Here is a 71,848-nt window from a genome sequence, read left to right as displayed (position 1 = left end):
TGATTTTGACATTTACATTTTAAAGAGAGGAAGAGAAGCAGGGGCTGCCTTCTGCTCTTGAAAGACTCGTTTCACATTTTCATGATGAGGCAGTGCTACTGCCATTTGCTGTCTGCAGAGGAGAGGAGGGGGGAGCTCCCATCTCTTGCCCTGCAAAGAGCTGCCCCAAAAAGAGAAGGGGGAGAGTTCTAACCCTCCCCCCCCCACACACACACACCTCAACATCTCTTTTCCCAGAGGGCTTTTCTCCTCAGTCTTGCTCCCATATTGGCAGTGACCTTGGCTGACTGCTGGGGTAAAGATGTGACTGGGAAGAAAGTGCTAATTCCAGGGAGGGTGAGGCTCTGCTCACTTTTGCCTTTCGGGGTGATAGATCAAGATGAGCAGCATGTTAGTCTGTCTGTAACAGTAGAAAAGAGCACAAGTCCAGCAGTGCCTTAAAGACTAATTAAATTTGCCCTGTCACAAATTTTGATGTCTGTAGCGGCTTGAGGAGAGGAAGCTATCCGCATAAGGTTGAGTTTCTCACCTGGGTGTTATAAATGTGCCTGGGAAAGTGGGGGGTTTACCTTCCGAAGGGAGGTGGCATGACGTTATCTGAAAACAGAGCCAATGCAGGATATATCGATCTGCATGTGTATTGACAATCAGTCTTAGCAAAGAATTTCACGAGCTTGGTTCGTTTCTGTTTGATACATTGCTTTTGCTGAACACGCCAAGCCTGTTTATTGAGAAAACGACTGGGAATCTGGCACCCTGGAACAAACTCGCATGTGATTCTGGGGAATCCATAAACATGTAAAAGAAGAAGGGCGGGGGGGAAAAATAGAACACATGGCAACAAATAATTGCCCCATTCTCTTAATTACTAATTTGAGGGGGGATCAGTGCAGACCCACACTTTTTTTTCCTAGCAGAACTAAAAGCAGGGGGGGGCGTCAATCAAATGGAGAGAAGGCTGGCCCCTCCTGTCCCAATAGCAAGGACCCAACGAATGTCCCTTCCCCAAGCACCTGGTTTTTGAGACCAAATTCCCACCACAGATTCCAAACGTCGCCCACAGTTGGCCCTTCTGCACCAGCAAGCCTTCCCAGTCACCAGAACTATGTGAGGCCTGGCTACGCTTTTATTCAGTTGTGATAGAAAGAAACTCTGTGCATGCTCAGAAGTCTGAGTGCATACTCAGAGATACTCTCGACCACAGAACATCCTAATTCCTTACTGCGCAAAAGATCACTGCATTCTCTCTCTCACACACAAACACACACACACACATACCTGCCATTAATCATCACAAGGAAGGGGCATTTTGCTCACCGACGCCAAACACCTTGAAACCCGTCTCAAGGTCACGGAGGTTACCACTTCCTTCCCTCCCCGACTGGCCTCTGCAGCTTTGTGGTGGAGCAGCCTGTTCAAATACACTTCCTCAGCGTTTCTATCAACCTCTGCCATAATACAGGGCACGTGGTATTGATTTAATGGCAACTATTACCTCCTGGAATTGATCTGATGTTTTCATTACGCTAAACAAATTTTTAACACAGGTTCATACCAGATTAGCTCACAGGAGATCACCTTCCCCCTTCCTTGTTGAAAGATGATTTATCCCAGAGCTCAGCTACTGACGGCTGGCAGGAGATGAGATGAAGGAGGCCCTGATCCTGCCCAGATACTTCCACAGGCCAGGCACGGGAGAAGACCTCAGCCAGCAGCCCAGAAGTACTGCGAGAAAACAAGAAGAAAGGATAGGCAGCTCATGGACAAGGGAATCATTCCTACCTCTGTAGCCTTCCCACCAGGTCCCCAGCAGAGCTGTGTGGTGCTAAGGAACCCCCTCTCCAGCAAGAAAAAATGCCAACCTCCAGGGAAGGCCTGGAGATTCCCCAGAATTCCAACATGACCTCCAGACTACCAAGATCAGCTCCTCTGGAGAAAACTGCACTTAGGAACAACTCGTCAGCCCAAAATTCAGCAGAGAAGAAATGGACGATGGCTGTGTGATTAACCAGTTTATTCACCAGCACCAAGTTAAAACAGGTTCCTAGTTAACCATCTTTCTTTTGTATTTTCTTCCTCAGTGACTCAATGTCAGTGTTTCAAATAAAGAAATACGAAAACATGGTGATTGCTAGGGACCTGTTTTGACCCCTACAATTCCAAGAATTTCGCAACCTAGAGTTGGCAGCCTGCCAATAAGTAACTGGTTTTTGTTCCCCCCTCCCCTACAGCAAATCAGTGACAATTCACCCTGCATAAAGCTGTTTCCTCAGGCCTGGATTCTGGAGTCTATATTTTAAACAATCATGTGACAAAGCCTACCTGTACTCCTATAGCAGTCCTGGGGGGGGGGGGAGGGGAGGTTGACTTGGGGCTAAGTCTTCACTTAGCTGTGAAGTTTACTGGGGAGAGCCACCGATGCTCCCACCCTGAACATCTAAACAACCCTTGGCCTACCGACTACCTTCCTGGGAGGAGCAAGGCCACCCTTCTCCTAGCTGTTGCCACCTTCTTTGGGCACGGCAATTTCACTCAAGCAGAGATGTCCCTGTTTATGTGTGTATTTATTTATTCATACCCAGCCTTCCTTCCTAGTGGAGCCCCCTGGTGTCTTGGAAAGGTTGTTCCTTGGAGGAGGTCAGGGAAAGGTCCCTGTTGGCATCAGAGGATAGGATCTGCAGTAATGGCTTTAAACTATGTGTAGAACAGTACTGGCTAGATATCAGGGGGGGATTTTCACAGGAAGAGTAGTTCAGCAGTAGAATCCGCTGCCTAAGGAGGTAGTGAGCTCCCCCTCACTGGCAGTCTTGAAGCAGCAGCTGGATAGATCATCCTGGATGCTGTAGGCTGTTCCTGCATTGAGCAAGTGGTGGACTAGATGGCCCCTTCCAATTCTATGGTTCTATAATTCTCCTCTCCTCCAACAACCCTGTGAGGGGGGTTAGGAGCCTACAGCCTTCCTTTCCTTTCTAGTCATGGCACTCACCTGGATTGAAAGGTTGTTTGGGGAGGTTCATGGGCAGGGGCCTCTCCTGTGTCTTGCTCAATGCAGGTGCGGTAGCCTGGTCAGACCGAGGGGCTCAACCTCTCCCCACCTGGTCCCTGGGGTTGGTAGCAGCAGCCTGTCCCTTTCACACACCAGGCAATGTCTTACCCGCTCTGTCCTGGCATAGTGCGCCCCCAGAAGCCCAGGCATGCCACCCTTCTGTTCCTCGGGGGGAGAGGGACATTTGGCCTGCACGCCTCTGCATGGTGAGCAAGGACAGAAGAATCTGCACATGGAGCGGGGTCATTCTTCCTGACACTGTCGTTCTGAAGTGGCAATCACAGAGGCCTGCACCAGCACCCATAGCAGTGCCCTTCAGCGGCACCAAGTGCATGCGAAGAGGCAGCCGGCCGGCCATGCGCTTCCATCCAAGGAAGGGATAGCGGTGCACAGAGAGAGAGGGTCATGGGAAATCTGCTCTCAGATCCGTGTCCACCAGCAGGAACACTGGTGACGAGAGGCAGCCAAGCGGTCCATCGCTCTGCCTCCAGACCCCCTCCCACCTCGGCACAATCCGTCTCCAGGAAAGAAAAGAATTAGCAGGTGCCCTATTGACACCCCGTTCGCCTGCTCCGATTCGCCTCTAATTACCGCGCAGGTCTCCTCGCCAGGCATCGAGCACAGTTCAATCACCGGCCACTCCTTGGGCGCTGTCCAAGGTGCTAATTAAATGCGGGATGCTGCGGACGGCCCTGGGCGGCAGGCCGGGCTCTGAGAGGGTCACCCCTTCGCAGCTCTGGGGCCAGTAGGAGGGGAGCAATCAAGGGCAAAAGGCTGCCGGGGCCTGATCCAAGCAGGAGGCCTGCAGCTCAGAAGGCCCTTGGGCTGGCAGAAGGAGGCTGAAGTTGACAGCAGCCCTGTAGGAGCCAGTCCTCCACAGCAGGACACGATCTGCAGAACACCTTTGATGGGGACCCACTGAACGACACATAACCATGTGCTGGCTCTCGGGTTTATCACAACTCTTCATCAGGCTGGATATCTTTTGGAAATGAAGGATGTCTTTGTCTCTGGTTTCCAAGGGCTGGGAGGCAGCACAACAGGTCTTCCTCTTTAGGGCTGCCTTTTGAGACCCTGCTTGTTGCAGTGGTTAGGAGTGCGGACCTCTAATCTGGCGAGCCGGGTTTGATTCTGCACTTCCCCACATGCAGCCAGCTGCGCGACCTTGGGCTCACCACAGCACTGAGAAAGCTGTTTTGATTGAGGAGCAATATCAGGGCTCTCTAGCCTCATCCACCTTACAGGGTGTCTGTTGTGGGGAGAGGAAAGGGAAGGCAACTGTAAGCCGCTTTGAAACTTCTTCGGGTAGAGAAATGCAGCATATAAGAACTTCTTCTTTTCTTTTTTTAATCTGTCCGACTTCGCCTTGTCCTGACTCGGAGGGACCAGGCTAGCCTGACCTTGTCAGATCTCGGAAGATAAGTAGGGTCGGCCGTGGTTGCCAGGAGAAAAAGAGTTGTTTTTACGCTCCACTTTTTACTACCAGAAGGAGTCTCTAAGTGGCTTATAATCTCCTTCCCTTCCTCTCCCCTCAACAGACACCCTGTGAGGTGACAGGACTGCTCTCTGAGAACAGCACTATCAGGACTGTGACTATCCCAAAGCTGGCAGCATGTGGAGGAGCGGGGGATCAAACCTGGCTCTCCAGATTAGAGGCTGCTGCTCCTAACCATCACACCAAGCTGGCTCTCCAAGGATGTCCACCAAGGACTGACAAAGTTCAGGGTTGCTGTGTGGAAGGAGACAATGCCAAACCACCTCTGCTTGCCTCTTGCCTTCCAAAGCCTGTGGGGTCACCATGGACTTGGATGGGAAAGCTGCAAGAAATCCTAGGGCCATGTTGCAGAGGCAGGCAGGGGCAAGCGACTTCATTTCTTCCCTCGGAAACACCCCAGGTATCGCCATGAATGAGCAGTGGCTTGAAGGCCCTTTCGTCTCTTTGCCTCACCTTGTCGCTTTCCAGCAGGCACCCAACATGCAGAAATCTAGCAGATAAAGCAGTTCCTAGCTCTGAGATGAAAGGGGATGGGGGGGAGTTTACCTGCTGGATGGCTACATGTCAGGCTGCTCATAAAATGCTTGGAGCAGGGCCAGATAAAAGCCGGCAGCTCCTCCTGCCTCTGGAGTCTTAGTAGACCATACAACAGAAATATCACCAGAGGATGATGGGGCTCATGGGAATTGTAGTCCACGGACATCTGGAGAGCCACTGTTTGGTCACCTCTGGCATATGCAAGATCAGAGGGAGAATCCCCCAGGGTAGGGTTTCTCCTTGGCATGACCAGCTGTCTTGTCCCTGTAAACACATTCTGGGGCCCCTTTTCACTCTAAAACTGGCCACATCCGCACAGCATTGGATATTGTGCTACGGCAATCATTCACAACTTAATTGTCTTGTCCACACGGGAAAATCCAATTACAAATGATTGCTGCAACCCGGTGATAGTGTAATATCCAACAATTTCTTCTGGAGTGGCAGAGAGCAAGACTTGGGCCTCTTTCATGTGACAGCCCTTCAAGTGTCTGAAGAACATAATCTTGCGTTTCCTCCATGCGCACTGCCTTCCACTTTCCCGCACAAGATTCTTTTACCAGACACCTGTCTGTCTTGGTTGTCCTCCTCTGAAGCCTTTCCCATTTGCCTGTGCTCTTCGTGAACTGTGATGCCTCGAAGAGGACAGAGGGCTTCAGATATGGCCTCAGAAGCATGGAGGATCACTTCCCATGTCTTGGGTGTAATGCTTCTGCTGCTGCAGCTTCAAATCACATTAGCCCTTTTTGCAGCCGCATCACACTGCTGGCTCCCAGTCAACTTGTGATTATCTACACCCCAAGATTCTTTTCATTTGCCCTCCCTAAAGAGACAGCAGCAAGAGATGTTTCCCTTCTTTTACAGTCCCTCCTTCTGTGCATTTATTTATTCACTAACCCCTTTCTCTTCAACAGGGATCCAAAGCAGCTTACATTGTTCTCCCCTTTTTTATGCTCACAATGTGATTTGGTTGGTTCTTTTGCCACTAAAGGTGTCTTGAGTCTATGTTCACAAACCTGTGTGAGGCAGGTGAGGCTGGAAGGTCATAGAAGGCCTAGGGTTCTTGGGCAGAGATTCAAACCAGGGTCTCGAGTTCCTAGCCTGATACTCCCACCCGGGGTCCCCCGCCTTTTTCAGCCTGTGGGTGCCTCTGGAATTCTGACACAAGATGGCGGGCACAAACACAAAATGGTAGAGCCAGCCACAAAATGGCTACCTCAGGAGTTGAAGCCACACATCATTTAAAATATATACTGGGGAAAAGAAGCCACCAAAACATTATTTTAATCTGAATAGCCAATCAGATTTCCAATGGTCCACAGCAGGGGTAGTCAACCTGTGATCCTCCAGATGTCCATGGACTACAAGTCCCATGAGCCCCTGCCAGCAAACACTGGCAGGGGCTCGTGGGAATTGTAGTCCATGAACATCTGGAGGACCACAGGTTGACTACCCCTGGTCTACAGAAGCCCTGCTGGGTAAACCCCCATCTGGTCCCACCCACTTGGCAAGCACCAGGAAAGATGTCAGCAAGTGCCAATTCACCCATGGGCACCTTGCTGGAAATCCCTGCTCTAAGCACTATATTATACTTGTTTTAATAATAGCCATACACAAATTTAGGAAACATGGTGAGCAGGGAGCTGATGCACCCCTGGGTTATCCCTGCACTCAACTTCTCCATCTCCCCTCTCCTCTTTTGTAAAGATGAGCAAGATGATTTCCTTTCTTCCCATTGTATCTGAAGAAGTGAGCTCAGACTCACAAAAGCTCATACAGGGTTGAATATTGTTTGTCTTGTAAAGGTGCCACTGGAATTTTTGCCTTGTTATGACAGACTAAGACAGCTACCACACTAGAATCATCTGCTCCCTCCCAGTTATCAGGGCATAGCGGGAGAGCAGCACCCCTTCCTAGACCCACGTTGCCACCCAGGGGGTTCAGGTTGAGACCCCTGAAGGACTCTTGCCCAGCCAGAGAGATCTGGGTCATTTCCTGGGCATTCTGCAGGGTTCACTGAATCGTTTCCAGCGAAGTTTTGATTGGCTTCGGTTCCTCGCCAGGTCGGTGCAATTATTCCGATCACGTCCACGCAGGCCAAGAGATTTATTGACCAGTCTCTTCTCCATCACAATCCAGGCAGAATTTCTTCCCCAGCTTCTCAGCACAAAAGTGGCAGGGAAGAAGAGAGACGAGGCAAGAGAAGGAGCGAGAGAAAGAGACACCTTCAATTGTCTCATAATTAAGTGTCTGGAATTGGCCCTGAATCTGCGCGGCACAAATGGGAGCATCGGAGGGCACGAGAGGGAATGGATTTTGTGCAGGTTTTTCTGGAGGCTGCGTGTGGCGAGCAGACCTCTTGTAACACACCGCCTGCTTCTTGCCTCCAGGATGGCAATCAAAGGGCTTTGAGGCATCAGTCAAAGGCAAGGTTTGGCCCTGGGGATTATATTGCTGACTCCTGCACAGACGATTACCCAGAGGTTCAGCTATTCCCAACAGCACCTAGACAGGAACTGTCATCTTACCGATCATGCTTCCTGCAGAGACTTCCTGTATCTGGACCCTCCAGCACAGCCTTTCTCAACCTTTTTTACCATTGAGAAAGCCCTGAAACATTCTTCAGGCTTCAAGAAAGCCCAGAAGCGGCTCAATCCTGCAGAATATGGTTGAGAAGCATAGCTGTGGACACGCCCACACAGGGCCCCTCCCCTTCCCACCCCCTCCAGGCCTATCATTGGCCATTTTGAGAGGAGGGGGTTAACATGACCATATGTGGCCATATCACCCAATCTATGTTGAACTCATTTTTTTTTAATTCATTAACTTTCATCCATTCGGGAAACCCTTCCAGGGCTGTCAAGAAACCCCAGAGTTTCATGAAGCCCTGGTCAAAAAAGCCAGCTCTAGCAAGAAAGCTGCAAAATATTTCTGTTTGGCAGGCAGGGTGAAGTTTTTAACGGGGCCAAGGTTGCATTTCATTTGGCTTGTTTTCATTTTGCCCATGTGCTCTGAGCAGCAGTTAATGGCAGAGTGCAGACCTGCTCCGAAGCTACAGTCCTCTTACGGGAACAGATTGTCCCACTAATCCCACACTCTGGGACAGATTGTGGTGGAAGTTACCACCACCTGGAGGAAGGGCATTTGTTACTCTTCTTTTTCCTAGAGATGGCGAGCACCGCTTTCTCTTGCATGTGGCTCTCTCTGCCTGAGCTCCAGCTATAAGATGGGGAAGGGCTTGGATGCCTCCTGCCAGCCAGAGTCAACAGTAGTATGTCCAATGGACCATGGACTCAGAATGAGGTGGCCTTCAAAGGCTCTTTGGGGAGCATCACAGTTCAGCAAGGAGGCACTTTCTCTGCACACGCTCTGTTCAGGTTCAATGGTGGGCTTTAAGGGACCTCAGTGAGCAGGGCTAGGAAATGCAGATGCAGTTTTGGGCTGTATCCACAGAGGCATCACTTCAAAATCACAAAATACCACATTGGTCAGACCCCTTCTGGAGTGCTGTGTGCAGTTCTGGGGGCCTCACTTCAAAAAAGGACATGGACAAAGTTGAGAGGGTGCAGGGGATGATCCAGGGCCTGAGGACCAAGCCCAATGAGGAAAGGCTAAGGGACTTGGGAATGTTCAGCCTGGAGAAGAGGAGGTTGAGAAAGGACATGATTGCTGCCTTTAAGTATCTGAAAAGGTTGTCACTTAGAGGAGGGAAGGGAAAGGTTCATGTTGGCAACAGAGAACAGGACCAACAATAATGGCTTTAAACTACATGTAGAACAGTACTGGCTAGATATCAATAAAAAAATTTCACAGAGTCGTTCAGTCGTGGAATCGGCTGCCTAAGGAGGTGGGGAGCTCCCTCTCACTAACCATCTTCAAGCAGCAGCCGGACAGATCCTTATCCTGGATGCTTCAGGCTGATCCTGCATTGAGCGGGGGGGGGGGGGGGGGGGTAGACGAGATGGTCTGTATGGCCCCTGCCAGGTCTACAATTCTATGAAATAAAAATGCTGCCACTTGTCCCACAGGCCTTGCGAGAGCAAATGCTACCAGGCAAAACACAGCCCACAAATCAGTGTTAACTCACAATGTCCTTACAGCGTCCCATGCTAAAGAATTGAGCTGACTTAGCTTTCTGCCAAGCTCTCCGCACTGGAAACCCTACTGATAGTACTTTGCCCCCCTCCCCACTCCTTTCCTTCCTTCCTGATTCATAGCTACAGAACTTTCGCCCCAGGATTTCCAGAGCTTAAGCACCAGGCTCAAATTAAGTAGCATAAATAAACCTCTCTGGACGGCTATGTGCAAAGAGGCCCAAATAGGCGGGCATTTTTCTTGTTGTTTTGCCCACCATCTGCAACAATCACAAATGCAGCGTTATCCTTCCGTCAGGCACCAGCCACTTGGATTTTCAAGGAAACAAGATTCAAGGACTCGCTTTAAATGCCAGGCTAAAAACATTGAGCTTTTTATACTGGAGTATTCACATTCTACAAATCCCCCTGACATTGCTTTAACATGTTGAGCTTTTGGAACAGGGGGGGGGGGGGGGGGACGGAGAAAGCCTGGCTGGTGCACCTTAAAATGTTTGCATCCCTGCCCGACACCCACCCACCCCCCACACATCCAAAATGCGCTCTAGATTTGCAAGCCGTTCCACCAGGGCTGGGCAGTTTCCTGGAGCTGGGCTGCCCCCTGCTGCTCGGAAAGGAGAAAGACACATGGCTTTAAAAAAAAAAACCAACCCCTAGAACCTAGATTTACAAAATCATGAAAGCTGCGGCTTTGATAACCCCGCTAACCTTTGCAGTGCCACAAGATCCTTTGTGTCTACTGCAAGAGATTGCCCCCACTGCTACGGCCCACAATGTGGGTTGGTTGTCTTCAGAAACGGTTGCTTGCTTCCCCACGGTTTTGGGGGATCTTGCGATAAACCCATTCCCATGGGATCAAGCCCACTAGGAAGCTCTCCTTCAGAACCTCCTGTGGTCTGCATTGGCTGCATTGTCTGCCTTCTTTCCCCCTTGAGGTGCATGATGAGGACTCCATCGGGGGCTCTGGGGAAACCCAGCAAGGGCCTGGGGCCACGGGAGGTTCTCCTGGGTGGGTCCCCTTTGAAACAAAGCCACAGAGCAGTTTAGACTGCGAATGACGCCTTCCAGCCTGCAGCCGCAGCCCACCCTTCCCGATGGCATTAATCACCAATACACTTTTCTCCCTGGCAGCTGCTGCATGTATTAACATAATTAATTATATTAGGGGCTGGTGGATTAGCTAATTATGAATGTCCCGATGTTTTGATTTTCCTTTAATTAATTTGTTTTGTTTACAATGCAGCAACATCTGCCTTGGGGCCCCACTGGACTGTACCAGGAATAAGACAGAATGCATCCCAGGAGGGGTAAGGTGGGAATTCGCCTGCAAGACGTCATCTATTAAATCCATCTTTCTTTCTCCATTGGTGTTTAAATACAGTTTTGGAGCAGCTTAGGGATATGCAACAAGCTCTCTCTTCCACCCACCAATACGTTCGTCTGGCAGTCATCAAGCAGCGACTGGACAGATACTTATCCTGGATGCTTTAGGCTGTTCCTGCACTGAGCAGGGGGTTGGACTGTGTGGCCCCTGCCAACTCTGATTCTATCCCAAGAAAACTTACTGTCAGCAGCAAACGTGGCTTTTAAGCTGCCGTCCATGAAATCCATCCGTGCAGCTGAGAGGCTCGAGTATTCTGTGGTCCAAAAGGACTGCCTGTTCTCCATGACCTCGGTAAGGTCAGAGTGACACTAACGCCGACCGATAGAGAGGCAAAGGTAGGCTGAAAGAGGAATTGCATCGCACCTTGGCTTCTGGAAAACAGGGCAGCTTCTAAAAGGAGGGCAGAAATGAGCCCCTGGCCTGGCAGCAATGCATTTACACACATGCACAGCATTCTCCCCCATCGTGTCCTCACAAAAGCAGAAGTGGGATTGTGCTGCTGCCACCCACCCTCCACAGTCCAGAACCCCACCCCACTTTCCTCTCTCTTTCCCATTCAGTATGGAGCCTTGCTGTAACACACACATACCCCCATAACCCTCGCCCCGAGAATGGTACCCAGACAGAAGGAACATGACATGGTGCCATTTGAGTCAGGAGCTTTCAGTATTGCATCTAAGTTCTGGTCTTGCTTCCCAAACCTGCAAAACCTCTTTGATCACCTGCAACCAACGAAATGTGCATCTACAAGCCTAAAACCAGCCTGCCAACTGCTTAGGAGAGCACTAACCTGCCGTAACTGGGCCACCACACTGCCCTAAGGTCCACCACAGGAAAGACTGGCCCTTGTCCAACATGGATACAGGGAACAGCACTGGGGCTTAGGATGGAAGCATTTTGGGCAACCTCCAAAGCCCCACATTTTCACAAATGGTTTCAGAGGTGTACCCAGTCTCCTGATTTGGCATGCTGAGGTTTCCCTTTCAATTCCAAAAGGGAATGCACCAGATGTTTCGATTTGCACAACTTCGGTGTCTGTATGAGACGATGCCTGGGAGGCCAAGGCCTTGGGACATCAGGGCGATCTGATGACAACAGCAGCAGCATCAAGGGACCCAGACGACACAGATCAATCCGATCGCTGTCAACATTGGCAGAAGCTGAGCCGTCGGGCTTGACACGAGCCCAGCAAAGTGCTTCTCAGATGGCTCTCCAAAATCACAGGGTGCCTGTTTGGTGAATCGCTGGTCAAGGGAGCAGGATCCAAAATGGCGGTCCTCACCCGAATGAATGGGAAATTATCCTGGCCACCTGCTGCTACACGGTAAATGCCTTTAAGATATAAGTCTCTTGTACCACCAATGGGCAGACGAACCGGGGAGCCTGAAGAGAGCGACCCGCAAGGTAAGGTAGGAAAGCTGAAAGAGGGAGATTAAGGAAGTGGAATGTTTGACAACACAAGAAGATGTCAAATGATGCTCCTGCTAGATCCGACTGGGGGAAAATGAAGTGGGAAAGAACTGGTCCATTCTCTTGAGAGGCAGTTCGACGGCAGGACTCTCCCAACAGTCTGAACTCTAGAACAGGGGTAGTCAACTTGTGGTCCTCCAGATGTCCATGGACTACAATTCCCAGGAGCCCCTGCCAGCGAATGCTGCTGGGAATTGTAGTCCATGGACATCTGGAGGGCCGCAGTTTGACTACCCCTGCTCCAGAAGATTCTGAGTGGTGGAGGCACGCCCTCACACAAAACCACAAGAGAAAACAACGCCCTCCCCCTGGCTCACTCACCAAATGGAGCATAACATTGTATTTCAAACTATGAGGTGAGTTTGGCCCAGAGGGCTACAACCACATGATTAAGGGTGAGGCCCAGAAATGGCTAGCTGAACACCGCCCAAGAATTCTCTCCGTATTTGCAAACCTACTGGAACTCATTCAAGTCACTGGGACTGCTGGGGGTGCTGTCTCCTGAAAATAATAATTATTATTACTATTATTTTTGTAGACTGCCACTCTCTGCAAGTGGGCTGAGGGCAGTTTACAAAATAGTGAAAACATTTGGAGTCAAAATTTAAAGCATCCTGCAATTCAAACTCCTGACCCAAAACCCCACTCCCACCCACCCAACCCTACTCCACCCCAGCCATCTTCCACCTGGCCTACAGACTGACTCTTGGCCAGAAATATCCAGCCAAGATGAAAAATCCTAGAAGCTTCTCACACTGGAGGCACACTCCATGTATCCATGTCAGAATGGGTGCCAGTGGTTTCATCCACAAAGTGCTCAGCAAATAGATCTCAGAGGGACAACATGGGTTCAACTGTAACTCCCTGCGGAACAATTTGTGCTAGACTTTAATCCTGCCTTAAAGTTAGTGGGACAGCATGTCATGGAAGGAAAGCATCATGTTCCTCATTCAGGGCCCCTTCCACAAATGCAGAGCTTTTATAGCAGGCCGTTTGTAAGGTCTCAGCTCCAGAAAGGGCAGGATTTTGAGACCTTATGACTCCCCAATGGGCTCCTCTGCTGCCAGGAGCCCAGACCAATCTCTGCCCATGGGCTTTTCCCTGACTTTTAAGGAACAGCTTCCCCCAAGAGCTGGAGTGCTGGCTGGCTGGAAGCTCTAAGACTTGCACATTAACCAACCTTTATTTTTTAACCCTGCAATTTCCCTCCGGATCCCTGCCCCTCCACTGGGCAATGTCTCCCTTGGCCCCTGGCCAAGTAGCCAATGAGGTTCCTACTGAAGCCAGAACACTGCCACCTAGTGGGGAGACCGGCTGCCTTTGCCCCCCCCCCACCACCACCCGGCTCAGCCCTACCATCACCTCCAGCATGCTCAATGTAGCACATTTGTATATTTATGGATATATTTATATTCAGCACTCTCAAGGAAATCTTTCCATGGTGACTCTGGATGCCGTTAGAACAACAGCACCACCATAAAAATGTCATCTCTATAGCCATCTCCAGCAGCCTGAATAGCCAAGGCTAGACTGAGCTGGCCAAGCAGGGCTGGCCTTGGTTAGTTGGATGGGAGACCACCAGGAAAGTCCGTGGTTGCCACACGGGGGAAGATAATGGCAAACCACCGCTGCTCACTTCTTGCTTCAGCAGCCCCATGGGGGTGGCCATAAGTTGGGTTAGAATCATAGAATCATAGAGTTGGAAGGGACCTCCTGGGCCATCTAGTCCAACCCCCTGCACTATGCAGGACACTCACGACCCTATCGCTCATCCACTGTAACCTGCAACCCCCTTAAGCCTTGAGTTGATGGCACTTCCTGCTACCACAGAGAAAAGCGACTCTTGGAGCAAGTGCAGCGATGTCAGAATGAAAGGCTGTATCCCATTTGTGTGGGACGCCGCCGGTAATCCTAGCCCATGCCTCATGGTGTGTGCTGTGCCGTTTCATTGGCGGTCCCTCAAAACGCTGATGCTCCAAGCAATTCTCGGGTTGCCTGAGGTATCAGCCTGGTCCTCATGGGCAGGCCAAGCACAACACCCAAGACCCGAGACCCTGTTCTAAGACACTGGAGTCAGGGGGCCCTTGGCAGAAACTCCAAGCCAAACACCCCATCTCAGCTTCATCCTACCTCCTCCTCCAAGCCGTTCACTTCTGTTTACGTGAATCACAGAATAATAGAGTTAGAAGGGCCCTCATGGGTCATCTAGTCCAACCCCCTGCACTATGCAGGACACCACAATTCTATCGCTCATCCACTCTAACCGGCCACCCCCTTGAGCCTTCACAGAATCAGCCTCAGTGAAATGTCCTGCTGTGCTTCAGCAGCGCAACTGTGCCTAGTTCCTCGTGTGCAAGGGACACATGGCAAGGAATGAGAAGCGGGGGTGTGGTGGGGGGGAGGCGGCTCAGCTTGGAAACCATTAATTACAAATCAAATTTTGGATTCCTTGTAATAAGCTGGGATTTTTTTAGAAAAATCTTCCCATTGTATTGTTTCACCGGCTTTGTGTTAAAAATAACCCTATTAAATAGCTTGCTATTGTAATTACGGATAACTATCAGGCCCAAAGAGGATTATAAAAGTCTTTTATAAAATGCTTTTTTTTTGTTACCAAATGAATAAATTCGTGCTGTAGAATGCAGGACTGTTGTTGTTTTTTTTAAGTTATGTTTAAACAACTCCGGCAAATTGAATGTTTACACTGCATCAAGAGACCAGCAGCTGAAAGATGTAACTGTTCCTTCTGCTCGTTGTTTAAATTCTGCCCCTCCATCTTCACTTATGTGCATCAAAAGCACTTATTAGTTCAAGCTACCCCTTCACCTCCCTGCCCCTGGTCTTTTAGGTTTTTTTCTTTAAGACATTCTGTGACATCACAGCAGCTTAGCCAATGGTTTTAGGATACAAAGTTCTCTCTATCCTGCAGCCTCTCTGTATACTCCCTTCCAATCTCCGTTCTCCATGCTCTCTTCCAGTCTCCTGTGGCCTCCTGCTCTTATTCACAGGTTCAGGCACACCTTCCCACATCTATGAACGGCAGCCACCTGGTGGCCTGTGGGCATCAGTCCTCCATTCCCTTCCCACCAAATATTTAATCTGGGATAAGAACATAAGAAGAGTCATGCTTCATTAGACCAGCGATCCATCTAGTCTAACATCTTGTCTCACACGGTGGCCAACCAGTTCCTCTGGAGGGCCAACAAAAAGGCATGAAGGCTGAGACCCTCCCCTCATGTTGCTTCCTGCCTCTGGGACTCAGAGGTTTAGCATTTGTGAATGTGGAGGTTCCCCTCAGTCACCACGATGAGTAGGCCCTGGTAGCCCTATCCCCCATTAGAAGAGTTCATTATTACATGCCGCTTTTCTCTACCCAAAGGAGTCTCAAAGGAGTCTTACAATCCCCTTCCCTTCCCTCTCCCCACAACAGACACCCTTGTGAGGGAGATGAGGCTGAGAGAGCCCTAATATTACTGAAGGGTTGGTTCTTATATGCTGCTTTTCTCTACCCGAAGGAGTCTCCAAGTGGCTTACAGTTGCCTTCCCTTTCCTCTCCCCACAACAGACAACCTGTGAGGGAGGTGAGGCTGAGAGAGCCCTGATATTCCTGCTCGGTCAGAAGAGCTTTCTCAGTGTTGTGGCAGGCCCAAGGTCACCCAGCTTCTGCATGAGGAGGAGGAGTGTGGAATCAAACCCAGCTTGCCAGATTAGAAGTCCACCCTCCTAACCACTACACCAAGCTAGCTCTCCAAGGGTGCTCAAATAGGAAGAAGGCGGGTATTTAGAAGCATGACTCCCTGAAATTTCCACTTGGGAGAAGTGGTTCTGGTCATGTTTAGGGCCTGTCATATCTGGGTTGGTAAAGGATTTTCCGACAGAGCAGCTTGGCAATTTCCACCTGCAGCATCTTGCTTGAGGCAGATCTTTGTTATGCAGGCAGCTTTCTTTGGTGCATCCACTTCTTCTGCGACATGCCAGGGTCTGGTTTACTCAGGACGATCGCGTGAAGGTGTGTGCTACTAGGCAGAAAGGCCAACCTTCCCCACCCCCCATGCTAATGCTGCCTGGCTTTACTAACATGATGCTCTCGGCTAACACAAAAGGGTACAGACGGCTGAAAAGCTCTTCCCAAATTTCGCTCGAGCGCCAGGTGTGCCCAGAGCCTTTTGACACGCAATATGGACGAGAACAGATCCTCATAAAAGCATAATAAAAAGCTTTATTGCATTGAACTCTTTAGAACTGTTTGGCATAAAAACAGAAACAAATCTGCCGCCACGGCATCTTGTATTCCGACAACAAAACCCGGAACCTACTGCCTCAATTCACGTTTTCCTATTCCGTCTCCCTCTTGCCCAGCACTGTTATTCAACTTCCATCATTCTAAAAGAACAAAAATAGCTACACTTCCGCCAGACACACTGCTCCCAGGGCATGCTTTTGAGGCTGGGAAGATATAAGCCTACTAAGTGCCAATTTCCACGGCCGTCATGGAGACTGTTTTCAACCAAAGCCGGAATGCAGCTTGAGAGGCACCGATCTGATGAGTTCTTAATCACAGGTGCTGAGGAACTAGGCCTAACTAGATGTGAGGGCAGCTGAGCTCTCTTCCTAAACCTACAGAGACCCCCTACCAACTCAGAAGCAGGGGACAGGGTTCAAGTTAAAGAACAAAAGTTGCTAAATAAAATAAATAAATAAATAAGAACAAAAGCGATCGTCCACAGCTTACCTCCCGGCAGCCTTTCCTTCCCCTGGCCTTTCTGCTTCTCATCCAAAACACTCCTCTTGATCTGTATATTGGACCACAAACCATCACCCTTCCTCTTTCCTGTGTGATCGGGGGAAGTCCGCATTAAGAACACAGCAGCACAATCCTCTGCAGAGTTCCTGCAGTCTAAACCCACTGATTTCAATGAATTTAGACTGGGGTAACTCTATATAGGGTTACACTGGAGGCGTGCACCAGCCGCTGTAGCTGGCTTAATCGGTCCCCGTGAAAAGAACAGGCACAACCTTTGAACAAAGCAGCAATTTGCCATGCTTGGTGACCAATCAGTTTCTGTACGAATCTAAGTGCTTCTCAGGACTTCTGACCAGGTGTGGAGGCAGGAGAACAAACAGGTACCGCACAGCGGCCTGTGCATGCTCATTGCTCTGCCATCCGATTGGCCGTGAGAAAGTTCCGAACTTAGATCCTGGTTTGCCAAAGGAAAAGGATCTTGTGAATCTCAAGTGAACATCTTTTGAAAAAGTCTTATTGGAAGTAGCAAAAGTAATAAAAGGGCAGGTTCAACGCTAGGTTCCTTCTGCTGAATATCTCCCTCTCCTGGAGATAACGTTTAAATTGTGCTAAGACAGCTGACCCACCTCCACTGGCCTTCCCATCTGTTTGTAACCGTAATTTAACCCCTAAGTTAAATTATTTAACCCCTAACACATTCCAGTGTAATGCTGAAAGGTTATTTTCAGGTAGACCTACCAGACCGCGGTTGCGTGCACAAAACCTTAATGGTTACTCTCTGTCTGGCTTGTCTGACGTGGACACAGCCACGTGCCGAAAGAAATTCTATACTACCCCTGGCCACTCCTGAGGACAAACCAAATCCCCTCCCAACCCATTCTGCTCTGCCTTACATGCAGCTCTTGAGCGTTTCGTGCCCCGTGTTCAGATAATGCTGTTTTTAATCCCGATTAAGCATTTTCTTAGTGCGCTTTTCTTATCACGAGGTTTAGAAAGCTGCTCTGAGGACAGGCAGACTGTCAAGTCGAAGGGGTCTGAGTCTGTCCCCTCACCAAGGACAGGAGCAGCTGAAGCTGGGCAGACACCTCGTCAGCACCCTGCTGAACTACTGGGAACTCAAGCCCTGTGGCAACCGGGGACGATGCAGAGGTAGTTTCCAGTGGCATTGCAGAAAATGGACAGAGCAGGAAGGATGGAGGAGGATCCTGGTTGGGGGTTACATGGGACTGCAACTGGGTCATGTAGCGGATGAGAGATAAAGTTTCCCCCACAAGTGAGTCGGTATCTCCGGCGACAGGTGTGGCACCGGGGATCTGGGGCCAGAACGGTGTCTCAGCTGCTTCGGCAGACAGCATGGTTTCTGGGGAAGCGTCCAAGAGATGAGCCCTGTGTGTTGCATCCACTCCCTGATGATTCGGACAGGCAATCTCAGAGGGCAGGACAAGCCCAAAGAAGTCCCTGAGGTACAAGGGGCCAGGATTGGTGCAAATCCCAGACTGCTGGGATTGGGCTCCCGAGGTTTCCAAAGTCATATTGTTCAACTGTCCCTCGATCCAAAGGGAACCACTCTGCAATTGAAGACTATCTGGGAAAGACTGGCTGGGCCCACCTCCAGCCGCTTGAGTCACCTTGCTGACCAGCCTTGGAAGAGCCGCTGCAAGGCCATCCTGTCCCCAGAGAGGATCGCTCAAGGACAGCGGTTGCGGCGGCTGTATCTGATGAGCATCCACTTCCGAAGAAAGAGGAAAGTACTGGATTTCGATGTTGTCCTTAAAAGCCATGCTCTTTCTTTTGGTTTTTGGTAAAGGGTCAGGCCCAGTGGGAGGTCTCTTGGGTAGAATTAATCCCAGCAACAAGGACGGGTGGCATGGATCAAGCCCTATGGAAAAAAAACAAAGGAGGGGACAAAAACAACCTCTTGGTCTCATTCTAGTTAAAGGCCAGCAATTAATTTAATTTGTTAGCCACGTAAGAAGCCACATTTCAGAAAACTGGGGTACAAAAATCTGTTTATTGGTAATAAATATAAAAATAAAAAACCAGGAAATTTTCAGTGGTTTTTAAAAGGAATGCCATGGCTCATGGTGAGGGGCCTAAGCAAGGGCCACGCCAGCCAAACACAGCACAAAGTTGCCCAAATGATGCTAATAAAGGAGCCTCTGTCATTTTGCTGCTCGTTTGTGAAGGTGAAGGCAGTGCTATATCCAAAGCCATGGGATCACTAGAGGTTTTCCAGACTCTAGAAAACTTTTGTTGCATTCTCATTTTCCTGGTTTGTCAATCTAGGCATGTTCAGTTCCACTTGTGTTTTGCTCCCTCTAGTGGTCAATCCGATATTACGCATCAGTTCCTGTTCGGATTATTGCCCTGCAGATTTAAACTGCAGGTTTTTATGCACACAATGTAATATCAAATCCATGACTAGAGGGAGCAAAATGTACAAAACAGAAAAACAGCCAAAAGAAACTGCTAAGCACAAGCGAGAAAAATGAGGATGCAGAAAAGCCCACGGCAGGAGTATAGTTTTTAATCCTTTCCTTTCCCTAACTCTAAAATGGCAATAAGGAGTCCCAGTTTTCAGCTTCACATAACTGAAGAAGTCAGCCATGACTCATGCAAACCTTTCACGTGCCCCTGGACTTTTGTTTTATGGCACTTCAGCAGAACAAGAAAGGCAGCTTAGCTCTGGCTAAAAGCCAGAGGCTAAGGGCAATAATAATCCTAAAACAAAGAGAAACCTGCATTTTTTTTTTTTTTGGAAGGCAAATTGATGGAAAAATGAAACTTTTCTGAATTTTTAGATCTCAGAACTTTTAAAGATCCTCTTGAAGTGCGTGGCAATTATCTAGTTTCTGCCTGAGGAGAAAAAAACATAAATGGCATGCCACTTTAGAAAATGTATCTCGTACTGGGCTTACTTTTCAATGCTCCCCCCCCCTTTAGATGAAAAACAGACCAGTAAACACGAAACACAATAATTCTCTTCATGAAACTCCACTTATATGAAAGACCAATTTGTTTCTCTCCGGTGCTTGGCCTGCCTGCTCCCACAATAGCCCTTCGTAATAACATGTTCCAAAGACTCAAGGCACACTATTTTCCAGCCTTCTGCAATGAGAAATAAAAGGAAGTCACCACTTCCAAACATTGACAAAGACATTTTAATATCCTGCCCCAGCAGGACAATAAAATTCTATCGGACTGAAACAGACAAACAAAGGTCACCTCAAAGAAGTCCTGATCAAAATATATGAAGGCTGGACCGACTATGAACGCAGCCTTCTTATTGGTGACTGGGAAGGCATTCTGCAGAATGGTTCGTCTTCCCATTTGCTCATTGCAATTACCTTGCAGAATGTCTCTTGCTGGAGGAGAAAGCCCTTCCGGTTTCTTAAATGTGGCTCAGCCAACAAGGGAAAGAACAAAAAAGTCCAAAAAGAAGACAGGAGAACGACGACAGAAATGTCTGTTAGAAAATTAGAAAACTATCAATTTTGAGGGTTCCATGATCAGGGTAGATCAGGACACTTTTCCAGCCACTGATAAGAACCATTCATGGGAGGGCCAATATGCCTTTCTCCAACAGTAGGGGAAGATGTTCTGCATAAATCAGATGTTAACAAAAAAAATTTTGTGTATTCCCATCCTGGATCAAAAGAGCCATCAAGTTGCAGCTGATTTATGGCGAGCCCTTCAAGGCAAAAGATGGACAGCGTTGGTTTGCCATTGCCTGTCTCCATGCGGCAATCCTGGACTTCCTTGGTGGACTCCTATACAAGGACTATGCAGAACCTACCCTGCTTAGTTTCCAGTGGGCCATCCAGATCATTGTCATTCTGGGTAGAACTATTTTTAAAAACTTAATGCTATTTATGCTTTTGACTTTGCATCCTATTGTAAACCACTTTACAAGGAAGGAGATGGAAGAGGGAAGGAAGCCGGGGGTGGGTGGAATGGACAGACTGTTATTAGGACTAAAAAAGGAAGATAAACAGGGATTGAAACAAAGGGGAAAGGAAGCAAAGTTCTGTTTTGTTGGTACAAAAGCCATTAATAAAAACTCTAATTAAACAACAATAAAGCAAAACGCTTTCTGTCTTTTCTTAAACGCCTCAGATTCTTGACAAGGGATTTTGGAACCGGAGTGGGGGGGGGAGGGATCGATCCCGCCTGATGTGTTGGGAGCAGATCCAAAGCTGTGGCAGACAGACCCACGGGAGGAGGGGCTGCTTGAGGCAGAGAATGGCACCACTTCTGCAGTCTCCCCATCCTTCGCCCATGAGCAAGATAGAATCTGCCGTTCCTCTGAAGCCCTCGGGCACTTCCCTGTCTTGGTGCATTTTTTTCTTTCGCGAAGACGCTACTGAAGCCACTGCGATGGCATGGCGGCAGATGGCTTAGCGGCAGCAGATGGCCTAGATGCCACTCTTAACTTTCCCTTTCTTAGCTGCTTGCTAAGAGTCGAAAGGAAGGAGAAGAAAGGGGGAAGGAAGCCCGGGGGGAGGGGGGGACTGTTATTAAGACTAAGAAAGGAAGGAAAACAGGGATTCAAGCAAGGAGAAAGGAAGCAGATTGAAATATAAGTACATTTCAAACCAACTGGAGGGGGATATAAGGTAACTAGAGCGGGGGGGGGGGACCCTATTGTCATTGGTTCCAGGCAGGGAAGGAGAGCATCGTGTAGTGGTTAGAGCAGCCTTTTTTTACCATTGAGAAACCCCCAAAATATTCTTCAGGCTTCGAGAAACCACAGAAATGGCACAATACTGCCGAATATAGTGGGGAAGGATAGTTGTGTACACACCCACATGGGGCCCCTTCCCTTTCCCACCCCCTCCAGGGCCATTATTGGCAATGGGGGGGGGATAGATCGACATAACCATATATGGTCATAACGCCCAATAAATGTTTAACAAATTTTTAAAATATCGAAAAAATTAACTAACACCCACCCATTCAGGAAACTCTTCTGGGGCCAACAAGAAACCCCTGGGGCCATCTAACAAAACCCGGGGTTAGAGTGTTGACAGACCCAAGTTTAAATCCCCCCTCTGCCAGGGAAGCATGCCGGGTGACCTTGGGCCAATCACATTCTCAGCCTCACCAACCTCAGAGGGTGGATTTGAGGATAAAAGGCCAGCAAAGAGAATGTTGTAAGCCACTCTAGATCCCCATCGGAGAGGATCATAGGATATAAATGAAATAAATAAATGAAGAGAGATAAGAAGGTAAAGGAACTGGAAAGGGCTTCCTCTCGCTACAAGTTATATCCTGCAAGGAAATTGGAATTAGGCCTGTCAGCTCAGAGCATTTGGGATCTCCCACCAACAACAGGAAAATAAGATAACGGAGGGGGGAAGGAGACTATGTTGATTCAGGATGGACACTGCTAGGCTCAGAATAAATTCTGCCCAGGAGTAAATATTTGTCCAACTTGTATTTTTAAACTTCTAAGCCCTTGTGATTGCAGGGAAGCGAATGAAAATACATGAAAGACCAACCCTGGAGCTCCTTGGCACACAATGGGATTTCTGTGGGAGCTCATGGAGGTCCATGCCACCCGGAACAATCCCAATTGCTTCACAGGAAATGCCTTTCACAAGCACACAGCCATGCGCATGTATGCACACACACACACCAACCAAAGCACAAGAGGACCCGGAAGCCCCAGTGCTCCCTCAGTCTACGCCTATCCCTGTTTATCCTGTTCCCAGAGCCAACCATCTTTGCTAGATTACGTTATACAAAATTAAACCGTAAGCAAACAAGGCCGATATTCTAGACTCGCAAGAAGTTGTTCCAGAGCCCCATCTGCAGTTAGCACAAAGGCCAAGGATGTCTTCACTCAGCCACCTACATTTTCCACACTCAGCAATATGGTATAACTGGCTTACCCCCTTTGTTTGTCTTGTGAATTCTGCCTATCGGGGTCATCGGATGACAACCTGCATACTGAAAGCTGAGTTTTCCTTTGTTTACTTCCCTTTCCAAACCATCTCAGAAATTTCCAGCATGCCCTCCCCCCTCTTCAGTCTTCTTTCTCCTACCCTACTGCAAATCTTCATACCTTTCATGAGGAAGACAAGAGCTGGTATAGAATAGCAGTAGATGAAAAATATTACTATAGCAACAAAAGGAACACAGAGTACTGGTGTATTGATCCCTGATACATGCGTGCTTGATGAGCATCCTGGATTGTTATCTCAGTGCTTCTACCCTACCACAGGAAGCCTCAAGAAAGGAAGAAAGATTTGTTCCAATTGCTTACCTGGGCCACCCATTGGGTGGAGTTTGGAAGGCACTGGTTGGTAAGCTGCTAGTGGCACCATGAACATCTCCATGCGGTTGTGGGCCACAATGCCATATCTCTGTTTATTGTTCAGATAAGAATACAGCATGTTGTAAGGACTGCGGCCTTTTGGCAGGCTGGGGTGGAATCGTATCAAGGCTGTCTCCTAAAACAGGAGAGGAGAGAGGCAGCTGATCAGGGGAGGAGAGCTCTTTGGGAAAGGAAATCATTCCCTGTTTGACACACTGTCACTCATACACTGTTATGGCCTCAATCGATGCCACAGATCACAAAACATAGTTGCACTTACCTGTGATTGATGTTCATCAAGTGGCCTTTTGTGCAAGCACAGGCCTGTCGCAAGCAGGCCTGTCACAAAAAGGAACTCTGCAAAGAACTTTCTAGGTTGCAAGAACACTTCCTCCCCTGGAGTTTCTTCCCCAAACTGGCCATGTGACTGGGAAAGGGGGAATGGCATTCCTTCCTCTGCCATTGGGGTATGGCCCTGAGTTAAATCAGCACACTATGGGAAAGGATGATGTGTGCCTGCAGAGAAGACCACTTGAAACATCAGTTACACTATGTGCAACCATGTTTTCACCTTCATGGTTTCTGTGCAGTCCACACGGGAGAACAGCAAGCTTACTTATCATGGAGAAAGCTACAGGCTGGGCAGCGAAAGACTGACTGAAGTACTGCTTTCCCCACAGTCGTCTACTGCCTGAAGTCCATGTCTACAGCATAGTGTTGGAGGAACATGGATGGAGTAAATCAGGTAGCTGCTCTGCAGATGTTAAGGAAAGTGCTGATGAAAGCTGCTGGACGTCTGGGCTCTAGTCAAATGAGTTCTCAAGAGGGAATGGCCACTGAATGTTCAAGGCAGTATAAGCAGCTCAAATTGCCAAGACAACCCATCTGGACACAGATTGAGAGGAAGCTGACCTACCCTTGTTGCATCCAGAGAAGCAAATGAACAAAGCTTGGCTTTCATGAAACTCTTTTGTATGGGCTAGGTAAAACAGTAAAAACGTCCTGATATCTGAAGTGTGAAGTGATTGTTCAGATGGAGATGAGGGATTGGGGAAAAAACACAGGTAGAACTATGTCCTGTGTCAAGGGGAATTGTGACACTATTGGGAAGAAAGGGCACACTAGGGGCTCAAAACTGAGCACTGTGGAATTTAAGGAGAGTCGCATCTGAGGGCACTCAACTTGCTGAACCTGCATGCCAAAGTAATGGTAACTAAAAATATCATTTTGTAGGTAACCAGTGAGATACTTGAAGTGGACAATGGTATGAAGGGTTGTCCCATTAAGTCTAACAGTACTAGTGATAAATTCTACTGAGTCAGTCAATCGCCTTTATTAGCAAAAAAGAACAGATGTTTAATACCATTACAATTATGCCCCAAACATCTATTAATTCAGTTATAACAGTTGTTAAAGTATAATTACATTCCTTTTGACACAATTGTTTCACGTTGTCTCATTGCTAAAAATAAAAAATCTTGCCAGAGTTTCCATTATCTCAGGATTTTCATTAGACATTTAAAAAGACTACCTTCTGATTCTCTGAGTGGCATTTGCTGAGCGGTGGACTAAGGTATTTAAAACTAATTGCAATGTAAAACAGGCAAGGAAATAACACTTGTTAAAGAGTCTATCTTTTGTAGACCACAGGGACAAACTCTCTGTGCATAAGGGGTTTTGTTGAATTCCCCCATATAAAAGGGCAGAGGGCAATACATTGAATTTTGCCAGTGGATAAGCTCTTTGTAAATCCAGGGCAGAGAGATGCAAGAAATCGAGTGCTAAGTATTGTCCGTTTTCTACAATCCTCATGCTTCAAGGAGAGCTTCTATTACTTGCCATACTTCTAAGTTCTTGCAATTCCATTTCATACTCTGGTTTCTCTACAGATCGCGTAAATCTTCGATTGAGTAATAGGCTGGAAGTGAGGCATGATTAAGCAAGCCTTTAAGAATTTTTTGGCCTGGGGATGTGAATCTGTGATATACCCCTCTATCTTAGTATGGTGTGCTGAGATGGCTACCAAGTGTACCTTGACAGAGGAGACGGATGGCTCTTTGTCCTTAAGGGATAGTAATTAGTTGAATATGATTGGTAAGCAGCATGAAACCAGACAGAACCCCTGCTCTGAAGCTCAAGTTACAAAAGTATTCTATTTGGAGGCATATGACTTTTGTGTACTTGGCTTCTAGAACCTCCAAGGCTCTTGCTGGCAGGTTGGGGTTCAGAGAATCAACCATGGTTCCTGGTGCAGAGGTTGTACACAGTGATGCACAACTGGGACATACCAAAGAAAATCAAATTCTGGTAGAAAAGGGATGTGATTTCCCTGGGACAACTCCCAAAGAGTGGGGAACCAGAAAGGGGTAACCAATATGCCCCTTGTTCCCTTTGCTTTGATCTTGGAGACTACCTTGTATAACAAAGGGGGGGGGAAGCATAAAAGAATTATCCATGCCAGCTGAGATGGTGCATATCCACAAAGGAACCAGGGGCCCATGCCACTCTGGTGCAAAACTGACTGCATTTGATATTTTATTTATTTATTATATTTATTATATTTATATTTATATTTATATTTATATACCACCCTCCCTGAAGGCTCAGGGCGGTTTACATAGGAAAGCCAGGAGGGTTTACATAGGAAAGCCAGTAGCCAGTATTCCACACACCCTTTCAATGTAAGATGAACAAATACCACAGAAATGCACTTCAAGATGACCCTGGGGGTCATTCCTAGACCAAAGGGGGTGAATGTCTTATACAGACACCATCTAAACCTGGCCACTCCCAGCAACTTGTTCAGGGACCCTAAATCCAAAATCATCTTTTTTATGAGGAAGTACCCAGAAAATAACTCATCCTGGTAACCCTCATCTGCCTAATCGCTAATTTCTCCAGGAGGGTCCTGACCTCCTACACTAAGAAGGGGGGGGGTATCACCTGACAAGGGTCAGGGACAGCTGATTGGGGGCAAGTAGCTGAATTTAACCATGAAGCACTATAGACAGAAGTCACTGGGCATTAGCAATTGTCAACCAGCTGCATATTAGCTAGTCATACAAAGCATTTTCCTTTTCCTGTTTGTTTTATGAGAGGGTGTCGAGGAGTCCAAACCTGAATCCTATGGGCTTTCTGAGTTAGTGTGTACAAGGAAACAATCCTGATAAAATATATAGAGAATTTATTTGAATAATATATCCGAGAAAATATATTTGCCTTTAGGCAACATACAACTCTGCAGCCATACAGCAAGAAAAAAAGAACATCTAGCTTCACTATCTAACACATTTGAAGCCTGCATCAGATGGCACATCTTACAGTCCCAAATTAGGAGGTCAACGCTCAAGTGCTGTCTACACTGCTGTCTATTGCACTATAAGCATATCGTAGTCCAAGCCTTTAGTCCAGCAGAATCCAAGCTACTTTTCTTCCAGGCACTTAGCTCAATTATATTTTTTTGGCCAGCCAAGTGGAGTCAGGTGACGATGACAAGCCAATCAGGACATGTTCTTGCTGGGACCCTCTAGAAAATTACCTCATCGCTCCTTACTTTCCCCTCCCATCCTGTAGGTAGCAGGTTCTCAAAATGAGCCAATTACTCCATTCCTAACTCTGGCCTTGAAGATAAGGACCAAGTAAGCAGAGAGGGCCAATTAACAACACCTGCAAGATGGAATGAGCCCATTACATTAACCCTTGGGAGGACTCAGGAGTGCTCTGCCTTCAGAGAGGGGCTTCCCTAGATGTTTATTCAGATGCTTTCTGTTCCAATGCCCCTCTGTACTGGATGGGCAGGATGGTAGTGATACAGCTTACAGAACTAATTTCAATGGCTCAGAAAACACCTTTGTTTGCCCAAGGAAGCAGGAGGGGCAGCCAGACCAAGAGAGCTTGTTATCAAATTATTTTTCCACATCTGCTCCAGGGTGGCATTGGTTCGGCTACTAGAGAGTTCCTTGCCCTCAAAGGGCATGTCTTTGACCTTGGCTTTGGTATCTGCCAAGAGCACACATAATCTCTGCCAAGAGTGATGCCGCAGGATGATGCAGGATGCCAAAACTCTAGAGGAACAGTCGAAGGAATGCCTTGAGGCATTTAGCTGTTGAGTGCCTAGATTAATCCCCTTCTGCAGAAATTGCTTTTGCCTTCTTATCTTCGGGGAGGATATCCAGATACTGAGACTTGTGCTCCCAGAAAAGTATTGGATACCTCCTCCATAAAACTGGCTATTCCCAAGCCCACTGCCCCAAAGAGTTCATTTTTCTACCAAGGACATCTAGTTTGCAACTTCTAGTCGGGGACAGATCGGATCCCGCATGTTACCTAGATGACACAACCTCTGCAACTAGCGAGTTTGTTGGGCAATAATACATTAGGAACTCACAGCCATCTCCTTTCACTTGGGAGAGGTTGTCAAGCTTATTGGCTGTGGGAGGTGTGGAGGAAGATTTGGACCAAGCACCTTTAGTCATGTCCAGGTGTCCTTGAAGCACGGGAATGCAATTGGACCCATGTTGTCAGTACAGAGGACTTGTAAAATTGGATCCAACAGCTCCAGATCCAATGACAATACTGCAATACTGGGGACAATGCAAGAAAACTAGGGAACAAGATACCACTGTGTCACCAGGAGGTGTGATGGATGGGACTCAAAGTTAATATCAGTCATGGCCAATAACTTTGGAGTCAGATTCATATTGTGCTGGTACAGCCAAGGACCTCTAAGCTCCCATCAACAACAATGGACCAGCTCAGCATTCAGATCCATCAGGCGCCAGAGGCACAGGCCACGAAGGCTGCTGCCAGGGAGTTTGCTGATCCCACTGTGACCAAGGGAACTAAGGTACCATATTTGCCGGCGTATAAGACGACCCCCCAACATTTCCACTCAAAATATAGAGTTTGTTATATACCCGGCCCACCCCTGCATCTCCCTGTGACCGGCACTAGTGCGCAAGTGCGCATGTGCGAGCTCTGCATAGACAAGGGGCGGGCCGGTGCGCCGCTGCTTCCCGCCGAGCAGAACGGGCCGGTCGCACCAAAAAGGCTGACACCCCTGTCTCGCTGCTGATGCTCGCCTTAGCCACGCTGATGACCCGCCGCGGCTGCACTGGATACTGAGCGATAATGGATGGTATGTAGAATGAGGTGGGCGGGCATCAAGAGGCCACTGTGGGCAGCTATGTCTATCCCAACTGAAGTGCATATAGGGCGTATAGGGCAACCCCCCCACTTGAAGGCATGTTTTTCAGGGGGGGAAAGTAGTCTTATACACCAGCAAATACAGTATTTGCTGGGGCTCCATGGAAAATAAGAGGATGGCTGATGAGGGGGATGTCCCACAGGGCCTTTTGCTTTATTTGGCTTCTAGAACTTCCTCCGTGCCCAGAAAGACCTCATCATCAGAAAACAGAGGTTACTGATGGGTCCATTCAGAAAGTAAAGGTTTATTCAGTCTTACCATACTCTTCTGACATCACACTGGAGACTGCTGACAGAGAGGAGTATCAAACAGATGATGGAGCTGTCAAGGCAAGATGTTTTCTCTTCTTTTAATTAGTGGGCAACTCTTGGAGCCAAAGGCTTCAATGCCTCTTTGGATTCCAGACCTGACAGAGCCACAGTTGATACAGACACTACTGAAGGGTTTTTTTGGGGGAGTAGAGGGTTTCTAGGTTAATGTGGTGCCCTTCATTTCGTGTCTCCCAGTCATATGGCCAATTTGGGCAGGAAACACCAGCCCCAAGACGGAGGGAGGAAATGCTCTTGCAACCTAGAAAGTTCTTTGCAGAGTTTCTCCTCACAACAGGACCACGTACGTGCAGTCCCGTGTGTGCCTGGGACTCGTATTTAGATGGGAGACCTCCAAGCAATGCCTGGGCCATGATGTGGAGGCAGGCAATGAACGTCTCTTGTCTTGAAAACCCTACAGCCGTCACCATCAGACAACTGTGACTTGACAGCACTTTCCAGAACCAAAAGAATGAGTCACTGAGTCTAGGGGCTTGATGGCTATTAAACGTACAGTCCCCAAACTGGAGGGCTAGCCCAAGTGTCTTGCTTGGCTGCCTGCAGCTGCTTCAACAAGGCCTGGCTTCACAATGACGCCAAATGCTACATCCACCTGGCCTGCAGAAATGTACAGGTGATTCAGATTTTGCAGAATACAAGGACAACACTTGAATGGCAATTGCCCCGACGATGCCATCACTGCCCCTACCCAATGGATGAGAAAAAAGGCAACTTCTAGTAGATGTGACGCTTATATAGCCCTTCAGTTCTCTCACTGATCTTCCCCATTTTCTGTGGTTTTTTTCTTTCCTTCGGGATTTTGTTCTGCAGCTGTCAGTTCCTTTAGGGAGCTCTGTAAAAGTCCTACCTTCTCTAGTCAGGACAGGAAGAAGAATAGGGATCTTCTAGGGAAAGGTTCTGCTTCCTCAGGAAATGCTGATGAGCACTACCTACCCAGTCCCAGAGGTGGGACATTCCTAAATTGAATACTCTCCTAAATCTACATCATGGAACAGTTTTACTACACCTAGAAACAGGGATGTCTAATACAAGGGAATCAATACTGACGTATATGGCTGCCGTTAACACTGGGTACCCCAGTCCAGCTGCTCAGCGAAAACGACAAAAGATCACTCTCCCCCTTATTTATTTATTCATTTAGATTTCTATACCGCCCATTTCTTTGCAGCTCTGGGTGGTTTACATTGAACATTATATAATACAAATTACATGGAACGATATATAGTAACAACAATATGTAACATCAACTTTCAAATAAGGCATCAAAACATTGCAAAAGCACATTATAATATAAATAACAATTAACGGTAACATTGGGGGGGTTGGTTCTTTCAGTCATGGGTTGGTTCTTTCAGTCCTTGCTATTTTTCTACTGCCTATCTTTCCTGAGCCCCTAAACAGCTACTTGTGCACATTCCAGGGAAAATATCTGGGTATCAGTACTGATTCAAGTAATGGAGCCAGCGGGTGAAAGCTAGAGAACCGGTGTAAGACAGAAGAACTAAGAAGTCCTCCCCTTGCACACTAGTCTGTCCTTTCAAATCACAGCCTCAGGACTTGCACTGCATCAAGAAACAACATCTCGGAAAGGGATCACAGAACTACCTGTAACCTGCAGTCCCAAACTAAGTTCTACTCATTTACAGAGGGGTTTGATACTACACGAAGCCCTGCCAGATGCTAGTCAGCGCCTCAGCCTACCTGATGAAAGGGTTTCAATATGTGAGAACAGCACAGCCTGAAGAAAACAAAGGCCTTATAGAAAGGAGGTACCTTGATGTTTGCTGGCCATATACTGTCTAAATAGGCCCAGACATCCTCTGGGAGAATGCAGCCCTTTGATTGAAGGAGATCAGGTAGACCCTGGAGGAGCAAACAGCAGAGAAGCCTACATTCCTGTAATCAAATCTGTCTTTTAAAAAACATTACCACCACAGCAATTGCATATACGTACACAGTGTAATTTTATATTATACTAGCATGAAAGCCCATTGCAACCACAAATACAATGGGTGTGAGGACCCAGAGGACACCAGCAGGCACAGATCTCTCTCTCTCTCTCTCTCTCTCTCTCACCCCCCCCCCCAGGATGTAATCAGGGCTCTCTCTGTCTCTCTCTCTCCCTCACAGCAGGAGCCAAAGCAGGTAAACAGGGCTTGTTAGCAGGGCTCTCTGTCTCTCTCTCTCTCAGGCATCTGAGAGCAAAGTGGCTAGCATCCAGGGAGGGCAGGCGGGAGCTGTATTCCAACTCGGACAGCCAGGATAATCTCCACCCCCAGGCCTGTTTCACAAATATTAAGAGGAACCATAGATAGATAAGGATATATAACCTTAACTGCAGCCCCACCCCCTACTGAGTTATCGCATGCAGCTCCCAGGATTGGGCCTGCCAGAAAACAAAGGTGTCTGGTGATTTCAAGTTGAAGTGACATATGAATGCAACATCTCACAACATAAACCAGGGGCCACCAATGTGGAGCCCATAGCTGCCATAGTGGCAGCAAACACCTTTCCTGGCACTCCCAAGAGTGGGGCTAGGTGGGGCTTTTGCTAGCCAGGCTTCTAATTGACTGCACAGCTTAAAAGGCATAGCTTCAGCCTACCTATTGCAGTCATATATGACTTCACTCCCTGACATGTAGTCGGCTCTCCCTGTGGCAGCCATTTTGTGACTGCTGCACCTACTACGGCAGCCATTTTGTGACTATTGCTCCTATTGAGGTATCTATTTTTGGACTGTGCCTATTTCTTTGTGTAAGAATTCAGAAGGTGCCCCCTGGCTCAAGAAGGCTGGAGACCCTCAGCTTACGCTCTTGGCTACTACGCCGCTCTAGCACTTCAGAATACAACAGCAACATCAGGATATTTGGAGCTCCAGTTTCCCTTTTCTGAAACAAAAATGCAGACTTGCTTGATGAAGGACATTGGTCGGCCTATGCTTCAGGAAACAGCAGAAAAGAACTCCAAAGCTTGCTCCTCTTGCTTCCCACCCGCATCCCCTTCCAGCAGACCCACAGCTTCCTCCGCTGTGCTTGGGTCCGGCTTCAGCTGACAGCTCCCCTCCTGCCTGCTACCCACTGCTGTTTGCTGAAGCCAGAAAGGGAATGGCTGCGGTCAGTCTCACCAACGTCACACTTGGCCTGAGGCACCACTAAAATTGCATTTTGATTGATATTTGTATTAGCTCTTAACCGCTGCCACCTGCTCCGCAAGCCAGTTTTTGGTGCAGAAAAGGCTTATTTGGCAGCTGCTTATCCCGTTGATACCTGCTCCACCCCTCCTTCTACCTGGTTTCATTCAAAGCCACGGAAATTAACTCAGCAGCACGGACTGAGGGGTGCTGTCTAATGACTTCTTCACGCTGCTTGGCAGGAAAAGGTCTGGTTATAGAAACAGTGAAGCCGCAGCAAAGGAAGCAACATCCCCCAAATGAAAGACAGACCTGTGGGAGGGGGGGAGGCGGATGATAGAAAATGTTGCTTTTGTCGCCAATCCGGTTCTACTCATACCTGAAAGCCAGAGCCGTAAACAGGATATGCTTCTGCAGCAAACTGCTTCAGACTGAACATCTGAATAAGTCCTTTCCAGATGACTGACGTTCTAGACTGCTTCCCAACCTGGAGAGGTTTCTTGGGAAAGCTAGGTGAGACAGTGCTAAAGCAGAAATGAGAAAAGATGCAGATCTTGTTCAGAAGATCAGGGAAACCTAAGATTTATTTTTATTCCTTGCAAAACTGCAAAACCCCTGTGCCCCCCCAACATGTCTGTTTACTGATGTATTTGCTTCATTTGTACCCCACTTTTACCCCAATGGACACCCAAAGTGGCTTACAATATTCTCACCCTTCACATTTCATCTTCACAACAATCCAGAGAGGTAGGCAAGGCTGAGCATGTGTGGCTGGTCCACAGCCAGCTTCTATGAGCAAGGCAGAAAATGGGGGAAAGTGACCTTCGACATGATGACAATTTCCGAAGGTAGCCGTCTTGGTCTGCTGTGGAACAACCAGACCTGATTTCAAGTAGCACCTTAAAGACCAGGATATAAGCTTCTGAGAGTCAAAACTCCCTTCTCAGATACCACATGATGTAACCAAAGAGCTGTACTGCCTGAGACTTTGGTTTTCCTGTCAAGTGTTGTTTTGGTAGGTAAAGCATTAATCGTTCCCTATCCAACAAACTCCAGAGCATGCTAAGAAGCTTTAATAGGTCACAGGCAGAAACCAGCTAGGTATGCCTAACCAATCACATTGCTGCTTTCAAGAAACTAGCTTTTAAATTTCAGAACTCAGTCTGCATAATAGGCAAGTTGCTATGATGGTCAGCAGCAGAACAGCAAAATTCAAGTTTGGCAGCCCTGTAAAGGCCAACAAGGTTCCCCAGATATAAGGATTCAAGTGTCAGAGCTCCCTTTGTCAGACTGCAAAAGGACAAAGGGGCTTTATGGTGCTACTGAACTCAGGTATAGTTATTCTACCGCAGAAGCTTTGACTTTCAAAGCCTTGGGCCCAAGCTTGTTGGTCTTGAAAGCATTGCTGGGCCTGTATTTTATCCTCACAATGAGCTGCGAAGTAAGTAGTAGGAAGTGGGCCTCTGACCTCAGCACCCTGCATGTGACACCCACTTCCTCACAAGAAGATAAGCCACCAAAGAGGCTCAGGTTGGCAAGCTACACTGATTTCATGCTGATTTCGGAGCAAGTGCCCTGAGCCTTGGATGTCAAATTGATTTTGCACACTGAGCTTTGGATGCTGCTGCCTTCAGCTAGCCATACTCCTTGTTGTTCAAAACCTGCTAAGACTGACAACGGCAGTGCCAAGTCCCTTTGCTGAGACAAAATTCCACTTGTAGATGGCAAAAAGGACAACAGGAGACAATGTTTTCTAGGTTCCTGGTTTGTGTCAATTTGGCTGGTTCAAATAAAAGGCATTTCCCATGGATTTTGTTCTTACGGCGGAGGGGGGGAGATTTTGAATGGCCCAATATGGTCATTTACATTTGTTCCCATCTGAGCCCGACCTGTTACTCCACTGACATCTTCCTTGTGCAAAGGCTATGATGGCCAGAATAGGGAACCAGCCAGCATAACATCCCAAGAAAATGGACCCAAACTCATGTCAGTCGTGCATTGGAAGCAAAACTAAAAATGGGCCCTTGTTCTCTGCATTCCCAATATTGCATGCCTTTCAAGGGTTCCTCACCACAAGGACTGCCTAATGACTTAAAATAACAATGCAACTGTTGCTCTGCCTTTAATGACAACAGATCTTTCCTGTGTGCTCCTTTTCAGGATTAGCGAGCTACTGAGGACCTGCTCGGAGACGGATGGCCTTAACCCCCCTCCTCTGCACGTCCTTGAGGCTGTGTGAATAGGAAGTGCTTGCATACATACTATGGCAGTGATTCCAATGATCACACGTATAACATAGAAGTGCATTTAAACTCGCAAATGTGCTCTTCTGAGCACTATGCCTTCTGTATCTGTTCCACGTTTCCCTTCTCACGCTGTCTCATTTGCGCAAGTACTCTTATGTGGCTGGCAAGTGGCCCCGAACTGCCCCGGAGGACCACAGCTTTTTCAAACTTCTGAAAAGCTGGGATGTTCAGTCATTCCATAACACCTCAGAAGCTAAACCACTGATTAACAGCCCTGGAGAGCCAGCTTGATGTAGTGGTTAGGAGTGCGGACTTCTAATATGGCGAGCCGAGTTTGATTCCCTGCTTCCCCACATGTAGCCAGAAAGGTGACCTTGGGCTCGCCACAGCACTGATAAAGCTGTTCTGACCGAGCAGTAATATCAGGGCTCTCAGCTTCACCTCCTTCACAGGGTGTCTGTTGTGGGGAGAGGAAAGGGAAGGCGAATTGAAGCCGCTTTGAGACTCCTTCTGGTAGAGAAAAGTGGCATACAAGGACCAACTCTTCTTCTATTATGCGCTGTGCCGACAGAACCGTCAGCTGCTTGGGATGTCTTTTCAACTCACTACCTGCTTGGCAGCCTCTAGTTTTGGGTTTCTTTCACTGTATTTTTAGGTTTATTACATTCTGTAACCACCTTTGAATCACCAGTATGGGAGACAAACCAGACTCAAATGTTTTAAATAAATAAAAGAGAGAAGTCATTTCAGTATACTGAATCTCCTGCAATCATGGGTGACAAAAGTTTTAAAAATGACAAAATGCATTTACTTGAGGGTTTGTTTGGTTGGTTGGTTTTTTCTTATCCCGAGTTTATCTGATCCACAAGGGTAATGACAAAAACTGATATTCTCCTGTAAATCTAGATTTCCTGTGCCTTAATGGCATGCTTCATTTGTATCCTCTCTCCTGAAGAAAGCATACAGTAAACAATTCCCCTGTTCTAGTGTTTCCCCTAGCATGGCACGGAGTAAAGAACAGAGTGGACATGGCACGGAGTAAAGAACAGAGTTGAAAAGCTAGCAGCAGCCACTTTCAAGCGTCTTGTGATAGTGTGTGTGTTTTGTTAAAAAGTTCATTTTTGAAGAGTTGTTATTGCAGAGATTGCATCTTCCCTGCTAAAGTTCACAGACCTGTCTTCCTGCAACCGTCTTTCCCCTCCATCTGAGTAGACAACGTTTGACTGCAAACATTTAGAGACGTTTGTTTCCTGTTTTAAAATACGCTTGCGTGTAGGTGGCTTAAATCCTCCCTCGTCCTCAGCAGCCATCTGTCCTGTCAAGCCAGAAGGAACAAGTCGTATTTATATTTCGTTTCTTTTGAAATGAGTCTCGATCATCTATGCGGGAACTGTGCTGTCAATGATCAAATTACAAGTGGATTTTATAGACTAAAATTTGGGATTTGAATTTTTTTTTTTCACAGTTTGAGTCTGAAACTGAAAGGATCTCTGGTGATGTCTCAATCACCATCCAGAATTTCACATGCTCCTATGACTTCCACTGGAAATACCTGCTCAAATACCTGAGAAAAGATGCTCAAAACAGCACAACTTCTTCAGCCAAATCTCTTGCTAAGCAAACTGGCCTCCTGTCTGGAGGAATGCAGACACAACCTCTCTGGCAGCTTCTCCAGCTGGGCCAAAGGCCAAGGGTCTTTCGCCTATTTCAGTGTGTGTTCACTGGAAAAGATCCCAGTGCAGTTTGCGCCTGTGAAAACTCTCACCACAAGAGCCTTAAAGCTTCTCAGACTCTCTTGGTACAAAATTCACTGGGCCTTGGGATGATGAGAAGTGACCTAATTTGGGTCTCTCCACCTAGCATGCAAATCATCTCTGCTCTCTCTTTCAACACCTAACCATTCATCTACATCTATTGCCTCATTACAAACATATGGAACTGCCTCACACTGTCAGAGTCTTCACTGATCCAGTTCAGTTCTGTTCGTCATAATTGCAAGAGTTTCTCAAAGTCTCTGGCAAAGAACTTCTGCTACTTGAAATCCTTCAACAGGAGATGCCAGGGAAACAATGTCCTCTATCATCCAACTGCCACCCCACCCCTCTCTTTTTCCAGCCTAACATTATTTCCACAGTGAGAATTTACCATAGAGTTGGAAAAGGCTGTACAGGCTACATAGTCCAACCCCCTGCTCAATGCAGAATCAGCTTGGCTTCCAAGAGAAGTATCTGTCCACACACAGGTTGAAGACTGCCAGTGAGGGGGAGTTCATCACCTCCTTAGGCAGCCAATTCCACAGCTGAACTACTCTGACTGTGGGGGGAAATTATGATATCCAGCCGATACCATTCTACACAAAACTTGAAGCCATTAGTGTGGGTCCTATCCTCTACTGCCAGCAGGAATTTTCCCTGCCCTCCTCCAAGTGAAAACCTTTCACATACTTAAAGACAGATTCAATGGGTAGCCGTGTTGGTCTGAAGTAGCACAATAAAATCAGAGTCCAGTAGCACCTTTTAAGACCAACAAAAGATTTATTCGAGGTGTGAGCTTTCGAGGGCAAGCACCCTTCATCGGACTATGATCTTCTTACATGGTAATCTAAATTTTCTTACATGGTAAGAAGATCATAGCCTGACAAAGGGTGCTTGCACTCGAAAGTTCACGCCTTGAATAAATCTTTATTGGCCTTTGTTAGTCTTAAAGACAGCAATCCTGACCCCATCAAAACCTCCTCTTCTCCAGGCTGAACATTCCCAACTCCCTCAGCCTTTCCTCATAGGGCTTGATCCCCAGGCCCCGGATCATTCTCATCGCTCTCCCCTGAATCCTCTCCATTTTGCCCACATGCTGAGGCCTCCAGAACTGCACACAGCACTCCAGGTGAGGTCTGACCAATGCGGTATACAGCAGGACTATGACATCTAGCAATTTTGATGTGATGCCTCTGTTGAGACAGCCCAGGACTGCGTTCACCTTCTTTACCGCCGTATCACACTGTCTGCTCATATTTAGCTTACAGTTCACAAGTATCTCAAGACCTCATTCGTGCACGCTGCTACCCAGAAGTGTATCTCCCATCCATTATGCCTGCTTCTCATTTTTGTGACCCAAACGTAGAACTTTGTACTTCTCCTTCTTGAGTTGCGTCATTTGGCCACTTTTCCAGGATGTTTAGATCTTGTTGAACTGGGGCATTATAAGAAAACTACCAACTATATTCCTCATTCTCACATAGACCTATCACTAAATTCAGGCTGGACAATACCTGTATTGCTATACAAGGCACTGAGAAAGGTTTTGAGAGATGGGGATGGCAGGGGGGGAAGGATCCATATGTCCAAGGATAAGCCACCAAGTGCCTGGCCTAACAGCTTACCAGTGTCACTGAAGCAGTCCAAATGTGACATGTGACTTTGGTGGCTCTCTCTGCAGTATGTCCTAGATGCTGCAGGAGCTTCAGGATGTGAGTTCTCATTCTCAAGCACCTGTGATCCCTTTGGGGGGGGGGGGGAGGAAGCAAGGTAATAAGTTACGGTATCCTTAACATTCAGCCCTGCTGATTAAAATTGACCCACCAATTAAATAACCCTTGCCTTAGTTGATTAGATTACTGATGAGACAAATTAAGGCTTGCAACTAGTAGCTTTACTTCTAGTGCCTGCTCTACCATCTTTTAAAAACCACACCAAACCATCTCATTTTCCCCAAGCTTTTAATTAAAGGGTTGATTTAGATTTCTAATTACTCTTTTTTTAGCAGGTGGTTCATTTAAAAAAAATTATCATGCTGTTCTATGATTTTATCATGTTTTATGCTGTAAGCTGCCTTGAACAGGTTCCCTGAAGAAGCACCAGACACGTTCTTTAAATAGAACACACAGACCCCGTTTTCGAGGTTCTGGCCAACATCTCCTGGAATGTTCGGTAGTCCTTGGAGCCAGTCCATCAGCAGACCCTGTCCAAAGTTGGGTTGAAGAAATCCCCAACATGAACTTCAGAAGAATGTAATGTAATAAATACTGCTAGTTCATAGAATCAGAATCACAGAGTTGGAAGGGACCTCCAGGGCCATCTAGTCCAACTCCCTGCAGAATGCAGGAAATTCACAACTACCTGCCTACCCAACTCCATGCCCAGATGATGCCCCCCCCCCAAAAGTTTTAATGCTTCCCTCCAGCCAAGGATCCTGCTTCTGCACTACAGGTATAGCTCTTTCTTTTCTCTTTACCTTTTAATACCATTAAGGAAAATGTCATTAGATGTAGGATAGAGATGCAAGGCCCAACAGCATTTTTAGGCTCCGGCCCTGGGCACGCTGGGGCCCATCAAACCCCTACGGGCAGTGGGAGCTGCATGCCCCAAGCAGCCCACATCCAGTGACACCCACCCTGGCACACAGATGAGTCTGGTGGGGCAGGCGCCAGCCACAAGCAGCCCAGCCCCCCAACACTGTGGGTGCGAGACTGGGCACAGTGGGCATTCATGACAGTGTGACACCTGTGGCCTTCCCTCTGGCACGAGCATTGGCATGGACCCCCTTCAATGGTCACCAGTTCCCTGTCCCACCTTCCTGACACCAAGATCAAGCGAAGGGACTTGCAGCCCAAGGCAGCCAGCCCCTCTGCCTCCACTTTCAGCAGGGCAGGGCAGGGCAGTGAGGATGCTGGGTGCAGGACAGGAGGGCTGATTCATGGGTGAATGTTTCTCTGCAGAGTGTGTGTGTCTCCAAGAACAACCCACCCACTTGCCCCAGGTGCAAAATAAGATAGATATGCCACTGTGCTGCTGCTACACCCAAAGCAACCTGTTAGGTTCCAACAGTCTCATTGCCACCACGTCTCAGCGGCTCATTGTGCAGAACCCCTGTGAGTGCCAGAGACTGGCCATTGTTGCCCTTGAAGTCAGGTGATTTCAGGAACCAATTGTCAGAATCCTGTGGTCTCTGCCATTATTTAGGATGTTTATGTAACTATGTAGAGTTTCATCCCTGTGTAGGAAATGGGGGCAACTTGTCTCCTTTGCTTTAGTTTATGACCCTGATGTTTTTTCTTGCATTTCCGTCCCGTCCCCCCCCCCCCCGCCACCCTTCTCACCTCTAAGTAACCCATTTGCTCCGTTCCTTTTCCCTTCTCCCCTGAAGCCGGATTTCCGTCTGCATGTTAAAACTGTCTGTTTCCCCGTCCTTGCTGGAGCGGGGAACAGGGTTTCTGATATATATGTCCACAGCCCCAGTTTCGACAATGCCTTGATAAGAGTACTTTCTTACTTAATAAAGAAATCTTTGACTATTGGCCAAGAGTTTGCTTTTTGGAGTATCCGAAGATCCTCACACCAACAAAGCATTCACCTTGAATTGGGGGACTTCCACACATTGAAAAAAACAGTGCTATGCCAGCAAAATGGCATAATGCTAAAAAATTACACACCTCCGCACTTTCATCTGCTGCCTTCTCACACTTCTTAGCACTCCACATGCTTGCTTGAAATGGCGGAAGAGAGCAACGTGCTTTACATGCGACTCTCCTCTACCTGTCAATCAAGCCAGGCGGCCAATCACCTTTCTCCATGTTTTAAAGGGCCCATGATGGCAGCTAATTTTTTAAAAGTAAAACTTCTCCATTGAAACACCTATGCATCTAATCATAGATGCATAGTGCTTTTTATAATGCCACCCCAATGGAATCACAAGCCTTGAATCTTTTAAAAATTAATCTTGACTTGGTGGGGGTACTTTTAGAGAGGCATGTTTTGTGTTTTAACTGGGTTTTTTTTTTTTTTTTTGCTTTGCCTGCTTATTCATTATTCCAGGCAGTTTGCTTTTTTAAGAAAACATCCCTTGAAGGGAGAGGGAGGAGGGTGCAAGGGCGGGAATTGGAAGCAGAGATAGCGCTGTTTTGGCTCCACACATTTCTTTAGTCTGTGGCTAGCGGGCACTTTTTAGTTGGGGGAATACACTTTATGCGAATCCCCAGCTAGTGCTTTAAAATGGAGGATGTAGCTACCAGTTTGCTGCTTGGATGCTGGATGTTGGTAACGTTGTGCGAAATGACAAAAATATGGCGTCTGCATAAGGTGAGTATTTCACTATGTTTATCAGGTGTGGAATGGCCCTGAAAGATCTGCAAACAGTTGGCCGTAGCCAGCGTGAATGTTGCACCTACTCACAAGTATTTCTTGGAACAGCAAGTCCTCGTCTGTTTCTCTGTTTATCTCTATGATTCCTTTGTGAGTGAATTTTGTAATGCCACACCTTGGCGCTTCTTGTGCATCTTGTGCTTCTTTCTCTATAACTTCTAGTGCCTGTAAGGAGAACAGGACAAGTCAAAGCCCCTCTAAGTCGGTGCCTCACACGTGATATCTGTAGACATACTTGTAAGACAGGGTTCCCAACTTTTTCAAACCTGCAGGCACCTTTGAAATTTTGACATCATGGTGGGTGCAGGCACAAATGGCTGCTGCAGGGGGTAGAGTTAACCACAAAATGGCTACTGCAGGGGGCGGAGTCAACCACAAAATGGCGGCTGCAGCTTAACTTCAGTAGTGATCCTTGTGTGGTCATGGCAGATGCTGCCAAACTAATGTTTTAAAAATTTGCACAACCAATCAAATCTCCAACAGCCAATCAGAAGCCTTATTGGTCCAAAGCCCCACATAACCCTGCCTACTTTCTAACAACATCTGGGAGGCACCAGGAATGGTGTTGACACCATTCATTGCATCCCCAGGCATCATGCTGAAGACCCTATTCTACCATGTTTGCAGGATATACCTGCAAACTATGTTATGCTCATGTGATATATATTTATTTATGTCCTTCATTTACACCCTGCCTTTCTCTCCCAATGGGAACCCAGTACATCTTACATGTTATCCTTGCAACAATCCTGAGAACAAGGTTAGGCCAAGCGCAACTGGCCCAAGGCCACCCAGTAAGCTTCCATGGCACAGTGTGGACTGGAACCTGGGTCTCCTAATCTGACACTCCAATTCACTCCATCACACATTAGCTGCAGTTGAACAAGTAATATGCTCAGTGGCAAGCATGGATTTGGTACCTCTTTAACAGTGAAACGGTTCTAAAATAAGGATACAACTTTTTAAAAGTGACATTTCAAGGACTTTGCACAAGCCAAAAAAAACCCCACAGCTGCTAAGCTTCTGTTGATTATATTTATATCCCACCATAATGCCACCCAAAGCAATGTATATCTCCCTGTCCAATCACTGAACAGACCCAGGCCTGTTTATTTTACACAAGGTGGCTGCATTCTTTGGCTTCCAAACATTTCCTAGGAAATATTTTTCCCCTCCCCTAGTAAGACAACCGCCATGTGCTCTAGTTTTCCAAGCACAGAGAAAGCAGCAGGCTTGGGAAGCGATTTCGAAAGCCAAGAAGACATGGAAGGCAGTGCCTGGGGGCAAAATGGGTGACTTACATGCTTCCTCTCACTGGCTCGCCACTCTGCTAGGTCCTCAGGTGCCAGTTCTAGAGAGTTCATCTGAACCAGCCTCTTTGGAGAGATCTCTCCAAGAATCACCTTGCAGAAAAGCTGCTAGAAGAAAAGTAAAGACATAAGACTTTCCTTCCCACCCTCATCCTGGCATGTGAACCTAGGACACTAATCTCAGCACCTTGGAGTAGCAAACAGGCATCAAACCAGGACTATATGGATCAAGCGTCACACCATACAAAAAAGATATTATACATTCAAGGATCCCAACTAGGGCAACTACTAAGCAAGCCAACTTGCAAATGGTGCAGTCCTGAACAGAGCTATACCCTTCTAAACCTGCTGAGCTTAATGGGTTTAGAAAGGTGTTAAGTCTGAATGGCACTGTCAGTACGTAAACCCAGATGTGAAGTCTCAAGAAGGAACAAACAGACAGTGACTTTGGTAAAGCAACGGACAGCACAAGTCTGATCAACTTAAAATTTCTGGTAAGGCCTAGGAGGAGGAGCTGGTCTCATGGCTTAAGTGCCACTCAGTGCTTAACACCCCGTCAGGGTGGCTGTCCCACCCCTGAATGCCTCCTCCTCCAACTGGCTTCCCTGTCTGTCCAGTGGCCAGCCAATCACAATCCACCCCTTCCTCCTTCCACTTCCCTCCAAAGCTCAGAGGCTGCAGATCCCTGCTGCGTGAGAGCTGCCCCTACCAGTGAGTTCCTTGCCCGGGGCCTCAAGCCTTTCCAGGTCCTGAGGGGAGGGGGAGTCTATCTGCAAAGTTCTTCCACCCCCACCCCCAAGCTAGCACCCGCTGTATTCCTGAATGCAACGGGCTTTGTCCCTAGTCTTTATATAATTATTTTAACCAGCCCTTCATCACAATTAATTCTTTGCTTACCCAAGGGGATTTGTAAAGAAGTCATAAGGCAAACAGCAGGAAACGGATTTACTGAGTCGTTTACTGAGTGCATGCTATCTCTGACCTGATTTTTTGCAGACTTCAGGTTGAAGAGCAAGCTGCGATACTTGTTCTTGTAATGCTGGTCCACGCAGCAAGAAAGGTCGAAGAGTGCCTTCTCCACCTTCTTTGCTATTCTCAGAACGGCACCTGCTTGCACCCCAAGGTCAGGAGAATCGTCCAGCCTGATGAGGAACATGCTGTTATCAAGATGAGTACCCTCACACACGGGTCGGTTTGCGAGACGTTTGTTCCTTTCAGTTTAACTCGCAAGCTGAATTCAAAGCACTTGGTGCATCAATTCCAAGCCCTGAATCAGAACTGTCAAATTCAATTGTTACTACAGACAGATCTGACATAAACGATACTTTGCGGGCCGGGCAACATGTGCCATAAAATGTAATGCCAGGCACCAGAGAGATTTTACCACTGACGGAGACCCACCGCCCTCCTCAGCGCCTTGTGGCTCGATACGCACAAGAAGTTTTGCACAGCAGAGAGAGCTATTGCCTGACAATCAAGGTGCAACAGCCAGAGACTCTCTTGGCTCTTTAAATACTAACGCTTTTCAGAAATTTTTGATGAGGTGGAGCATCAAGGGACCCATTCCGATCGGCCTCAGCCAGGGGAACCCAACAAGCCCTACCTTAAAGAAACTACAAGGATGAAGAGGAAGAGGAAGAGGAAGAATTGTTGAGTTGGAAGGTACCTCCTGGGTCACCTAGTCCAACCCCCTCACTATGCAGGACACTCACATCTCTATCGCTCATCCACTCTAATCTGCCACCCAGTTGGTTCTTATATGCCACTTTTCTTTACCCGAAGGAGTCTCAAAGCGGCTTACAATTACCTTCCCTCTATTCTCCCCACAACAGACACCCTGTGAGGTGGGTGAGGCTGAGAGAGCCCTGATATCACTGCTCGGTCAGATCAGCTTTATCAGTGCCGTGGCAAGCCCAAGGTCACCCAGCTGGTTGCACATGGTTGAGTGCAGAATCTGGCGAGTGCTTACGGAAGTGGGCACAATTGGCGAGCCAGTTGGTGGCTTCCCATAGGGGTCTGTGTCCATGAGCACCTTCCCTGGGCTGCCTTTTACTGATACATTGCTTGGCTGGGCTCGGGGAAGTGGGGCCAAAGAGATTCTGCCTGCTGCACATGAACCACCAACCATCTTCCCAGCAGCCCAAGCAGGAGCCCAATATGCTGTGGACAGAGGAGGAGGAGTTGGCAGTGGCAGGCAGCACATCCCAGCGCGGTGCCCCGGCCAAAGGCAACAGGCAGCCCAAGAGGACTAGCTGGGCAGAGCTCAGGGCCAAACCAGCCCTCCTCATGGCTTATGCATGTCAACGCCAGGTTGGGTAATCCCTGGATATCTGGGGGGAAGATCCTGGGGAGGGCCTGCATTTGGGGAAAGGAAGGACCTCAGCAGGGAGTAGAATACCTCAATGTAGGCCCTTCCAGTCCACATTTGGACTGGTTTCTCCCCAGTTGCTTGCAGGCTGGATAAGAGCCCTGCGTGGGCATTTCCGGCCCCTCGGCTGTATGTTTGACATGTCTGCCCTAAATGGCTAGAGACCACGGTACTTCCAGTAGTGTCCTGCTTGCAGACCTCTTTATTATAGGTTATTTTTAATCCAGCTTTTTCCATCGCAAGATTCCTGGCAGAAGCGTCAGGCAGACATTTTACCTTTTCTGAAGGACTGCCCTCAAGGCATCGACGACTTTAACGCGACTCCCTTCCTGAGACAGGTTAGAGCTACGAATCCGAGCGACTCGCCTCTTGGCCCTCCAAGGACTGCTCTTCATTGCTCTGGTATCCTCTTAGAATAAAAGGAAGGGAGGGGCTTCAATGAAGGGAAATGGTCATGATGATCTAGTGCCAATCTGTATTCATCAGTGAGATGGAAAGGAATAACTGATTTCTCATTGTAACATTATGGGTTTTTTCTTCCCTCTCCTTTCTTCTTAAAAGCTTATTTCTGGAAAAAGATGGGTTTTCTTCTTTCTTTTGCATTATAAAAGTAGCTTAATGTTTTTAAGAAACAGCGGCTCTGTAATATGCAATGTATTTATTTTAAATAAAGCATATTTATATGCAAAAAAAGATAAGAGCTCCACACCCCCTGATGTAGATTGGACTTTCCATCTCAATTGGAGTGACCGGATGTTTCCAAATATTTAACCCTCTAATCATAGCCTCAAAGACAAAAAGAGATTTCAGCACAAAGATAACTAGATGAATAATCCTACGGATGTATACTCAGAAGTCCCATATTTTTCAATTGGGGTGGGGCTGACTCCCCAAAAAGTATTCATGGGGATGCAGCTTAGGTCTTGCTTAGAAGCAAACAGCCCCACAATTGTAGTTCCTTAACCATGGGGGGGTGAATACAAACATGATGGAAAACTGGAACAGAGTGGCTTTCAGCCCATGCGCTGGGTCCAGCCCCAAGATGCAGGGGTTTTTCCCCCAGTTTTAATTGTCTTTCTGTTTGTTTTACTCTTGTAAACTGCTTTGAGCATCTTTAGGGGTTGAAGTGACTAACATTTAAGTAAAATAGGAGAAGAAGGTGGTCTGGGGAGGAGTGCTTGTGCTCGGGGGTTCGTGCCTTGAGTGGATCTTTGTTGGTCTTGGAGGTGCTGCTGGACTCTGATTTTGTTGAGCAAGAGGGTTTTGAGTTGGACTAGATGACCCAGGAGGTCCCTTCCAACTCTATTATTCTATGATGCTATGATTCTATACCTGTTTTTCACTACCCAAAGGAGTCTCAAGGCAGCTGACAATCGCCTTTTCTTACTCTTTCCAAAACAGATAAGCTATGAGGCAGGTGAGGCTGAGAAATATGACAGAACTGCTCTGTGAGAACAGTTCTATGAAGATTGTGACTAGCCCAAGGTCACCCAGCTAGCTGGGGAATCAAACCTGGGGATCCAGACTAGAAGCCCCCACTTTTAAGCACACCAAGTGATGGTCAGTAAATAGAAAAGTATTTGACTTCCAAGATTTAACCCTGGCATGTGTTACTGAGGAGCATTCACCCAACACATTGAAAGAGGAAAACAAAGGAGAAGTCGGCATGCAGAAGGCTACCAACCTTTACTCTCAGCAGTTCTGTCCTAGGACTGTAAAATACTGCTTTCACTCCCCAGTATGGAAACCACTGCAAGATTTGTTTCTTTTTTTAAATGCCCTTTGCTGCTGAAACAAAATAGATTCATGGATGCTTAGGCTGATCCTGAATTCAGCAGAGGCATGGACTAGATGGCCTGTATTGCCCCTTCCAACTCTATGATTCTACCATTCACCTAAACTATTCCAGCAGCTGAAATGGAGAACAATATTTAGGTTTCCTCCCCCTTCCTCTGCAGAATTCCAGTGCTTTCAGAAGTCCAAGATCTGAAAGCAGCTGCTGAATGAAAAGCAGGAGCAGCAAAAAATGCCTTGACAACTGCTCTTCTGGGTCCAGCGTAGCTTTCAACAATTTAGCAACTGTGATGGGCTTCTTTAGCTTACTGATAGCACAGGGATAAAGCATTCAAACAAAGATATTGCCCTCTCACACTTCTTTTCCCCCGGGAAGCGAAAGTTGCTAGCAGCATCTCTTCACTTGAAAAAAACATCATAGCTGAATTCGTTGAACATGGACACTGATACCAGAGCTTGTTTTAGGAAGCCCAGATGCCAACTTTGCTGTCACAGACAACATAATTACTGGAACCTAACAGCCTCAATTACACCATCCCAGGCTTATTCACACGCTCATCTCAGTTAATTAACATTCCACAATTAAGGATGTATCTGGCCATATTTCCTTGACTATGTTTTCCCTGGAATTAAACACAAACAAATGGTAACCATATAAACCATATAAACTAAACTTGTTATACTTGTTTAATACTTATATGTATGGACCGGTCACTTCCATCTTATTGTATCTGGAAAAGTGTGCATACACACAAAAGCTTATACCATGAATAGAATTCTGTTGGGCTTAAAAGTGACACTGGACTCAAAGCCTGTTCTACTGCTTCAGACCAATATGGCTACCCACCTGAATCTGCCTCTGACAAAGTACAGTGGCCACCATACTCAGCCCTCTTACAAGCCACTTAAAACATCTGTACTTTGTGATGTGCACGGTTAAGTCTGCAGGTTCAGTGATCACAGACTCCAATTCTTCAGAACAGCTCTTTTTATTTAGCAACTCCAGCAACAGACTACAACTACTGAACAGAGAAAAACAAGCAAACTCCTGCACTTTGATACCTTTCAGGCAGCCAGCTGCTGCCTCTGGTTGGCTCTAAGCAGAGCAATCCGATTCCTTTGATTGGTTAGTTCCTTGGCTGGCAGAAGCCCTCATTTGTATCAGTGGCCAAATGACCACAGACCTAACATGCACTATGGACTTAACCATGAACATAGGTTGGATTTGGTGTTCCTAGCCCATGTTCAATGTATCACGGTCACATGTGAGCTGTGGATTCACCTCAATTCTTGCACATATGGCAACCAATTAGGATCAGGATTACAGTGCACACAGAAAAGGTGTGTCAGTCCTCCTCTCTGCACCATTTTCCCAGCCTGAAACAGTCCTGTAGGGTGCTAATTGGGGAGACCCATATACGTGGATATCCCATAGGCCCAACAGCAGCTGACAACCAGCGTGGTGCAACAGACGGATCAGGGAGGTCTGGGTTCAAATCCTCATTCAGTCACTGAGCATATGGGTGAGGGGGCATTTCACTGTCTTTCAGCCTGACCTACTTCATAAAGTTGTTGCTGTGAGAATAAAAGGGACAATCCCCGCATGTTGAGCAGCCTCCAAAAAGAAGCAATGAATATGAACAACTAGCAGAAGTTTGCTGCCCTAGATTTTCAGCTGTCAATTTACCTGAATATAAAGGCTGGTGCCAAGTCAGCTCCATTGAATATGGGCTGCCTTCACTTTCTTTATTCAGTGATGGGCTGCTGCCTTGACCTTCCTGGAATTGCAAGAACCACAGTTAAGGACAGACGGATGGGAAGAAATGAGTGATTGCAGAAGGACTTTTGTTAATTTCATTCCGACTCTCAAGCTAGGTTTCTGAGTTGCCACAAATGGCCTCTTGAGCTATTCTTTACATCCAATTTTCTTATTCCAAATGAGAAAAGCACCATATATTTGGCTTGCTTCTCTCCCTTAAGTCACTATGCCCAGGGCTGTGTGTGCTCTGAGCAAAAACTAAATACATACAAGTTAGCAACTCTAGCAATGCCCAAATTCTACACAAGAAATGCTAAAATCTGCAACTTTTATAACTAATGTAGCTGTATATTCACTATTTTATGCTACTGCAAGTGAGAAGGAGGAGAGCAATGCATGACATTTAACCCACAACCGGGAGGGGACGCCCAGGCCGGGGGGCCCTCCTGCACCCAGCCGCCAGCCCACTAGCACCTACTGTAATGGGCCTACAGCGGGCCTTAAACCCTAGTATAGTATAGTATAGTATAGTATAGTATAGTATAGTATAGTATAGTATAGTATAGCATAGTATAGTATAGCATAGCATAGCATAGCATAGCATAGCATAGCATAGCATAGCATAGCATAGCATAGCATAGCATATAGCAGTGGTCCCCAACCTTTTAATCACCAGGGACCGGTCAACGCTTGACAATTTCACTGAGGCCCGGGGGGGGGGGGTAGTCTTTTGCCAAGGGACGTCGCTGCTGCCGCCTGAGCCCCTGCTCCACTTGCTTTCCCGCCAGCGCCCCTGACTTCCCGCCACCCGCTGGGGGGGGGCTCTGCCAGCAGCAGCTGCACAGTGCCACGCTGAAGGGGAGCCCCAGCCATGGTGGCAGCTGGAGAGCACCAAAGGTGAACTGGCGGCAGAGTGGCAGGGCAGCCCCCGAGTTAGCAGCCGGGGAGAAGGATGAGGAGGAGCCATGGCCCAGTACCAACTGACCCACGGACCGGCACCAGTCCCCGGACCGGGGGTTGGGGATCACTGGCATATAGTATAATAAATATAGTATAATATAGCTAATGATTCCATTCACTGCACTGTACTGCAAAGGAAGGTTAAAATACCTCTGCTGAATGGGAACCAGTCTGTACCTCAGAATCTGAAGAATCCTCCAGTTCAATAATCCTATCCAAACTGAGCACTGCAGAACTATCTCTGGGAGTTCCAAGTAGTCTGACGGCTGATCCAGCCAATTCCTGAAAGAGGAAAGAAAATCAGTATCAGAATAAAACTAAAGTTGTCAACTACTTGCCTTTGGGAGGGGGTGGTCCTGTCAAAATATCCTCCATGATCTTACAGGAGTCTCAGAGATCTAAAGGGCTAAAATCCTACAAAGGAACACACTTGGCACTCAAGAGTTATTGCCATGCTAGCTCCAGAAGTTTCCACACATGAGAATTAAAGCAGTTCTTCTTTCATCCTAGGCTGGAGTGCTAACCCTATCCAGAATGCTCAAATGCCTTGTTTCGGCTTTTTCCTTGGACATCCACAGGACGAGAGACGCTTAAATGTAATTCATAGATGCAAATGCCCAGAAAGTAGCTTTTGCTTTCCTCTTGACATCAGGGCAGACATAAAATGTATATCAGCCACAGTCTTTTCCACTCACTGGGATGCATTATCAATATCCCCATGTTCACATAAGCAGTAAGACAAAGAGGCGCTGGATGTTTAGTGCCATAAACTAAAATAGCCTTCAATACAACATAGCTGGGCTGTCTTAAGGGCACCCAGAATCTTCAGCTAATTGACATTATGTGTTTTTACCAACCAACAACTGTGCCTTTCACTCACCGACCTGCCAATTAAAATTAGACTCCTCCAATTATTCCACTAAAGCTTTATTTGATTGCCAGTTAAATCAATTAAAGCTTGCAGACGGTCTAAATAGCAACAGTAAAAGCTTTCGTTTTCTTGCACATCTTTTCCTGCACGTAGCAAAGCCCTGCTGCCTTCCTATTTCACTTGATGAACTATTTTGTGCAATTTACAGCTGTCCTAAACCCCAGACTGGAGCACCTTGCTGATGCCAGCATGGCACCAGATGAAATCCTATGCTCTCTCAGCAGAGGAAATACCACTGAAGATCCAACTCTAAAAAGCTACGAACACTGCAAATGCACTTAAGTTCACAGGGAGGGACACTGTGCACCAAGCTCAAAGCCACCTGCTGACATCTCCCCTACCTTAAGCCAGCTATATATGAAAACAGACAAGTATGCAGATTGACAAATGGCATACATTGATTTCATGGGCGGTGACTAGAGTTTGCCTATCCCCACCCACCTGTCAGAGACGAATGATGACCATTTCGAGTTCCCATAAATGAAGGTTAGAAGTAACAACAGCATATGACAACATGAAAACTGATGAAGACGTAATACAATAACAATCAACAAGCTACATACCCTTCAGGCCCCGCCCCAACATGGTATCCATCAACAGGCGTAAATGTCATCAATTTTTCATTAAATGGGTAGGGCGTGGGTGGTCCGGTTGGGCTTCCCACCGGCGGCGATCACCCCTTAGCCCCATGGCTGTTGTCCCAGGGTTCTATCATGTTCTCAGGGGTCATATCCTGACCACTGGCCTTTGCAGTGAGAAAAGTCGTCTGGCTTCCCATAACAACCCATTGATGGAATTTCACGTTAGGGCAACACCAGGTGCACGTCTGATCTTCCAAGAATGTTCATTCCAACCTCCCTGATAAACTAAAAACTAAGACTATTAAAATATGTTGTTACTTAAACTTTAATGGAGCTAAATGATTACAAGATTAAACGTGAATATTTGAACAACTAAACAATGTATAAATCCCAACTCTAAAAACCTCTATGTGTCTAAATGAATGCCAAGTAGCTAACATATAAATGATATGTTATGATGCACACTACTAAACCTTACATGACTCTATAAATATAAAATGCCATAACCTACAGGATAATGACCGTTTATGCACTGGGAACTTCACAGCTCCAGCTCCCGTGCAGGAGCACAAATAGGGGGTGGATGAGGTGCATCAGGCCAAATGCATGTGGGTGCAGGAAGAAGTGGGGCAACCTGCCACAACTAAAACTCCAGCCAGCAGCACAGCATGAAGCCTCCAGTGCATAAACGGTCAATATGAAATATGTTATGTGATGATTGATGCTTACTGGAAGCTAGATCTCTTCATGGGTTCACCATCACCCCCCAGGGACATCAACTCAGAACTTCAGACTATTTCCCAATCACTGTAAAGACCAAAGATGGCCAAATTGTGGTTCTCCAGATATTCATGGACTCCAGTTCCCATGAGCCCTTTCCAATTGGTCATGCTGACAGGGGTTCATGGGAAGTGGAGTCCATGAATATCTGGAGAACCACAGTTTGGCCAAAACAAAATAGGCATTGAACCGTTCTGGCCACTCGCTCCCTTCCTGGGAAAGGAGCACAATTTCAGGGCAAGGCCCTCTGGGAGAGCTGAACCAGGCCACCCCACCAGCAGTAATTAATCCCAAGATCCACAGGAGCCCCCACATGCTGCTTTAAGAATAAAACCAAACTCCCAAACCAAAACATGGCAGGATCAGAACTGATTCTGACACGACCCACCAATCCTGTTCCTGCCACCACCTCTTCCTCTTCCCGTTGACTTTAGTATATCTCAAACACAGCTGGAGCAGCATTGTGAGATAATGGATTAAGGCCACACACAGAAGCTCAAGAGTAAAAATGGGACAGAAACAGAAAGAAAAGAATGTGAAGAGTGACATAGAAAAGAGAAGGAAAGGAAGTCGTATATTGTTGGGCAAAGGAGGATGAAGAGAAAAATGAAACTTGAAAAGGGCTAAGAAGGGAGCATGTAGGGAATCAGAAAGCCAAGCAAGAAAACTGACACCGAGAAATATATTAGATTTTGAGGACTGCCACTGCACAGCATGGAGGCAAAATCAGCTGCCAGGATCAAAGCAGGGTAGACTGCAAACAAAGGCATAGTGTGCTGGGGTGGCAAAGGTATGCAAGAGGTCAAACACTGTATGGGCCTAACCTCCAGATGTGTTTGTGCGTGCTAAGTGCTGGCGAGGGGCATCCGACTCATGGCAAACCCGCAGAATATTCAAGGGTAAGAGACTAACAGAGATGAATTGCCACCTCCTTCCTCTGCACAGCAGCCATGGAATTCTTTGGTGGTCTCTCATCCAAATATAAACAGGGCCAGCCCTACTTAGCTTCTAAGATCTATCAAGTGGGGCTAGCCTGGGCCATATAGGTCAGGGAAAACCCATCAGCTAGCCTAGAAAAAGTTCCAAGCACTGTTGAATAAAAGTTCCATGCCTGCTGAATAACTACCCCAGGCTTTAAACATTTCACTTATCCCACAAAAAAATAGACCTGCCTCCTGAATTTATGATAGGGGAATCAGCAATTCTAGGAGGCTATGCTTTGCGAGAGCAGCAACAAGCGAGAATCTCCACCTGTTTCTACGGGCGGAGGATCTTGCCAAAAATCTCAGGCAAAGGCAGACTTTTAAATTAACAGAAAGGATTTTACTGAAAAATAAATAAAAAGTCTATTTAAACTAAACAAGCACACAGGAAAAAAAGTATAAAGGTTGAGATGGTAAGGTTTGGGGTCAGTAAAGGCTTCAACAATTAAGTGTAAGCAAGGCGCAGAAGTCCAGTAAAAAAGTAGCAAGGAACAAGCCAGTGCACAATGCTGGGTAGGTACCAGAACAACGCACCACACAGACTGGGTCTGAAGCATTGGTTTAAATAACCAAAAATGTATCCTAGGACCAGGTTTGGGTGATTAGCTTCTAACACAATGTGTTTGGATTAACTGTTTGTGTGAGACAAAGAAGTGGAGACTTTGCTAATGAGTGAGCTAATCCTTGACAAAGAAGCCTTGATTGGCTTGCAGGGGTGGCCAAACTGTAGCTCTCCAAATGTCCATGGTCTATGAGCCCCTGCTGGCAGCATAGTCCATGGACATCTGGAGAGCCAGTTTGGCCACCCCTGGCTTAAGGGGATACCTCCAGTTCCAAGGTAAGGAAAAGGGGTATGTCACCTATTTCTGATAGACAAAGATTTCTGGGCAGGCTCTCTGGCCTAACCATCCTTGCTTAAAGTGCACCAGAAATATGAATATGTGGAGATTTGCAGCCGTATTCCTCCTAGTACACCGCAAAGGAAGTCCTGCAGCCCTAACAAGCCCTTCCCTGAAATCATGAGTTGACTACCCTTGCCTACTACTGCCTGCTACTATTCAACCCTGGAGCTGGGATTAGGTGGCTGAGGTCCTCATGCTGGGCTGTTTTGCAAAAGACTCTTTTCCAACCAAGTAACCTCTCTTTAAGGTTCTCAGTAACAAAGACCCCCTAATCTGTATTCTATGTTTACATGACATGAGGCCAGAAAGATGTAGCCCCGTGCCCTGTCATTTGATACATGGCTGTCCTGGCAGCAATCTATATAGTGGTTAGGAAGGCTTTGGCGGGCTGCAATCCTGAACAGGTCTACTTGGAATTAAGTCCCATTTTATTCAGGGAGGCTTTACCCGCAGGAAAGTATTTTTAGGCTTGCAATCCTCATATAGTACCATAAGCTGTGCCATAGCTATGTAGATATGGGGCAGGGAGGGGAAGACACAAAGCAGGGAGACTGTGTTATTCCCATGGAGTTCAATGGCAATTTCTTAAATTTACACCAGCATTTTTGCCAGAGGCAGATCCTGGACTGTAAGGGCTTAGAGCCCCTAGCTTGCACACACACACAAAACAATGCTCCCCAATGGTGTCCATTTTTTGCTCTTGTGGTTTACATTGGAACAGTGTCAGGAAAGCACTACACAAGTATATCTCTAGGTATACCATAATATCTCTCCCTTACATTATGACAAAATTAATTGCTGGGTTTAGAACTGTGCTGTCAAAAACCTGGATGCAGTTATGAAAAATGCCACTGCATTTGGCCGGACATGTCTTCTTTTTTTACAAAGTGACACCCAGTTCATTCAAAATAACACAGTACCAAACTAAAGATTTCAGTCTATTAAAGCTGCCGCTGCCACAGAATGAGTAAATGAGAGCATGACATCAAACTAATATACATCTCTTGAACTGCAGAGTGGAAGGAGGTCACTTAGAATGGTTTCCTGGTGTCCAGCACCACCCACTTTTGACATGAAATGCAACTTATCCCAACTGTTTCAATCCGCATTTGGCCACATCAGCAAAGTCCAACTGAATGAACTCTTCTAGCAGGGCTGGAAAACCCAGGACCCTGGAAGATGTTAGGCAGATGATGGTACAAGGGAGTATCCTGTACCTGAGCACATAAACAAAGAAAGAAGACAGATTAAGCAACCAAGGAGATTTTGAACAACCACCCTCAAAGGATGAAGAAAAAACTACAAGAGGTCCTGAAATCTTCTTGCTGGGATAGATATTTAGGAATGGGATAGGGTTTTTTTTTAAGACTTATTTTCTATCCTGCCACTCCCATTGATGGGCTCATGGCAGCTAACAAATTTACAGTAAAACCATTAGGTAAAAAAAACATTATAATCCCCTTACAATAACAACACAATCCAAAAACCAATGGGCGACAGTGAACTCTCCCAATCCCCCATCTCACACAGATGAATAGCACCTCAGGCGGGGGTTAAAAAGAGAGTTGTATCGGTCTTATATACTCAGGGATGGGGGAGTCCATGTCTTAATAGCCGCAGCCTCGACCAAAGACCCAGCCCTGCAGAACTTCTTGCAGGCCCTGCGGAAATTCAAGAGCTCCATTAGGGTCCTCAGCTCTTCCAGGAGCTTATTCCACCAGGTCAAGGAGAGAACCAAAAAACCCCTGGCACAGGTTGAGGCCAGGTGAACTTCTCTCAGGCCACTGATCTCCAATAAATTAGCTCCCGCAGGACAAAGTGCCCTGCGGGGGGCATAAGCAGGCAAGCAGTCCCTCAGGTAAGTGGGGCCTTGATCACAGATGGCCTTAAAGATCAATACCAAAACCTTGAACCTGACCCAGGCTGCAACCGGCAACCAATGCAGCTGCCTCAGCACAGGCTGGATATGGGCCCTCCAAGATGTACCTGTGAGGACCCTAGCAGCTGCATTTTGCACCAGCTGCAATGTCCAGGTCAAGGACAAGAATAGGCCCACGTAGATCAAATTACAGAAGTCCAATCTGGAAGTCCAATACAACATTAGGATCAGGGTGGGTTTTTAAAATTCATTTCACCCAATCATTACTAGAGTAGCCCCTTAGAAATCAACAAGCATTTCAGAGTCTAAGCTTTGGAAAGCCAAAGCCTTCTTCGACTCTCAAAAGCTTATACTCCAAAAAGCTACTGGACTTGAATCTAGCTCTTCTATTGCATGCCAACGTGGCTACCCTCTGAAACTATAATAACTAAATGGATATTCTTAGAGAGTCTCTATCGTTTCTTGTTTTTCTCACAACCCCATCTGGATCTTGGTAAAATTGCTCACGTGGTCTCAAAGCACAGGCAAGAGGTGCTCACCAGCACTGTTCTTGCACTCTCTCATTTTCAGTGCTGGAAAAGGACTCGGGAGACATTAACCTTTCACACTGATGCCGTGCACATGCCAATAACCAATACGTTAATCTTTGAGTTAACGTTTCTTTCAAAAATCGGCAATCAACTAAACGTCGGTCGTTTAATGGGGTCAAATGTATGCCTGCCTGTACAAAACTCAAGCCTTAAAGTATCGTGTCTGTTCAAGCCCCATTAAGTTCAAAGGGGTTCCTCAATTGCTTTGAAAATAGAGGTCATAACTCTTGCCTAATTGGAGCAGGTAAGTGAACAGGGAGGTTTTTTGTCTTTATACGGAAGAGGAATTCATTGCGAAGACAGATTTCAATCCAGAGCAAATGTGTTTTCTCTTGCAAGCCTCTTCCGTACCTAGACATGCATCACCAACGGAATGAACTGACTCGGAAAAGTGTGGGTAACTCCATACTTGAGCGACCTGCTTCATGAGAACACGAGTCATGAAAGATACAGTATCATGCAGCAAGAGTATGGAAATCCTTGGCACTCAGTCACTCCAAATGGTTCGCCAACATTACTGCTCACACAAATAGACCGTTCTTATTAGCAGTTATTTGCAGGCATTAAAACATATAAATGGTCTCTTAGATTCATTGCAAGAATATCACAGGAATGTTATTATTTTTTCGTCCAGGCGAACCTTCAGGGTTCATGCTGATGAACTCAGGATTTATGGTCAATGTTTATGCACATAGCAGCTTCCAGATTTGCACAGAGCCTGCACACTGTCATTAATCCACATTGAAATGCGTTTGTAGGGGTATTCGTAGTGTTCCATTCTGACTTGGGGGCTATATCACAGAGTCAGCTGGCCCAAGCAATTATACCTTTATACAGCTCCTGTGTGCCCTTATCCCCACTAGGGTTTCTGGGTCTCCCTTGGCCATCAGTGGAGGGCGGAGGGTAATGTTGCCAGATCCAGGTTGGGAAACTCCTGGAGATTTGGGGATGGAGCTTAGGGCGGACAGGGACCTCAGTGGGGTACAATGGTTTGATAGTAGTACATGAGAAAGGGACTTAGGAGTTCTGGTGGGCAATAAGTTGAACATGAGCCAACAGTGCAATATGGCAGCTAAGAAGGCTAATGAGTTATCAGGCTGCATTGCTAGGAGCATAGAATCTAAACATTTATAACTCCTCTCTATTCCACATTGCTTAGATCTTAATTGGAATATTGTGTCCAGTTTTGAGCACCCCAGTTCAAGAATGATATTGGCAAGTTCAGAGAAGGGTGACCAGGATGGTTGAGGAGTTAAGAGTCCATGCCTTACGCAAAAAGGTTGAGTTAGATATGTGTAGTTTGGAGAAGAGGAGGGCAAGGGGTGATAAGACAGGTGTAAGTATTTAAAAGGTAAGCATGTTGAAGAGGGGGCCAACTGGTTTACTGCAGCTTTAGAGACAAAGACTAGGAGCAATAGGTCCATATTATCTGAAAGGAGGTTCCACTTAAATATTAGGAAGTATTTTCCGACGGTGGGGGTTGTTCATAGATGGAACTTGCTGCCTCGGAGAGTGGTGGAGTCTCTTTCATTGGAAGTTTTTCGGAGGAGATTGGATAAGCATGAGCACCTGTCAGGAGTGTGTGATTTTTAAGTCCCCAAGAAGATGAGGGGCTGGACTGGATGGCCTTTCTATGATTTCTAGCTCTGATTCTGACAAAGTCCACCCTCCAAAACAGCCATTTACTGCCGGGAAACTGATCTCAGTAGTCTGGAGATGTGTCAGGCATGGAATGACTGTTTTAGGCAGGGATTCCCAACCAGAGGTCCGTGGACCCCTAGGGCAGCTGTCCCCAACCCCCAGGCCAGGGACAGCTCCTCCTCCTCCTAGATTAATCCCCTTCTGCAGAAATTGCTTTTGCCTTCTTATCTTCGGGGAGGATATCCAGATACCGAGACATGTGCTCCCAGAAAAGTATTGGGTACCTCCTCATAATGGCCATAAAACTGGCTATTCCCAAGCTCACTGCTCCAATGATTTAATTTTTCTACCAAGGGAATCTAGTTTGCAACTTCTAGTTGGGGACACATAGGATCCCACATGTTATCTAGATCAGTGGTCCCCAACCCCTGGTCCGGGGACTTGGACCAAAACGTGGATCAGTCGGTACCAGGCCGCAGCTCCTCCTCGTCCTCCTCCCTGGCTGCTGCCTCGGGGGCTGCCCTGCCATTCTGCCGCCAGCTCACCTTTGGTGCTCTCCGGCCACCGCCATGGCTGGGGCTCCCCCTCGGCATGGCACTGCACAGCTGCTACTGGCAGCGCCCCCCAGTGGGCAGCGGGAAGACAGGGGCGCCAGTGGGAAAGCAATCAGAGCAGGGGCTCAGGCAGCGGCGACGTCTCTTGGCAAAAGACTACCCCTCCCCGGGCCTCAGTAAAAAAGTCAAGCATTGACTGGTCCCTGGTGATAAAAAGGTCGGGAACCACTGCCCTAAGGGGTCCGTGGGAGTTCTGAAGGGGGTCCATGGGGGCCCTGAACTGGCATGCTATGGGGGTGGGGTCCAGGCTGTCTTCTCAGCCCTAACTCTGGCCTACATGAGGCAGAGCTGTCATGCTAGTAATAAAGGCAGGGGGAAGGAACAAATGGAGGGCTAAAGGTATGGCTAGTGATGTCAGTGTGGCAGGGGGCGTGGCCAGCTGACATCACTTCTGGGGCTCCTTGAAGTCTGAAAATTATTCCAGGGGCTCCTCCACAGTCAAAAGGTTGAGAAAGGCTGCCCTTAGGGGAACACAGCTATTCATTTTCACCCTAAATCCTCTAAGGGCAGCCTTTCAACCTTTTGACTGTGGAGGAACCCCTGGAATAATTTTTCAGACTTCGACGAGCCCCAGAAGTGATGTATTCCGTTGTTTCGCAGGAGGTTTTTTCCAATAGGAAAGCCTCTATGCAACAGAAAAAAATTTCAGTTCTAAAATAGAACCAAGCTTAATTGGCTATATTTTTATTCTTCCTTACTAAGACAACCAAATCATGGTACTTCTGCCAATAGTGCATCCATCTTCTGTCGACAGCTCAAGTGGAACATAGAAAAGGCCCTCTCTGCTTTTTCTGTGTTTTGGTAATCATCTAAGCAGGAGAATCCTATCAGAGCCAGCTTTTCCCCTGTAAAAGTGCTGGGTGGGAGATGGCACCTTGTCCATAATAACTGTCTTCTTTGCCACTCTTAAAAATAAATGAACTTTTTGGCCACTAAGCACATAATATACTGTAGCCTAGCGATGGTAAAACATGTATAGGAGATGAAATTCCACATTTGAACCTAGATACAATTTCCTTACTCCTCATCAAGCTCTCTCAAACTGAGTGCCCCAAAGTAATAAAGGAAGGAATTGGACATACGTAGTAGACTATTCGTACACCATGAGACTGATGGAACCGGTCTTCCTCCTTGGACAGAAAAAGAACACATGAATTATAAGCCATATTTTCAAATTAGACCCACCAATGGCTGACTCTTAACAAAGAAAATGCCAAAAGCCTCCTCTCTCTATCAACGGCCATTTCTGCACTCCCAACTTTCTGTCAATTATCAGTGTACTAGCACTGCATATCGGCATTCCTTTAATCTGAATCTTGTGCCTGCACTCTGCAGCCTTTTTTTAAATTTTGTCTGGGGAATTACAGAGTATGTGTTTTGCACCCAAAAGAAAAAGGGGGAACAGTGTTTCTGCACTGAATTATTTTTCTTAGTGGTCTCGTGGTAGATGTGTTTTTTGAAATTGCATAGAAAGACTCTTCCAGCTGCATTTACTATTGGTAGGCATCTTCGTTGAACATTTAGTGATCATTTCCCCTTTCTGTACTGCTAGGCATCTAGTTTTTTTTACATATAAGCTCATGTTAAGTCTATCGATCATTAATGTGCCCTGCAAAAAAATAGCACAGAAGGGAGCCAGACACAGCTGAGCCTGTAGGGAGAACCCTTCGCTGATCACAAAAAACACTGGGGAACCCATTTCTAACATGTTCCACTGTATGCCTTCCTCACTCTCTTCCTTCTCCATAATAAGCTGCTCACAGAGGCCACCCACCCTGCTATCACACCACGGTGGAAGGGTAGGAAAAAAGAATGATCACCACCTCTTTGCAAATAAGCAAGCCTGCCTGTTTGCGAGGCAGCACTGAATCTTATGCAGAAGCCTGGTGAGCAGGGGACCTGCCTTTCCACCAACCACTCAGCACTTGCAAAGAGGGTCCCTTTCCCTGGGCTTTGGAAAGCACTGCAGTAAAACCCTGGACGATTCTCTCTGGGGGTGCAGAGAGGATCTGGTTCTAGGTGTGCAGGATCATTTGTGCCAGCAGTTCTTTTTCCTTCCCTTGCACCTTGCTTTGGGGCTCTATGGTAGGATGTGCTTTTTAAGAGAGGCTAGGTAATCCTTCTAATTAATTGGTCCTAATTAATTGTGGGGGTTCACAGTTCTCCTTTGGTCCTTAGCTTGAGGGGTTGTGCCACCTGCCTGAGGTGGGTTAGAGTGGTCCCCAACCTTTTTATCACCGGGGACCACTCAACGCCTTTTACTGAGGTCCGGTGGGGGGGTAGTTTACTCCTCTACTCTCAACCACTGTCCTAGCGCTCTCTGATCGCTATGGTAATGTTTAAACATCCCTTCAAAATAAGATACAGACACGCCACAACAATGAAGTGTGTTGTAAAGGGCTGCGGGGGGATGAAGTAAAGGGCCGGGGGGGGGGGAGAAGGTGTCCTTCGGGGCCCACCTCCAATTAGTCGAAGGACCACATGTGGTCCGCAGCCCACAGGTTGGGGATCGCTAGGTTAGAGCCATGCACTACCAAGAATAAGCTCAACACACATGCGGGGTGAAAAACAGAATGAAAAAAAACTCCAATGGAAATGCAAGGTGAAACCAAAGGAAAACACCAGTGAATAGAAATCCCATGTAGATCAAGTGCTGCATTTCTGTGTTGCTCATGCAACAGCAATGCACAAAGGCTATCTTGTTGCTTAAGGAAACCCAAAATACACACAGCACCTTAAAGATTACAAAACATTTGTGAGTCACTAAAGCTCAAAGTGAAATTGTCAAGGTTTACAGAGCCCACAAGAAATCCATGAATGAATTCGCTTTGTCTCAGGGCCTGCTTTCCTCTCTGATATCATGTCATTCCCCCCACATACGATTCTCAGTTTGATCTCCACATATGGCCAGAGCCCTGGACGCTGCAGCATATTAGCTCAAGTGGAATCAGTTGAAGTTAAACCAAGCTAAGATGGAGGTCCTCTGGCTGGGTCGTTATGCCCCAGGTGGACCATTACAAATCCCAACTCTTAGAATCATAGAATCAGAGCTGGAAAGGACCTCCAGGGTCATCTAGTTCAACCCCCTGCACAATGTAGGAATCCACAACTATCTACCTACCCACAGTGACCCCAATTTCATGCCCGTGATTCCCCCCCCCCAAACAAAAATCTCCATACTCCAGCCTGGCTTGAAGGAAATTCACCTACCATCCCACAGTGACAATCAGAAATTCCTTCTTAACAGAGTCCAACTAACAAGCTCAGCAACTGTCAAGAGTCTGGGTGTGACACCAGATGCCTCATTATCTACAGAGGCCCAGGTCACAAACGTTGCCCACCTGGCCTTTGACCATCTTTGCCATGCATGGCAGCTAGTGCCCTGTCAGCATGATCCACCTAACTGTCCCCTTCAGGCTGTAATTCACTCTACACAGGGCTCCCCTTGAAGTTGACCTGGAAGCTGCAGACGGTCCAGATTGTGGCTACATGAGTCCTAACTGGGACTCAGCGGAGAAGCCCATATACAACCTGTGATCTCCCAGTTGCACTGGCTCCAGATTGAGGATTGAATCAGATTCAAAGTTTTGGTTCTCACCTTCAAAGTCCTAAGCGGTCTGGGAGTTCTCTATCTTCAGGACTAACTCTCCCACTATATTCCCCCAAAAGGGTTAAGGTTGAGTGACCAGAACCTACCTAGAATCCCTGGCCCCAAGGAGATCAACCTGGACTTCTTCAGCCTTGGCCTTGTGGAACACTCTGCTAAACAAGGTCAGAGACCTGCAGGACCTCAGGTAGTTCCACAAGGCTTGCAAGACCAAGGGCCCATTCCGCACACATAGGATAATGCACTTTCAATGTGCTTTGGCAGCTGGATTTTCCTTTGCGGAACAGGAAAATCTACTTCTAAAGTGCATTGAAAGTGCATTATCCTATGTGTGCAGAATATTCTGCCAGGCCAATAGTTGAGGCCTGATATCTGAACCCACTGACTTCTCTCACACGTGCCAAACTATACCTCCCAGTGACAATTATGTTATTATGACCACCACCCCTCTTTTCCCATATGATAGACAAATTTCTATGGGAAATATTAGCATTTTAATCTTATGATGCCTAAAATCTAAATTAAATTTTTATTTTGTATTTTTATAATTTTGTTTATGTGATTTCACCCATATTGTGATCTGCCCTGAGTCTGCTGAGATGGGAAGGAATAAAAGTTCAAGCAAAATAAATAAAATAAAAAACCGATCAACAAGTCCTGGCTAAACAGGCTGCTGGTTAGTGTCAAACTACAACTAGCTGTGGTAACACCCATCACACACATATAACAAGCATATCAAAGCAGACTTACACTCTTGTAATCTGCTGGCGTCTTTGGCCCTAGAACTCTGGTTGGGGTAGCACTATTATTCTTGAGAATTAACTGTAGGGCAGTGCACAGTCTTAATTAGCTTGTTCTCAGTTTCTAAGCTACAGTTACATTTTCACCAATCTACTATGCTCATTCCGGACTTCCCCAGTTACCATTATCTATAAAGACAATGACTGCAACCATACCTCTGCAAGACTTTCATTGGCTGGTTGAGAATTCCCTTCTTCTGCATTGCTGATCCCTCCATTTTGCATTGTTTCTTTTTTGACCTCACTGTGCTTGATATTTGTAACATCACCTAGAAATGACTGACATCCTGACAGTGGAACATCACGGTTGTGATCTCCATTCTGTATCTTTTGGGATAGGTCTTCTTCGTAGGTGGCATACATGGAGTCTCCAACATTCACAACTTCATTCCCTTCAAGCTCAAACCAGCAACTATCATTATTTTCCTTCCTAGGCAGGGGCCTGGTTTGGTTTAGGGCATCCCTTTCTTCCACAGTCCCTTGGACAACTGCCCCACCAGATGACTGTATGGAATACTGATTCCTTCTTCCTTCTGATGGTCTCTTAGCTGTGTTTTTTCTAGGTAACTCATCTGGAAGTGATGAAACAAGGTAAGGTTCAAAGTCACAGAGAAGTGAAGGCCCAGGTGAACCAGCAGAGTTAGTTCTGGTGATCTGCAAAGTATCTCTAGGAGTTACAGGTATCAGGTTTATTCTGCTGCACTGACTGGTACCATCAACAGACATTTCTCCTGAGCAATTAGACCCAAGTATATCTGTTCTATGAGAGGATTCTTTCCTCTCTGTTTGTTCAATCAGTGTTTCCCCCTGTTCCACACACTTTTCAATGGGTTCAAAAGATACAGCGCTCTGTGTCTCAAGAATCATTACAGGCTCTTTCTTCTCTTGAGCATGACAAATACTTGTAGTAGAATTTTCAGGGCTTGATTTTATAAAAGAAAACTTGGTAAAAACACTACCACACAGCATGGAGCTATCTGGGAAACTGGCTTCTCTTGCTGTTTTTTTAACGTTCTGATCGATATTTGTTTCCTCACTTAGTATTTTTGCGGGACTATTCAATAGCAAGCTACTTTCCATCTTTTCCGTTTCCTTGTTTTCCGGCAGAACAGCAGAATTTCTGGAGTTCCCTGATGTTTGAATGCGGTGTCTATTCAACAAGTCACGCAGGCCTGCCTGAAGCATTTTAAAACTAACAATCTTTTTTGCATTCCTTATTTTCTGTGGTGATTTCTTCGTCTTTGGGGGTCTTAAACAATATTTGTGGGATAGCTTTAATGTGCAGTCAATGTTTGTCAAAAGCACTTTACAAGGCTTTATTGTTATATTTGTTTTACTACTTTTACTTCTGCCTGGTTTTGCAGACCCTTCAGAGGGGCTGTTAGCCAACATGGTCTCTCCTTCAAATTGTGGTTCACCCATTTCCACTTCTTTGCCACCAGGACTACAGGAGATATCCCCTTCAGGTGCTACCTTCACCTCCCTTCTAAGGAGGACTCCACCTTCATTGAGATGGCTTTCCTGATCACAATGCTGTTTTCCTGAAATGCAGTGACTGCTGCATGTTCTTCTATCTTTCGGCTTTTTCATCCTGTGAGAAAGCTGTGATATGAAAGAAGAGTTTTCATTTCGCCTGGGTGCTCCAGGATCAGTAACAATGAAACACAAGATATTGTCCAACTTAGCCGTACCCCCCACCCACCCACCTTCACATCTTTTGCTCTCATCCTGTTAGCCAATTCTGATCACAACTGAGAATCAAATGGCACAATATCAGATTTAAATACTTAAACATGGATGTTCCCAGACCACATATGAAGCAAAAAGTGTGTGGGGGGGATATATCTTGAGCCACCTGGCTCACTTCCAGCATCAGGCGAAGGTCATAATTACTGTAGAGGTCTGACTCTTCAAAGCAAAATGTAAGATGGAGTAAGGTTCAACATATCTGATACCCTGTGTCCACGTTTAAAGACACTGGCCTAACACCACCACGTGTAACTTTGGGATGATTTCATTCTAGTTATTCAAATCCCATTCTTATTCTGTCCTGGAGTTTCAGACTGATCAGCATTTAAGTAGAAGAATTTAAAAAATACAATGAATTGAAATAACCCTGTTTGCATATCTCCAAGCCCCAAAAGTCCTTGGTATACTCCGATGAAAACCATCCAAGAGAAGCAAGAACAAACTGGAGTCTTCTGATACCTTAAAGATGAAAGAATTTACTGTGGTTTAAGCTTTCAGGATCTAGAATCCATTTTACCATGAAGTGAATCCTCAGTTGGCAAAAAAAAACACATATATCTCAATCCCAGATAGGCAGACAGATCACACACACACACAAACTCTTCTTAGCTTTGCTAACGTTTACAGATTATAAATGCCTGATCTGGAAAATGCAAATACATTTCCAGAAGAATTTGAATTCTAATAACAGTATGTCCTTACTACAATTTCCCTTTGAAAATCAGACACTTTTTTGATAGGAACAGGGCCTTGTGGGATATTAAAATGTACCTCCACTGGTTTCTGAACAATGGCTTTTTTATGTCAGGCTTGTGCTTTTTTGCAAACTCATTGATCTTTTTGATATATATGCAGAGCTGGGTGGGGCCACGGCTCGGAGCTAGAGCACCTGGAGAAAGTTGAAGGTTCAATGCCAGTTAAAAGGACCGTGTGGTAAGTGAAGTGAAAGACCTTTGCCTAAAACCCTGGAGAGTAAGAGTAGAAGAGACCAACCTTTTCATACCTGTGGTTTCATAGCTGTGTTCATGCCACACAGAAAGCATGCAGATTTTATCTATCATTTCCCCATATATGCAGAAACATTCACATAGGCAACAGAGCACCCCACTAAAATTTTGCACACTTCCTACTGCAAGCCACCATTTTCTCTCTGTCTTCCCCCTCCCCTGCAACCAGAAGGCTCAAATCAAAAAATAATTTAAAAAACACCCCTGGTAACTATTATTGTACTATAGCATAGTAACTTTGCAACAATATACTGCCACAAGTTTGAATCTTTTATATCAGGTTCAAGGTTTTGCAGTCTGGGGCCCACATATGAAGGACTGCCTATTACCCTATGTCCCCCTTAGGCTTTAGGCTCTGTGAGTGGTAACTTGTTGGTGATTCCTGGCCCCCAGGGAGTTTGCTTGGCCTTGACCAGGACAAGGGTCTTTTTGGTCCTGGCCCCAACCTGGTAGAATGAGTTCCCGGATGAGTTGAGGGCCCTGTGAGAGTTTTCAGCATTCTGCAGGGCTTGCAAGACGGAGCTCTTTCGCCACGTTTATGGTTGAGGCCGGGCCATAAAAGATCATATGGGCCCCCTAGAAGAGAGCACCACCAGGCCAGACCATTGCTGCTGGTGGACCATCATTGTTGCCCCTAGGGTGCACCGAGAGACAGCCTATAGCATCTGGGGGTGGGGAGTGATTTTGCAGTGGGGATATATACAGTTTTAATGGGGATATTATAGTTCTTTTATTGTGGGGTATTATTTTGTAACCTACCGCAAGTCAGCTTGCCAGGAGCAGCGGGTAATAAATTGAATAATAATAATAAACAATATATAAAATACCTCTCGTTCTTGTTATCCAGTCAATTAAAGGAAAAGGTATACTCCTGCACCAAAAATGTATCCACTTAAAAAAAAATGAAAGCTGGGAGTTCAGAGGTACTAGCAGATTGTGGCAAGAGATTGTTATAAAGTTATAGCACTACAGTGAGCTAATAAAGCTCTCTACTAGCTTAGGGGGGTTATGCCAACGTGAACAGAGCCTTTAAAAATGTGCACTTTTCCTATCCATATAGCATGAAAACATACTTTGACTGCAATCTTTCCAAAAGGATAATTTTAAATCAGATTAGAGAAAGATGGAAGTAAAACAAATGAAACTCTGAGACATGATTGGGAGGTATCAGATGAAGTGGGTTCCCCCCCCCCAAAAAAAAGTATGTGCTATCAAATCTACTGCTCTTTTTAAGATGTCATAAGACTCCTGTATGATTTTGCTGCAAGATTTATGTGGTGCAACTCCAGCATGTTGCTTCAGGGGAAAGAAGTTCAACAAACACAAAACAACTACCAGGAATGTCTCTCTACATGACCTTGATGTTCAGTGTTTTTTCCTCCCTAAACAGTGTCGGTCCTGCCACAGTTGCTGGGATTACCTGCTATGCAGGCACCTTTCCTGCAGTGCTCCCGCTATCTGCTTGTGACAGATATTTGGATTATCTGAAATGATCTAGGAAGATCTGAATGGTGGATGAGTCATTGGGAAAGGGATGGGTGACCTTTCCTATAATCACAGAAATAATTGTTAGCATTGTTCTTGGGAGCCAGAATGCTAAACTGGATAGAAAGGATATTTGGGTGGCTGAACTTCATCCATGAAGGAGGAATTGAAAACTAACTGGCAGACAAAGGGATTCAGAACTGGGTTGTCTTGAAACCTGCATTAGGAAGATGTAGAAGAGAGGAAGAGTTGGTTCTTATATGCTGCTTTTCTCTACCCGAAGGAGGCTCAAAGCGGCTTACAGTCGCCTTCCCTTTCCTCTCCCCACAACAGACACCCTGTGAGGTGGGTGAGGCTGACAGAGGTCTGATATTACTGCTCAGTCAGAACAGCTTTATCACTGCTGTGGTAAGCCCAAGGTCACCCAGCTGGGTGCATGTGGGGGAGTGCAGAATCGAACCCGGCATGCCAGATTAGAAGTCCGCACTCCAAACCACTACAACCACACCACTACCTCTATCAGCTAATGCACAAGCACTTGAGCCAACATAGAGCCGAAATATCTTATTATAACCTTATAACTGCCTTTTGCATCAAAGGCAGTTGGTGGATTGGAGAGAGTATCCTTCTTCCATGAATCCCATATGTGTTCAGAAAAGCCAGCAAGCATAATACAACTTTTCACCTGGGTTTTGCACCTGTTCAACACTGTTGTTTTGGCAACATCAAGAACACCCATGTCCGTTTCCCGTAACACCATCACTATGTATGCAGACTCAGCCTAAAAGTTTTTTTCTCTACTTTTAAATATCTCATGCTCCCCCTAATGTCTTCACCTCTGGGATTCTCCAATTGTCATTTTATTTTTCAGTATAGCCGTTCTCTAATATGTCATTAAGCTATGTAGGGCACAGAAGGCATTCTTCCCTCAAGATACCGTCGCTTCCCTGGTCTGTATTTTTAAGTACTCTGAATGCCTTGTCAATCATGATGGTCTATTTTCTCAACATTATTTCTTTGGGCATTCCATTTTTGCAAGAATTATATACATTCTGGCACATTTATATTTTTACCTTGCTATTCAGAGTTAGTGCGAAGTGTTCACTTAAGTTCTATTTCTGGCAAATCTAACCATTAGGCTCATTCCTCTCACTACCGCCATCTTCCCTGCTCAGAGGTCGGTCAAGGTCCCGTGTCTAAAGAACCAGATTTAAACTGAAAGAGAAGACATGATGGTAACTAACATGACACAGGCAACAGGGTAAGCTGGTTATCTGCTACCTCAGCCTGTATTCCCTTCTTTCTAAATGTTATTTTTGTCTACATACAGCCTCTCATTTCCATCGACGTTTCTCTTCTCATTTTTGGCCCCATTTTCTCCAATTCCTTTCTCATTTTTGGCCCCATTTTCTCCAATTCCTTTCTCATTTTTGGCCCCATTTTCTCCAATTCCTTAGCTCACAAAAAGATCACAGAATGAAATGGCCAGGCAGCTCCTGAAAGGCATTCAAGGCACCCTTCCTGCCTACAGTCCAACCAGAGCCTCATTTCTGCATTTGCACCAACCAGATCCGCCTCAGCATAGAACCTCGTCCCTCTTTAACATAACTCGGGGGTGAGAAATTCCTGGAGGTTTGAGGGTAGAGGGTTTGATGAAAGACCTCAATGGGTAGGTAATGCCATTCAACCTCCCACAGCTGCCATTTTCTCCAGAGGAACTTCTCTCTGTAGTTTGGGGATAGGTTGTAATTCCAACTCTCCAACACCCCACCTTACTTGCTGGCAACCCAAAACCAACGTACATCCCCGTCCCACACGCACAGAGAATGCTAGCTATATCCTTTATTCCCTGGCTCAGCACAAACTGAATTTCTTGATTAGTAGTGCTTTGTTTTGCGCTGCTTTCCACCAATTTCCTCATCAGGGCTTGGGAGACTATCACAAAAGGTGCTAACACAGTAGCTGTGAGAACCACTGGGGGGGGGGGACACCCATCTCCTCCTTCTTAGTATATAAAACCCCTACAACAGGGGTGCCAAAGTGTGGCACTCCCGATGTCCATAGACTACAATTACCATGAGCCCTTGCCAGCATGACCAATTGGCAGTGGTTCACGGCAATTTTAGTTAACAGAGGTCTGGAGCGCCACAGTTTGGCCACCCCTACCCTAAAGGGCTGCGGAAGGAATTCTTCACAACCCAAGCCTTCCTCTCCCTTTGCCTCCTGGAAAGCCCCCCAGTCGGGGCACCGCAGCAGCCAAGTGGGGGCGGTCACATGGAGCCCCACCTATTTGCCCCTCTTCGAGAAAGCGGTCGCTTTTCCCCTCGACTGCGCCGCTCTTGCACGGAAGGCGGGAGCCAGAAGGGCGAGCTCGGGCTTCTCCGCCTAAAGTCCCTGCACGTGCCTCCGTCTGCTCGCTGGGTTGCCCCTTTTCTGCACGTGCACACACATTCAGCCCTCGGAGCGTCACACCCCTTCCACATACACCCCTTCCACATACAAGGTCGGCGTGCCACGTGACGGGGGCGCGGGCGCCGTGGAAACAATCCACCCGGAGAGCCGTTAGGAAAGGAGTTCGGGTCACAAAGAGGGCGTGGCTACGTGATTTAACAGTGGGGGGGGGGCAGAGGGAGAACGTGCCTGAAGGGAATTTCACCTTTCGTTAGGCTTTGTTCCTCCCCCTGCTCTAGGATGGAGAGAAACATTTCCAAACTATAAGAACAAATTGGCCCTTTTACTTATATATATTATAATTATAATTTAGAAAGATATAAAAACGCAAAACTGTTTATAATTATATGCTGGAACTAGTGTTAAAAAGAAAAACAAAATATTCATGCAGCTTACATTTAAAAATACATACCTTGTTGTTTTACATCTAGAACAGGATTTCTCAACCGTGGTTTCTTGGTGGCCCTGGAAGGTTTTCCCGAATGGGTGGGAGTTAATTAATTTTTAATATATTTTTCAAGTTTGTTGACATTTATTGGGCGACATGACCATATATGGCCCCATATATGGTCATGTCACGCAATGTTTAACAAACTTGAAAAAATATATTTAAAATTATTTTTTTATTAATTGGTCCTGCTGGCAGGTGATCATGGTAATTGTAGTCCATGGACATTAGGAGGGCCACACTTATGGTCATATATAGTCATGCCCCTTTCCCCGACACCAAATGACCAAATATGGGCTTGGAGGGGATGGGAAGGGGAGGTGGGTGTACAGCTTGTTGGAGTTGTTAGGAGTGCGGACTTCTAATCTGGCCAGTCCGGTTTGATTCCCAGCTCCCCCACATGCAACCAACTGGGTGACTTTGGGCTCGACACAGCACTACTAAGGCTGTTCTGACCGAGCAGGAATGTCAGGGCTCCCTCAGCCTCACCCACCTCACAGGGTGTCTGTTGTGGGGAGAGGAAAGGGAAGGCGAATGTGACTCCTTCGGGTAGAGAAAAGCGGCATATAAGAACCAACTCTTCTTCTTCTACATATCCAAGATATCCAAGAATTTTCCTAGGCTAAGTTAGGAAGACTTATTAAGAACAATAATTATTTAAAGACACACCCCCACCTACCCAGCCCAGTCAATTATCCTAGAACAGTGGCATCCCACAGTTACCCAAGAACAATTCAGATACTTGGAAAATAAATGTCTTTAATCTATGATAAAAATACATTTGGTATACAGAATTCTCCTGAGCATAAGAAGCGTACAGACTAGATTTATGCACATCTGGCCGATATGCCCAGTGTTGCCACAGAGGGCCCCATGCGGATTTTGCAGCATGTAGCTAGGAAACCTTAAGCATAGATTACACAACAGGGCTTGCCTAATTTCTGCATCTGAAACTGCTGGCAATGGAAACAGGAAGAGCTTGCATTGAACTCTGCACCTTCAAAAGTGCAGCACTTAGGTGGCTGTTGGACCAAAGTAATTGCCCACCCTGGTCTGGTAGCAACTCCTCATAGTCTTGGCAATCTTGCCCCACCTGTTTGGTTCTAGGGAAGACGCAGCTGTCCTTAAACCTTCGTTTCCATCTGAACATCAAAAACCTTTGCTTCCATCTAAGCTTCACTTGCTTGACTCAGTACACAACCCTTGAAAAGGTGACATACCTTTGAGGGGGAAAGTCCAGTTTAAACTAACTGCTGGGTGGGGATGTGTGTTAAGTGCAGCTATAAATGCTGCAAACTACTTGTAAAGTTTTTTACATAAATTCTTCCCATCGTAGATAAGGAGTTTGCAACTGAACTGCCGCTGACCAGATTAAATGTTTCTTAGCAACTGGCATTTGATCAAGATTAAATTAAAATTTTACCTTTAACGGCAAGTTCCCAGCTTCTCCATCCCCTACCCAGTGGCCAGGGAGGACCTGACAACTCTACTATTGTGTCTAATTGTTCATCGAGATGAACAGTCCTGCTGTCAAAGAGCAACATGCATCACTGTCAAAGTACCAACAATAAGCCTGCAACTACCAATCTGTCTCTTGTGGCACAGGGTGGTAAGGCAGCTGACATGCTGTCTGAAAGCTCTGACCATGAGGCTGGGAGTTCAATCCCAGCAGCCAGCTCAAGGTTGACTCAGCCTTCCATCCTTCCGAGTTCGGTAAAATGAGTACCCAGCTTGCTGGGGGGTAAAACGGTAATGACTGGGGAAGGAAATGGCAAACCACCGCGTATTGAGTCTGCCAAGAAAATGCTAGAGGGCGTCACCCCAAGGGTCAGACATGACTCGGTGCTTGCACAGGGGATATCTTTACCTTTACCTTACCAATCTGCACCGGAAGTAGTGTCTCAGACTGTTGCTACGGATTCGCTGATGGTATTTGAAGGTCAAAAAAGAGCAGCTATAATTATTTTGAAAAAAGGACATCACTACACACTGACCAATCGTTAGGAATCTCCAGCTGGTTCCTGTGCTTGGTTCATTCAGTGCTCAGTCTTGATTTCCCCATCCCCATTGGTATGTTAATAAATGTCCTCATTCACCAGGAACAACTCAAATGGTGAAATCAGGAAACACTGGAGGGCAGAGTTCAGTTAGCAACCAATATTCCCAGAACACTTTATGATGTAATCATTATGAAGATACCATAAGTTGGGAATAAAAGGCTGGAAACATCATGTGATCAGACCACTATACACCAGTGACATGCCAAGTCACTAATGACAAGTGTCATTTGGACAACTGTACCAAAGCCAGGACCTATATTGGTTACATCTTATAAGACGCTTGTGAATGCTTATGAGATTGGCAGTGAAGGCTTTTTGAAAATATCAGATTTTTTAGATCCGTATATAAAGGATCGTCCCAACTGGATCGTCCAATTGGATATTAGCTGCAAGGCTTTTGCAAGCTATTTTGTGGTGAAAATGTTGTTCCACCAGGATCTCCCCACTAGAAAGGGAACGAGAAGACCCTTGGCCATCTTAAGAGTCCAATTTTGCACCACCAGTCCACCCTTGTAGCTGTTCAGACAACCACATGTCCTCTCAATTAATGTCCTTCATGGCTGATGAATGCTGGCAGTGAGATTTGGGTCTCTCTCTGGAATATTATCAGCCTGTTCCTGGACTCAAGAGCCTCTTGTGGCGCAGAGTGGTAAGGCAGCAGTCTGAAAGCTTTGCCCATGAGGCTGGGAGTTCAATCCCAACAGCCAGCTCAAAGCTGACTCAGCCTTCCATCCTTCCGAGGTCGGTGAAATGAGTACCCAGTGCTGGGGGGTAAACGGTAATGACTGGGGAAGGCACTGGCAAACCACCCCGTATTGAGTCTGCCATGAAAATGCTGGAGGGCGTCACCCCAAGGATCAGTCATGACCTGGTGCTTGCACAGGGGATACCTTTAAAGGTAAAGGTATCCCCTGTGCAAGCACCAGGTCATGACTGATCCTTGGGGTGACGCCCTCCAGCATTTTCATGGCAGACTCAATACGGGGTGGTTTGCCAGTGCCTTCCCCAGTCA

The 71,848-nt window shown here is 46.6% G+C and overlaps 1 protein-coding gene across 8 annotated transcripts; it reads right to left on the bottom strand.

Annotated features, from left to right (window-relative positions):
- Positions 1 to 16,248: 16,248 nt before the first annotated feature.
- Positions 16,249 to 70,865, bottom strand: SPOCD1 (SPOC domain containing 1). Of its 8 annotated transcripts, none has more exons than XM_077337453.1 (16): positions 70,771 to 70,865; positions 66,951 to 67,092; positions 61,793 to 63,238; positions 58,312 to 58,359; positions 48,479 to 48,610; positions 47,297 to 47,387; positions 44,092 to 44,224; positions 42,430 to 42,589; positions 41,439 to 41,555; positions 40,168 to 40,302; positions 37,380 to 37,497; positions 35,174 to 35,315; positions 32,134 to 32,278; positions 30,398 to 30,487; positions 23,039 to 23,225; positions 16,249 to 18,649 (listed from the first exon to the last, which is right to left on the bottom strand). In XM_077337453.1, exons 3-16 carry the CDS (start codon positions 63,224 to 63,226, stop codon positions 17,790 to 17,792), a joined length of 3,792 nt encoding a protein of 1,263 aa, XP_077193568.1. In that variant the 5' UTR covers positions 63,227 to 63,238; positions 66,951 to 67,092; positions 70,771 to 70,865; the 3' UTR covers positions 16,249 to 17,789. The 8 variants fall into 8 exon arrangements, with proteins under 8 accessions (XP_077193568.1, XP_077193567.1, XP_077193565.1 ...); XM_077337452.1 differs by lacking the exon at positions 70,771 to 70,865 and adding an exon at positions 68,378 to 68,451; XM_077337450.1 differs by lacking the exon at positions 70,771 to 70,865 and adding an exon at positions 68,164 to 68,418.
- Positions 70,866 to 71,848: the final 983 nt, after the last annotated feature.

Source organism: Paroedura picta, chromosome 5 (genome assembly GCF_049243985.1).
Source record: "Paroedura picta isolate Pp20150507F chromosome 5, Ppicta_v3.0, whole genome shotgun sequence".
Lineage (NCBI taxonomy): Eukaryota > Metazoa > Chordata > Lepidosauria > Squamata > Gekkonidae > Paroedura > Paroedura picta.
This window is presented reverse-complemented; position numbering and strand designations above follow the sequence as displayed.

Excerpts from the sequence above, each read along its gene's own strand:
- SPOCD1 (XM_077337453.1), bottom strand. The coding sequence starts at position 63,226 with ATGAAAAAGCCGAAAGATAGAAGAACATGCAGCAGTCACTGCATTTCA. Across the intron at positions 47,388-48,478 it reads CTGGTTCCCATTCAGCAGAG|GAAGGTCAAGGCAGCAGCCC; the intron begins GTATTTTAACCT and ends TTGCAATTCCAG. Across the intron at positions 30,488-32,133 it reads TTTACGGCTCTGGCTTTCAG|GGTCTACCTGATCTCCTTCA; the intron begins GTATGAGTAGAA and ends TTGCTCCTCCAG.